This window comes from Rutidosis leptorrhynchoides, chromosome 4 (genome assembly GCF_046630445.1).
Source record: "Rutidosis leptorrhynchoides isolate AG116_Rl617_1_P2 chromosome 4, CSIRO_AGI_Rlap_v1, whole genome shotgun sequence".
Taxonomy (NCBI): domain Eukaryota; kingdom Viridiplantae; phylum Streptophyta; class Magnoliopsida; order Asterales; family Asteraceae; genus Rutidosis; species Rutidosis leptorrhynchoides.
Window position 1 is genome coordinate 420,689,360 of NC_092336.1, and position 72,089 is coordinate 420,761,448.

Genomic DNA, 72,089 nt, shown 5'->3' on the forward strand with positions numbered 1-72,089 from the left:
GACGGTGATGTTCGAGGTACATATTGTGATGTTGAGGTGTGGGATGCGGATGTTGTTGTTGGTGGTGGTGATGGTACTATTGGTGTTGATGATGGTGGTACTGTTGCTGTCGGTGCTGCTGCTGGTGCTTGTAACCTTTGCACCACATTCTCCAAAGCCACTACCCGAGCGCGAAGCTCGTTGACTTCTTCTATTACACTGGGGTGATTGTCGGTTCGGATGAGTGGACGAATAAGATCTAGAATTTGAGATAATATATAATCGTGACGAGACACTCTGGAAATGAGAGAGAAAATGGTGTCTCGAATAGGTTCGCCGGTAAGTGCTTCAGGTTCTTCGCCAAGAGGGCAATGTGGTGGGTGAAAGGGATCGCCTTCTTCTTGTCTCCAATAATTAAGTAGGCTACGAACCTATCCCCAATTCATCCAGAATAGATGATGGCTAATTGGTTGATCCATTCCGGTTACACTGTCTTCGGAATTCAGGTGAATATCCATATCGGAATAGCTGTCAGAGTTTGAACTAGATACGGGATCCATCTTGTATAAATAGGGAGTTGATTTTTGATATGAATTAGATTATAGAATTTAGTTTGGTATTCTTCAATACATAATTTACATATGTATATATAATACCAAATTCCATAAATCACGGAGAAATTTTCGGAAGATGTCAGGAAAAGTTTACAGTAACAGATACGCTAAGATATGAATTTTTGTCTATACACTATTTATGCAATAAATGCAGAAAAACGTGTCTAGACTTAAGAATGATAAGCATGTAATTTCCGACAAGAAATGATAAGCAAAACTTTTAACATGCAGACACGGTCGAAGTCCAGACTTACTAATGCATCGTAACAACTATCAGTTAGACACACTCATACAAGACCTGGTTCGCTAGGACCAACGCTCTGATACCAACTGTGACGATCGCTCCAAATCCATATGGACGAACACGTCATTCATCGATTTCATTGCGAGGTATTTGACCTCTATATGATACGTTTGTTAAACATTGCATTCTTTTGAAAAGGCACACCATAAATGAATATTTAAATCAAAGGTTTTCGACATCTGATGATTTCTACATATAGACAATCACCGTAAATAATAGTTTATAATAGTACTTCCATTGACAATGCAGTCAAAATAAGATACATGGTGATGATTTGGTTAATGCAACGTTTTCTTGATAAATATGCCATGTAAGACTCCATGCACATAGCTTGTCTAACATATAAGCAAACAGCGGAAGACTTCTAGGAACCTGAAAATAAACATGCTAACAAGTGTCAACACAAAGGTTGGTGAGTTCATAGTTTTAGTGTTTCGCATAATCTGTATATAAAGGTGGACCACAAGATTTCAGTTGTTTCATCCAGAAACGTTTATCAAAATATTCTACAAAATTGAGCACCCTGGTAACTAAACTTAACGTATATATAATTTGTACCCTTTGTATAATCATCTTAATAATACACGCAAACCAACGTGTACGCTTCTCAAATAGCATACGTCCGTTAAAAGGCTAGTGCTCTAGCTCGGACGGGGATATCAAGCCCTATGGATCCATATACAACTACTCGCGCCCACCAGTTCTTATAACTGGCAGTTACTAGTTACCAAAGCTAAGGGATTTTCGGTTCAAACTCGGTGTAGAATTTAGTATGTACTTGTATCCATTGCATTTAAAATAAAGTGCATGTATTCTCAGCCCAAAAATATAGATTGCAAAAGCAATTAAAAAGGGAGCATATGAAACTCACACATATAAATATTGTATATCGATTAATAAAGCATTTGCATGTATTCTCAGCCCAAAAATATATATTGCAAAAGCAATTAAAAAGGGAGCAATGAAACTCACCTTAGCAGCACATACAGTTGTTCATCGTAATGTAACCAAAACTCGGTATATCAAAGAATCGTAGATCTCAACCTAGAGAACATATGTTGGTTAATAAATGTCTATCAATCTAGGTCAGGTCATAGTGAATCACAATCCTAATGCTCGAGATCGACATATAAAAGTTATCCAAAGTCGTTTCAAAAAGTCAATTTTGACAATAGTTCAACAAAACGAGACGTACCTTATATAAGGATTCATTTACTCGGTTGATAATATTCAAAAAATTCAATTTATCAATCTTACAAACAAGTTGTTTAAATATTAATTGCAGATTCAAAAGCAATTCCAATTAACGTCAATTATAATTCAGTTGATCATATCTTTTAATCCGTTCATCGAAACTATTCGATATCTAAATGAAAAGTTATTGATTTTTCGCCAGCTTTCCAAAAATATGTATATCATATACCTTTTACCAGTAATATATGTATTTAATTCGTGATCTATTATAAACTGTTTAACGACGAAATTTAGCATACACGTATGTATAAATATATATACTCGAGCACTAGACATGGATACACAATTAATATATAAAAGATAAAATATGAGTGCTTACGTATCAATATTGAGATTCAATGTTGTAGGATAGTACGTAGAAGTAACGGAGATGATAAACACTAGGTTTGACTTACGAGCAAAACCCTCGAACAATACCCATAACCTCCTTAGTAATAACCCATAGTTTCCTTAGCTCTATCCCGCTTGAAAACCCATTTTGAAAGTGACACGCTCATGACCTCGTCGTAGTATTTTAAGTGATATAATTAGTAATAATAATAATACTACTAATAATAATAAAATAAATAATAATAATAATCTTAATAATAATAATAATAATAATAATAATAATATTAATAATATTAATATAAATAATAAATAATAATAATATTACAAAGGGATTAGTGTATGTGTAAATAAAACTCGAGCAGAAACTGGACTTTTATAGGCAACTTTTTAGAATCTGATGCCCATGCGATCGCATGGGTTTTTAGTGTATTTGCCATGCGATCGCATGGCCGCCTGATCCAGCTCAAAATGTTTTTGTTTTCTTATTTGTCGACATAATATTATATAATATATATAATATATATAATTTAAATAATTAATTATATATTATATTAAATTCATGTGCATAGTTGACTTGTAATTTTCGTTCCGATGACTCGTACGTTGTCACTCGACTTATGTCCCGGTTCCGGTTTCTCGAACGCATTTTCGTACGCTTAGAAAACTCGCAATTTACGTTTTGTGACTCGTACCTTTGTCAAAATATAGTCTTAAATTATCAATAAACTATATCATTCAAAGTGTATCTTAAACTTTCGAGTGTTTTGGTCATTTACTTCTATAAATCATTGTCTCGCTATTTGTTATATATATATATATATATATATATATATATATATATATATATATATATATATATATATATATATATATATATATATATATATATATATATATATATATATATATATATATATATAAATAATAACAAATCGTTTTATGACCAAGTTAATATATATTTTCAACATTCATAAACACGTTTTAAATATACATCGCAAGTTATTCATATAATTAATATTCCAACTTATCATATATATTCAAATAAATATTTAAACCAATAAGTTTAATGTACGGTATCAAACAATTAATACATTGTTACGTTTTTAAGTTATAGTGTATATATATATATATATATATATATATATATATATATATATATATATATATATATATATATATATATCTATATACATATAATTGTTCGCGAATCGTCAAGAACAACCGAAAGGTATTTGAATATATGAAAGTAGTTCAAAAATTTTGAGATTCAGTTTTACAGACTTTGCTTATCGTGTCGGAAATGTTAATCATACAAAGATTAAGTTTAAATTTGGTCAGAAATTTCCGGGTCATCACATTAACTCTCTCCTTCCTACTCAAAGCATCTGCCACTACATTAGCTTTACCGGGATGATAGCTAATGTCGTAATCGTAATCGTTTAACAATTCGATCCAACGTCTCTGTCTCATATTAAGCTGTTTCTGATCGAAAATATGCTGCAGACTCTTGTGATCAGTGAATACAGTGAACTTCGTACCATACAGATAATGTCTCCACATCTTCAGTGCGAAAATTACAGCACCAAGTTCTAGATCGTGAGTCGTATAGTTTAACTCGTGTATCTTCAATTGTCGGGATGCATAAGCAATCACTTTCGTACGTTGCATCAACACGCAACTATAACCTTGTCATGAAGCATCACAGTAAACTACAAAATCCTCGGTTCCTTCGGGTAAAGACAAAATAGGCGCAGTCATTAACTTCTCCTTTAACAACTGGAATGCAGCTTCATGCAACTTTGTCCATTCATACTTCTTACCCTTGTGAGTCAATGCTATTAACGGTCGGGCAATAGTAGAAAATCCCTCAATGAATCTCCTATAATAACCCGCAAGACCTAAAAATTGTCGTATCTGTGTTGGCAACTTAGGAGTCTCCCATTGCTTCACTGTCTCTATCTTCGCAGGATCAATTTGGATACCATTGACTCCTACGATATGACCCAAAAATTGAACTTCTCACAACCAAAAGTCACATTTCGAAAATTTCGCGTACAACTGCTCCTTCCTTAGCATCTCTAGTAACAAACGGAGATATTGTTCATGTTCTACCTCACTCTTGGAATACACCAGAATATCATCGATGAACACAATAACAAACTTGTCTAGATATGGCTTACACACACGGTTCATGAGATCCATGAACACAGCCGGTGCGTTCGTCAATCCAAACGGCATTACGGTAAATTCATGATGACCATAGCATATCCTAAACACTGTCTTTGGTATGTCCGCTTCCTTCACTCTCATCTGGTGATAACCTGACCTTAGATCGATCTTTGAATAACATGATGATCCTTGCAATTGATCAAACGAGTCATCAATCCTCGGCAACGGATATCTATTCTTGATAGTCAACTTATTCAACTCTCTATAATCGATACAGAGTCTCATAGATCCATCCTTCTTCTTCACAAACAGTACTGGAGCTCCCCATGGTGACGAGCTCAGTCGAATGAATCCTTTATCTAAAAGCTCTTGCAGTTGACTAGATAACTCTTGCAGTTCGGGTGGTGCAAGTCTATACGGTGCACGCACTACATGTGCCGCTCCGGGAACTAAATCAATCTGGAATTCTACATCTCTAGGCGGAGGTAATCCGGGTAACTCATCTGGAAAAACATCGGGAAATTCTCTAACAATGGGCACATCTTCAAGTCTCTTACCTTCCGATTCAGTTTTGCTTACGTGAACCAGCATAGCAAGACAACCTTTTCTCATGTGTTTCTGCACCTCCAAACAATTAATGAAATGTAACGGCATATTGTTTCGCTCTCCATACACCATTAAAGGTTCACCTTCAGCAACAGGAATGCGAATCGCTTTCTGATGACAAACAATGTCGGCTTTATTCTTGGCTAACCAGTCCATTCCAACCACAAGATCGAAACTTCCTAGCTTAATCGGTATAACATCTATCTTAAATGACATTCCAGCCAAAGTCAAAATACAATCACGGTAAACCTTATCAGCACTCATTAGATTACCATTTCCTAGCTCTATAGAATATAAGTTCTCTAAGGATGAAACAGTATTCTTAAGATTATGGCAAAAATCTCTAGACACAAAACTTCTATCAGCTCCGGAATCGAAAAGTACATAAACATGTTGATTATCGAGAAGAAATATACCTGTGACTAGCTTAGGATCATCACGAGCTTCACTGGAGTTAATGTTGAAAGCTCTTCCTCTCGCAGGTTCATTAACCTTACTAGCAGTTGGGCAATCCTTCCGGAAATGACCTTCTTTTCCGCACCCATAACACATATTCGTACCAATTTTACACTCGGCAGCCAAGTGTCCATTCCTCTTGCACTTATCACACTTTTTCAAACAATCCCCTGGATGATTCCTATTACACTTAACACACAACGGGAACTTTCCCTTATAACCAGAATTAGCACTTGAGGTTGCAGCATTATTCTTAGCAGTATCTTGTTTCTTAAAGGGTTGTTGATTGTAATTCTTCCCTGAATTATTGTTATTGTTCCATTTCCTCTTATTATCATGAGTTTTAGTCTCATTTGAGGCAGGAGTCTTCCCTCGCTGTTCAACTGGATCAATTAACTCACTAGCCATCTCGACAGCTTCTTGTATAGTTCTCGGCTTCGAAGTAGTCACACCACTTTGAATTTTCTCGGTCAAACCGTTCGCATAAAGAGTGATCTTGCGACGTTCGGGAGTAACCATATGTGGACACATGAGAGCAAGCTCAAAGAATCTCTTATTGTAACTAGTCAAATCTTTACCCACTAACTTCAGGTTCTAGAGTTCTCGCTCCATCTTAACAGTTTTAGTGTAGGGACAATACTCTGTGATCATTCGTCGTTTCAAATCCTCCCATGGAGTCTCAAAATCCTGATCCATGCCTACTAAGTTTGCATAGGTATTCCACCACGTCAAGGCGCCATCTGATAACTTAGAAGTTGCGAACTTCGTTCTATCCGCATCTCTACAACCACTGATACGGAAGACTGACTCGAGCTTCTCAAACCAACTGGACCTTCGGTACCATTAAAGGAGCTTGGTTCACAACTCGAGAAGGTCTTGTACGTACACCCTGCTTGTCCATTGTTCTGAGTATTTGTCATATCCTGGTTTTGCTGATTCGTAGTGTTCACATTGTTGCTGTTGGTTCCATTACGGAGTTCTACCACGGCCTCGGTCAGTCCTTCAGTAATCCACCGACGAACATCTGCTTGGGAAATTTGCTTGGGCGGCATTATCTTTCTGGTCAAGATAATACATTCGGTTAGTTTCAATGAAATCGATATATAAAATATACTAGCAACGGAATGATGCATAGTAACTAATATTAAATCATAGCGATTTTAGTAACACTTAGTGGTATGTAGTAGTGATACATAGTGTTTAGTAGTAGCAGTAGTATGAACAATGTACACTAGTAACCTTATCACTAATTAGCAATAGTATTAGCAACACTAAACATAAATTTCCATTAGTAAACCAACACTTAAAGAAATAAACTTTTTGTTCGAAATTCATGCATAACCAATAAAAGTAATATAATCCTCATGTCATAAGTAAAACCACATAAGTAAAACCACAACTAATAATGTATGTGCGAGCATCATAAAATAAACAATAATAATCAAATAATGTTCAATAGCGTGGAACAAATCTAGTCGAGCGGTCTCTATTTGCGTTTCTGGAGTTCCTTCAACAAATACTCGACCATTCTCTCCAAATTCTCGACTCGCAACGTGAGGTCACTAGGGTTGTTGTCATTAGCAGCAGCAGTAGAGGTACTAGGTTTAGAAGTAGATGTAGAAGCGTCATAGGGATGGTAACGTTGACACATCTTAAGTGACTGGTTATCGTAACGAATACTCTTACAAAAGGGGTTGTTGCCTCGAGCAGGTCCTTTCAGTATCCTACGGTGGCCTCTCGGTCCGTAGGGGTTAACATGGTCGGGTTTAACAAAAGGTGGCTGGGGTGAATCGGGTATATCAGGTTCGGATTCGGATTCAGGCTCTGTTTCTTCCTCGGAATCCTCTACCGGTTCTTTTCCTTTAGGCTCATTCTCATGCTCGAGTTTCGTCTTGGGTTCTGGTTCGGTATCATCCACAAATTCTAGTATCGTATTTCCTTGCGCTTGCATGGTTTCCTCGGATTCCGTGTCGGAGTCGATAAGAATGATAGGATTGGAAGTAGTCATCTAGCACACAAAGAAAGCACAAAGTTAGTAACTTAGTAATCATATCATATTAGATACCAAGTAATCATAGCAATTTCATCTATTAGGGTTCATGCAACCTAACGAGTCTACGGTTACAGTCTAGACGCACTAGTTGTCCTAACGTTCGACTCTCTAATGCAGCCTAGTCCTAGGTAACCAACCTGCTCTGATACCAAATGTAATACCCGTCAGAATCCACTAACGGAATATTAACTCCTGGTCCCACAGTTTAGCGGTCACGCCCTCTATATGAGACGTTTCCAAAATGTATTCGCATTAACCATGAAAACAAAGTCATTTATTAAAGAAAATGTAACTGGAAACATTTGACATCAATGACCATAGTATATGAACCCAAAACATCAGAGAAAATTGTTCAAATGCGAATATTTGTTCTTTAAATAAAAATAAAAATCATGCTGGACGCCGTCCAGTTCTAGCAGCAAATAGCACATAACTTCAAATAAAGCGGAAGCACTAGCTCTATGTACCTGAGATGAAACATGCAAAACATCAACGAAAACGTTGAGTGAAACTACAGGTTTAGTAAATTATTTCATAAGTAAGGCCACAAGATTTTCTTAGAAAACATCACTGGAAAAGTATACATTATCATGAGCACTTGATTATAAAGCTTTAACATTTGCGTGAGCCGAGCACACGTCTTTAGTTTACCCTATACTGGCGATACACCGATCAAGTGTACGTGTTACAACTACATAAGCACCTGTTTAACGTTGCGGTGAGGTTTGTCAAACCTAACGGTACCGTCCCTATAAGTCGAGCTTACAAAGTAATTAATATAATCAAGCTAAGGGATTTTTGATCTGAACTCATATGTATATTCTTAGTAAGTTACTTGTGCCAAACACGTAAAACATTTGTAAAAAGCATGCATCTCATCCCTGTAAAAATGTAGTAGGGACTGTAGACTCACCTTAGCAAAAGCACTCGTAAAGATCTTAGCAAATCGTACTGTTGTCGAAACTTTCGACTTGAATAACGCAACCTAATAAAGTAAATCATCTTAAGTATACACTAATAGGTCAAAATTAGTCAACCCATAGTGTACGTAAAGTTCTAGTGCTCAGACTGACTCAACAACCAAGTAAAAGTCAACTAATCCAAGCAAGCCAACAAAAGTCAACCAAAGTCAAACCAAAAGTCAACTCGGTCAAATAGGTCAACTAAAGTCAAACGTCTCAGTAAGTCATGCAAACATAGTCAACGAATCATACTTAAGTCATATAACATGTTATCGCTCGTAATTTAGTAAATCGCATTTCCCGCATCTTAAAGTAAACCTTCGAAAATCATACGTCGTAAAGAGATACACTCATAGCACATAACACATAATTCATAAAATTATGATCAACTCCAGATAATAACTAGACTTAAAATTGATTCCAAAAAGTCTAGAAAAAGCCTCATACGATAATTAAAAGTCCAATATCAGAAAGGCTCAAGTTCAGGTTCATTACAGAAAATTCTGCTCGCGCGTCAGTTTTAAAAAAAATTTCATAAAATATAGAAAATAGATATTGACGAACGGCCAATTGGAGTCACCTCAAGACATCTCAAAATTTAAGTGATAAAATAACCAGAAACATTAATTTAGCCAATTCGTACAGATTTGCAAAACATAACAGACTCATCAGTTTCTGAACATCAATCGGACATATCATTTAGACGAACATATATCTCATGGAAAATCACGTTCTCGCAAGTTCTCATACAAATGAAACATGTCAATTAACATATAAACTAACATATTCCAGAAGTTCAAACTCTAAATCAATACCTAGTTCATTCTAGAAATTTTTATGTAAACTTAAAAACAGATTCAGCATTATTTACGAACCAAAACTTCGTTTGATCATATCGGAAGCTTCATATAACCTTTTAACGCAAATCTTTAGTCTAAATTGCATAAATTTTTACAAGGAATACAGTAACATAACTTTCATAAGCTAAAACACAAAGCATGCAACTCAGAAAATTCGGATTTCATGCAAAACCTAACGAAAACTTCGATTAAGCACATCTTGATCATACGATAACGAAATCACGCAAAATCGGAGTCTAAAATTAATAACTTTTTGATATATTTCTAATTAAACATATTACAAAGTCAGATTTCATGTCAAATTAATCAGATCATCAATAAATAAATTCTTTTTTCAATCAAACAACGTTAATTACGCAATCAATCAACAATTAACAACTCTAGACACCATTAATTGAGCACTAGACTCTAATACACTATGTAATTGATCAAAAGACTGATTTATAGAGATTAGGGTTTACAATTATACCTTTCTAACACAATCAATCAACAATACTAGATGTAGAACGATGTAACGAGCAACTTTGATCTTCAAAACTTGTCCTAATTTTGAGTGATGATGGTGGTTATGGTGGGGGTGATGTCGACGGCCAACAAGGGGGAGAGGGGAGCAAAATCTCGGCCAAGAAAACAAATGGGGAGGGTTTACAAGTTTCCTTTTCCTTTTATACTTCTAGTTTAGGGCCTTAATCTAATCCACCACTAATCACATAGCCCAAATAAGAAATTAAGAGTCCAAAAGGGGTCCACTAGGGGGGGTCGGCCGAATGGCCTTCTCATGGGGTCTCGGGCTCGGTTTTCATTAACTCTTGGTACGCGCGTGGTTCGTTTCGAGTGCCGTTAACCGTACCGGGTCTCCAGAACGTTAACTAGTCGTTGAAACGCAATCACCGAGTTTAATTCATTAAACTAATAATAAATTAAAAATAATAATTTCCTTAAAGTCAATAATTATCAAAAATAATTATTGTGTCGTTTTCCTGAGTTCCGTAAACTGAAAAGTCTTCTAGGCGATTAACCTTATCGTAACGTTTTCTAATTCTTTCGCTAACCGAAATAACTCGTAAATTAATATAACATATTAATTCAAACATTCTTATATTAGGTATGTATTTAATTTAATTAAATACACAAAGTTTAAATAATCACCGTTAAATACTTAACGGACAAGTAACGATAGTAAACAGAAAAAGTCGGGTTGTTACAGTAATTGTGTTGTATAAAAAAAAAATTATCGTAAGGATTACGGGTTGGGTTGTTACAAAACATCAAGAGTTGTACACTTGAGGCTTATACGCATCAAGGATGAGAACCGTGATGAGCATCAAACACCGAGAAACCCACCGGACCACTTGCTTTCTGTTTTTCAGGGTCTGATCAGGCTCCTGGGCTTCTGGAAAAGTTGATTTCCAGATATTTTGGTTCAAGTAGATGAGTTTTCGTTTAGGCCTCGCCTAAATCCAATATACGGTTTAGGATTTATAACCCTCCGAAAGTCACTACGCCCTTGTAACGTTGTGCTGAAATTTCTGACCTACTCGCACTTAAACTGTCGCCACGGTCAAACGAAGACAAGTTAGGTTCTGAAAATTGGTCAGCAGTTATAGGACCCATACACGGAGCCTTGGCCACTGGTTTCACATCATTTCAGTTTGTATAGAGGTCGTAGCAGCTGAACGAAGTCAGCCTTTGTTTCGGTCTCTATTCTTGATTGAAAACTTACTTTACTTTGTACTTATGATGTTGATGATGATGATACTTAAGACTTAACTTACGTACTTTTAAACCCTTTTGGGACGATTTACTGACTTAGTAACCTTTGACTTAGGTTGATGACCTTTCGGACCTACTTACTCGCTTACTTATTCGTACCGATTTTACTGCACTATCACTGTGAGTTATAGCTCCCTTTTTACTACAACTATTTTTGGGACTGAGAATACATGCGCTTTTTATGTTTTACTTACTAGGCACGAGTACTTAAACTTTTTATATGTGTGGGTTATATAACGGCATAAACTTTCCCCTTAGCTCGGTAACGTTTAGTCATTGGTTTTTGAACCGGTGAACGCGAATCTTAGATATGGATCCATAGGGTTTGACATCCCCACTCAGGCTAGTCGCGCTAGCATTTAACGGGTGTTTAATACTCCGTAAACATACGCACTCGCCAAGTGTACTTTTAGGGGGGTGATATATACGTTAAGTTAGTTACCAAGTGCCCACGGTTAAGCATATACTTTTCATACTGTTTTGAATACGAAATCTCGTGGCCTACATTACATTACTGTTACAATCAAACTATAGCTCACCAACATTCGTGTTAACTTTTTAAGTATGTTATTTCTTAGGTGCTTAGACGTATGTTGCTTCTGCTATACTAGACTCTCGGTGTTAGATTTCCGCTGCTTATTTAGAGATGTCTCAAACATGGAACTTTTTACTTTGCATTCAAAACTTATGTTACATTTGAACCATGACTTTGTAATGACCTTCGTGCCACGTACTTGTGTTAACGCTTTCTATTCGTAGAAGCATGCTATCTTTTGTAAAACGTTATCTTTCCATGAATGCAAACTTGTTTTAAAACAGCATATAGTGTTGTAACCTTGTAATGGACCTGTTGTTGATGATCCGTACACGTTAATTTTGTACGGGGCATCACATTATTAATATTCAAATATAGATTCTTTTTACGAAATTAATTACGTTACATATGTATGCGAAAATACACGTCTCTATATATTTGTAAAAACAACGTTAAGTTTCTTAGTTAAACGGGTCATTAAAATAAATGACTTTAGCATTTACATTCACTTAATACCTAAAACATGTCATTAAATTATTTCGTTTAAACAAACCCGTGATTTCACGAGTCATTTCACTAGTTATAAAATACATTTTAACATATGATAATAACATACCGGAGATAATCTCTACACAAGTACTCTAATTTTTTAACCGTACCCAGTCAATTACTCCGTATATTTTAAACTGGTACAACTACATAAATATCATTCTAACTAAGGGTGCGTTTGATAAAACTGAATGATTTAGCGCTGAATGGTTTAGAATCTGAATGATTCAAAGCCTCTGAATAAAGTTTGTTCTGAATGAAAATAAGCTGTTTGATAATCATTTTGAATGAACGATATAAACTGAGTAAAATTATCTTATTAACGTGTAACATGAATAAAAAATTTAATATACTTGTTGGTTAAGTGTTCAGGATATGTTTTGAGAAGAATATTAAATAAAATTCAGGCACTTAATGGTTAAGAGAAGGTTTCATCTCTGAATGGTTCAGCACTGAATTCTGAATCATTCAGCAGCATATGTCATTCAGAGGTAAAAAACAAACGCGTTGAATGCTGAATGATTCAACATTCAGCGCTGAACCATTCCATTAAGAGGTAAACAAACGCACCCTATCATATTTAACTACTTTTTATAAATAATTTTAAGGGCAAAATACATAAAAAAAGGTAATCTATTTTCCATGTTTTCCTATTTTAGGTATTCTATTTTATTCGGATATAAAAAAGTCATTTTTCAAAAGTTAATCAAAAAGAGGGGTGACGTCAACTTTTGTTAAGTTTCTCAGTTAAGTGTCAACTTCACATAACATGTCAAGTCCTTTATCGACCAACATTTTCAACTCGCGATTTCGACGCGCGATTCCGACATGCGTTTTCGACGCGTATTTTTTTAGGCGCGTTTTTACCAAAGTTTTCGACCAGCGTTTTGGAGGCGCATTTTCAACTCGCGATTTTGAGGCGCGTTTTTCGGCGCGCGTTTTCGAAAACGCACCTCGAAAAACAAGCCTCGTAAACGTGGGCCGAAAACGCGCCTCGAAAAAGTGCCAAAAAACACGCCACGAAAAAAGGGCCTCGAAAACACACCTCAAAAAATGCGCTTGGAAAACGCAAATCGAAAACGTGCATCGAAATCGCAAGCTGAAAATGTTGGTCGATAGAGGACTTGACATGTTATGCGAAGTTAACACTTAACTGAGAAAGTTAACAAAAGTTAACGACACTCTTTTTTTGATTAACTTTTGAAAAAAAACACCTTTTTTTATATTCGAATGAAATAAATTACCTAGAATAAGAAAACAGGAAAATATGTTACTTTTTTTTTTATGTAATTTGCCATAATTTTAACTAGCTGTTTATAAATGAAGCTCTTTATTGAAAACGATAACAAAATACGGAGTACGAGTATTTGATTAAAAATATCAATTTATGGAGGATATAAAGTCTAAATTAGAGGACTCTTTTTTCTGGATTACACATGTCGGCCTTATTGATGGGAATCAGAATATATAGTTGATCAATCGCAATCAAAGATTTATTCAGTCAAATAAAGTTTGGATAAAGTTTGTCTACACGTAGGTTGAGTATCTTGATTAATTTTATTTTATTTTATTTTATTATTTTTTTAAACAGCGAAGTAAGGTATGTACGAGCTCTCTTAGGTATGCGAATTTTATTTTTGTGTCCCTAAAAACCAAAAATTTTGTTTTAAATTACCGTTATACCAACATAAATCGTCATTTTCAGATCTCATTTCATATTAATACGTTGAAACCATCGTCTCACAAGCACACAATAAAGAGTAATTATGATTGAGTGTAACCTGATAGAAATTTCTTATTCAGACTACACAGGAAGATCGAGTATTATTCACTTAGATGCACTCGGCATAACCTAGTTCTCCCCGTAACCGAGTCTTGCCCGTGACCACCGCTACAATGATAGTGAGGCTTGAACTCAAAAGCTTTTGTAGGATTATTAAACGCCAACTACTAAGCTATAGTAATTGTTAAAAAAGGTTTAAAAAAAAAGTACTAAGATTTTCTCTGTTCTTGCTACCCAAAAAAAGACCGTCTTTACCCTAATGTACGATGTCTAACCGGATTATCTCTTAGATTATCTGAGATCATTTCCGAATCTCAATCTTGTTCATAAGTTAACTTCTTGATCTAATCAAGTGTATCAACCATTAGCCATCTCTCCACTAAAAAGCTCACAAAACACTTTGATAAACACGGAACACCTGTAGTAATAACTTCCAACGGAATCACATGCTTTTCACTGGTTCCTACACAATATTCCTAGGTTTTGTCCAAAAGCACCGTCCAACAAGTTTTTAAATCAAAACAAATGCATGCATCTTCCTCATTTCCTATACACCATCTACTCATTAAACAATACTAATCCCTTGATACGCGTTTCGAGTGAGAAAATAAAGGGCATCGGGTACACGAGTTCAGTGTTCCAAAATTCAGCCTATCAACCAACACCCACATCATTTGTTTTAATAATAAAGGCATCCACAAATAAGATGCAGGAGACCAGGTGTTATGGTTACATGCACCCTATTCGCATCCAATATGACTACATTCATTGAATACAACTCAAATTGTATTATTGCATCTCAGAAGTCAATAGTTGGTATGTACATAAACAGTTATCTGAATTAATTAAGCAATCTTGTTTTAAAACACACACAAATTAAGAAATATTAATAATGCATAGAACCAATGAGTGTGACGACGAGAATGTAATAAAGTAGAGAACGGATAGAATAGCAACATTCTTCATCAGTCTTGAATCAGTTCATTGTCATCTAATTGCTCCAAGCAGATTAGCACCGTCTAGTTTAGCACCTTCCAAGTGCTGGAACATAAAAAAAAGTTAATAATAATTGGATTTCAAGGGGTTGTATGAAAGTTAACAACTTTCGAGTTAACTTTGTGAGTATTTAAGGGTATTTTAGGCATATGACCAACCAAGATTTCACAGTACTTACTGTATCGCGAAGATTCACATGACGAAGATAAGCACGTTGAAGATTTGCACCCTTTAAATTGGCATTGGTCAACTTTGCACCCTGAAATAGGAAAACAGATTTACATAGGCAAGATTTGATCAGAACTAACCAATTTAAGCCTATTCTCGAGCTTAAAGAGTTACAATTACATAGCTCATGTTCATTTAGTTCTACTCATTAATCAATCTCAGTTACCATTTATTAGCTTCTTTTCACGAAAATGACATTATAATTTATAAGTCGGTTTTAACGAGTATTGACGATAAAGAAATATGATAGCAGCATTATTGATTTACACTCAATGGAAATCGAATAGCTATACCTTTAGATTGGCTCCTTCCAGATTGGCTCCCTCCAGATTTGCATTTGTAAGATCAGCGGTCTGAAAATATAGAATGAAAGATATCAGCCAGTCGCCAACGTACTAACGAAGCAAGAAAAAAGTAGCGAAAATATTTACAATTGCAGCACATATATGGACATGGTTTTTGTAATATCACTAAGAAGCGGGGATTTTATGCTTTCATTCACTATATGGAAGAAAGAATTACATAAATAGACGCTATACTAAAAATCTTCCATATAAGTAGCTTGATCTGGTTGGTTTGGTAACGGGTCAAAACGAGTAAGATTGTACAGGTCGGTTTTGGCCGACTTAAATTAATTTTTTTTGTCCAAATGATAATGAATTAGATAATATACTTTTTTGAATTAAATCGTTAATAAGACTCCATGCATTAAAAGCAACTTTGGGAGACTTCCCATTTAAGGGTCTGTTCAGCCTGTTTTGAAAGTTAGTTTTATTTTTTTACCCGTTTGACCCATTACATATAGAACAAAACCGTATCGACCCACTTTGAAGACCACATCTAATGTATTCTCTATTCTGCTATCAATCATTACTTACACATACCTGTAAATGAGCAGAGCGCAGGTCTGCACCACAGAAGCTACAATCTATCAGACAAGCATCTGCAAAAATTATCAATTATTTATTTGAGAACTAATAGAAGATCATATTCAAATACTTGGTCCGATGCCTTACAAGATCGCCCGGTTTCATTCAGTGGATGCATAAATCAATTTATGACAAGTTACTATTGGGTTAATTTCTTATTCAAATAAATTTAGCACCAACATTCTAATGACAAATTGCTTCTAACTTTTTATCAAACAGATTTCATCACCCATCAGCGTACAAAGCAAGCATTTGAATGATTACTAAAATATCATAAATAAGAGATTTATGCCTTGTAAGTTTGCACTCTGAAGATTAGCTCCAGCTAGCAAAGCTCCACGAAGATTTGCCCCCGTAAACTCACATCTTCCCTAGGCAAGACAAAATCAATTGAGTTGGCTAGTAATGCAAGAGATTATTGCTAAAAGGATCACATAATATATAATATATCCCTGTAACAAGTGCAAGTAAATCCACACATAAATATATGTTGCCGACTTGCAGCATTAAAATGAATGCAAAACTTTGTGCATCAAAAAAGAAAGGCTAAAGAGTTCGCAGAATCTTACTCACGCAATGTCGCATTGTGGAAGATGGTGCATTCAGCATCCACATCCTGGAATAACAAATAGATAGCATTGTATTATGAATAACAAAGAGCAACTAATGGATAGTGAGAAAGAAAACTATATCATGGGTATATGTACAAGGTGCAAGCAATGAGTATATATATATAGTGCTAAGTACATGTATTACCCGAAACTTAGCACAATGAAGATTAGCACGTGAAAAGAAAACGTTTTTCAGGCATGCATAGCTGAAGTCCACGTAGGACAAGTCCTGCACATGTTATAATGGAAGAAACTGTATTAGCATAGCAATATATGTGTGCAACACTGACTGAATTGGTCTTCAGTTCGCCTCAAGAAACTCACAACATTCCACCATCATCTACATATTTTTAAGTTATAATCAACCAACCATCTAAAATTAACAATAGTATAGATATGGCTATAACGTGCTTCTAGGCAAGCTATAAAAAGGTGCTGAACCAACGTACGAATCTAAGGCTGACTATGGGTCGTGGTTCTCAATTTTTCTTGTAGCATAGATGATATAAGGAGGCCAGCCTGAAATTTGAAATCCCTAAGTGGTGCTTACCTTCGAAAGCAACTTTATGGCAAAAAGACTAACATCATCAGAGTAACTTGAAGTAAACTATATGATACATTTAAAAAATCCTTAATCATACCAGCTTTGAAAGATCAAGGCCAGAGAGATTAACTCCTCTCAACCTGACTTTGTCAGACTGTACACATTTAATAATATCAGTGCGCGTTAATTCAGTATCCATTTCTTCAGCCTCCCTCTTCTTATTCAAGACCTCAGTTATCCCATCCACCAATCCCTGAAATGGTAAAGTATAATCAACCCCTCACTTGAGAGCAACAACAAACAACAACGAAACCCAATACCACATAAGTGGTGTATGGGGGAGGTGAGATGTAGACATTCCTTCCCCTATCCAAGAATAAAGACAAGTCATTTCTCCACCCAGAGTGAAAACACACTCAAAAAAGTAGAGAAAGTCATCCCTCTCTCTATTCGACGGATAGAAAGATTGCTTCCTCACTTGAGAGCATATTTAGTATATACTACTAGAGAAAACTTTGTTTAATGCAGACTTTACCAAGGTTGAAAAAGGGGAGAGACGGAGACGGGTGGTTTAAGACCTTGAAAGGTCGACTCGGTCGAGACAGGGTTGAAACGGGGTCAAGACGGACGTTGACCAACGTTGACTTTAAATATAAAAAATAAAATAAATATATTAGATAACAATATTTCAAGCATATATTATTTACACATAAATATTTTAAGAACAACTTATTTATAAATAAGATGATGTGGTGTTAGTTTACATAACATATAGATTTTTTAATATTATAGTGTATTTATTAATTTATCTTTAAGGAATACCATTTGAGTCGGGTTTTCCAAGCTAATTTTTAAACGGGCTTGGGATTTTCGTTTACACACAAGGCCAGACAAAAAGCCGCCTTTTGACGGACTTTGACCCGGCTTTTCCCGACCTTGACCTAACTTTTTAGTTTTTAGCGCTGACCGACTAATTAGACGGTTTTAGGCGAAACGGACCGGGCTAGTCACCAAATCGCCGTTTCCAACCATGGACTTCACTTTTTGGAGCATAACAATAAAGCTCATCAACCAATTTTATATATGCTAATATAATATAATGAGCAAAATGATGATTAGAAAGTGATACAGTGATAAGAAATTGAAATGCATTCATGATATTAACAGTCCGTGGAGTTATCTTGTTATATACAAATATCAAAGTGTCATCATTATACAACCATAAAGTCATACAAAAGTCGAGGGAACTACTTACAAGAAGCTGATAGTATTCCGCCTCCCGCAATAGCTCCGAACAGGCTAAATCGGTCATATCGGGAACTACACCATCTCTTAACCAATTTAAAATGTGCCGAAAGTGTTTTCCATCCCTATCGACAAATACATACCCCTACAAAAACAGAAACAAAAATGTCAAACTGCATATAACAATCTTACAAGTTATTACCCTCTAGCTCCATGTATCTATTCATTAAGACCTCAAACACTTATACTAAAAGTAACCTTTTAACAATCATCGAAAAAACAGTCATTAGTTCACTTCACTATTCCATGTAAAAATTCATCATACAGTAAAACATTCATAAGTTGATTTAGGGGCTGTTTACTTTTTTCTCTGTATTAAGTCCTGTTTCTATTTGCCTCTTAATGGGAAGGGGTGTCTAATTCAATGTCTCCTAGAAACATACCAATTTCCAGATTAAGTGAACAACAATTTTACTTACTTAATTAAGAGCTATACGGAAACAGACCATTAAGGGGAAAGTAAACGGCCCGTTAATGTTCAATATTGTTTATGATTCTAACTCGACTCCAAAAGTTAGCATGATAATCTAGGTACTACCCTAATTATCGTAACAAATCAGTGCAATAGTCGATGTGTAATCGGCCTAATTGTCAAATGTTTCGAATATTTCTCATCGACCTTCGACCAATAACTTAACACAAACCACAATAAACGAATAAGAACGCATAAAAACATAGGAATGAAAACAGCTAATCCATTTATACAAACACATTCTCACCTTCTCAGAATCCTTACAAACAGTATGACGACCACTAAACATCGCAGCAAGCATCGAATGCGGTTCCCGATGAGTTAACGTATCAACAGTTGTACAAAATTTCTTTCCACCTAAATCCACAACCACAAGTTAATATCAATCACATCACCTATCACCATATACACCATATAACTAACAAAACTATGAAATTATCATATTCAACGAATCAAATACACGTATCTGGTTAAGAAATGAAGATGAATATAAACAAATTGATGAATCAAAACATGTGATCGGTAAAATTAGGATAAGTAAAAAAAAAAACCTAATTAGTTAATCGATTAATTATTAGCAAAATTACTAGTGAAATGATAACCTATATTGAGACGAACAATTGAAGAAGATGAATCGGAGTACATCGTCATCAGGCGAAGTGATAATTGAAGTAGAATTGAACAAAGGGGTTAATTTTGACTTGTTATAAACAGTATTGTTTTTGTGTAGATTTCAAGCTAAAACCACTGATCAAGTTTGCTGTTTACAACAGTTTTCTTTATATTTAAAATCTATCCCTCAACTTATATTTTTTTGCATATTACCGCCAATTGACTCACGAGAGTAATAAAACAAACACCACTATTAAAAAATGTTAAATAGAGGTGTGCAATTGAATACATCTAAATGAAGAAGAGATAAATAGACACATCTCATTTGACCTTGAGAAAAAGCATGAAAAAAAGGCTCGAATGGTATGATCTCCTCCTCACCCCAGAATGAAAGTGGTGATTTCTGGATAGGATAAGCAAAGATCGTCAAGTCAATGAATTCTTGGATAGTTAGTGAAACGATGAATTTTACATTAGCTTGCGAACTGCAGGTCGATGCTTCATTAGTAGTCATTATAAAATAAAGAAAGTTGCGAACAAGAAAAATAGTTAACCTTACCAATAAAATCAAAGAAGTCCTTGAAGATTCGTAAAACTGAGAAGAAATAAAATACCAATGGAAGGCGAAAGTAACTAAGGAGATGGTAGAAGGGGTTATTTATATGAAAGAATAACGAATGCAAAATGTCTTATGGACATGTGTAGGGTGATGATTAAAAAGATGGGAAAGAGTATGGTGATGAGGAATGGGAAAAAATAAATATACGAAAATCATAGGCAATCAAGTGCGTTAAGGAAGTCAAATTAACATGTCAGAGGCATTTAATGAATATAGGCTATCGGAAGTAGAAGAAATAATTTTTTAAGTTTGACAATGATACCTTTACAAGCTATCATTCTCAAACTGGGGGACTTAATGATACGCTATCTGACTAGCATACAGAAACTTAATATAAAAATACAATCGAATGAAGAATCGATCACCATAAACGTGAATAAAAGCGTAAAAACCATAAAAGAGTGCAACTCGGCGAACAACGGATTAAAATCATGAGAGCGAGAAGCGATGAGGGATGAAAGTCATGTTCCAATATTTGAGGAGTTGACTGGCCAGAGTTTCGAAATAAGGGTTGACTCACCGATTACGCGTGTCCTTTACCAAGAGAACCTTTAACTTTCTTGCATATAAATAGGCCACCTGGATTCCATTAATTGGCAGTGGTCATCATTATATCAGAGCAGAAATTTCTCTCTCTATAGAAGAACTTTCTCTTTCTAAGTGATTGACCAAATTTGACCTTGTCTGGATTCGAAACTAGTATTTAAATTCGGTAATCAATGGTACACGGAAGAGTTCCAGAAGACCAAACCGCTCACCGTTAACGTGATTGTGATTTGCACTCGTATCCAATTCACATACCGGATTTGGTACAATCACTGTTCGCGGGGTTAAGCCAGTTTTCCTTTTTAACGACAGTTAGGAATCACTGATGGGGTCGAACACGACGTCAACACCCACCCACCCGACCATTTCCTTGGTACAGATCATTATAATCCTATTTCCCCTTAGGAGGAAACCCACACGCCGAATTCATACCGGTACTGTACCGTTAAGTACGGAATACCAAATTCACATATAATTAAAACTGAATATCACACCGGATATATTCGGTCGGTACCGGTTCTGTACGGTATTTGGTTCTGGTTCGATTTTGGAATTCCGATGCCAATGCTCATTCTTACTAGTTGGTAGCTTGTAGGTTTGTAACTAACAATTTGAAGCTGTTAACTGTTAGCTTTTTATACTGTATATATTTAAGTGTTTGACATACTGATGAAATTGTTAGAATAACAGTAAAATGATTAAAAAAACCAAGGGTTTTTCTCAAAAGTTAGTAGTGACTTTTATCTTTTAACTTTTTTCTCCCTTTAAAATTTTAGGTTCTTTTAATTAAAGGAAACGTTTATTAAATAAAAGTTTTTATATAAAAGTTAAAAGTTAAATGCTAGTAAAATATAAAATAAGTATATTAAAATAAAATACATCATACAATATCCGAGTTCCGTATATCATGTCATCAACTCATCATGCATAACTATGTGGTAGTGAAATGGCAGGAAACACCGTTAAAGTCGATGCATGTACGCCACGTTCCACCTCCTTTGACGACTCACACTCATCCGCATCAAAACTGCTGCTTATACTATATACAAAATCTCACAAAACTTCAATTCAACTCCCATATATACAAAAAAAACCTATCTATATCTATTTAGTACACATTATATAATCGGTAATAAAAGCAAAAAAAAATTACATATCACAATGGAGCAGCAAAACAAGAAGCACCTTTCCAGTATTGCAAACACCCTTCTACAACGATGCGCTATGTACGTTCTCTAATTATCATATTATCATCTAATATTACTCCGTATAGCCGTATAGCCATATAGGTATTATTTTTAAGTGCTTGTCCTAATTTGAAGTGTTTTATCTGCTTTAAAAAAGAAGTATTATTTATATAGCAAATAGTCAAATATAGAAATAGTTTTGATTGATTTTGAATAAAAAATGAAATGTAAATGTAAGTTTTAGACCTGAAATCGACTTACATATTTTTGTGATTAACGTGATATAATTATAGGTAGCAATTAAGAGAAAAACACGTATATTACTTGATTATATATAGTGTGAAGTTTGAATTTAATTTGTTTTTAAAATTTATGTTTGATATGTAGGAGATTGGATTTAAGTGTGAACGAGTTAATTGAGGAATTCGAGATTGGATGGAAGCCAGAATTGGGAGGATATTCGAGAAAGTTAGTTGAATATTGTTCGTCGAAAGTATTAAACGAAATGTGTAGAAATAATGTTGAAGATTTGATAAAAGAAGGTGTTTTTAGTCGCTTTACTTTCGATATGATGCTTGCTTGGGAGATGCCTAGTTATGTAGATGAGGAATCTCACACGGTAATTGTTTAAGTTTTAACTAATCGAATTGTTTAATTTTACGATTTCAAATGTCTAACTAATTCGAACTAATCATGAAGTGTTTTACCTAAATCGAATAAAGGAAGTGTTTTATTCGATGCATCTTTTCTTTTAATTGGCTCAAAAATAGAGGTGTCAATGTTGTTGTTTGTTGGCTATTGAAGTCGCTGTAATTTCTCATAGCTTCTCGCTGAGGAGTTCTTATTTAATTATATATATATTGTTGTTGAAAAGAATAGGTTGTATATAATTGTGTGATACTCCGTATATATTTTGATAAAGAAAATGATAATTCCACTCATAAATTTGATAGATTCACTCATTTTGTTAAATGAGTATTGAAGACTTGTACTGTACAAATATTCAATGCATAAAAGTTGTCGATTTATTAAAAATGTGAGTGGATATATCATTGCCCGATTGATAAGGGATAAACACTTGGAAATCTATCTAAATATGTTTTAAAGAATATTGTGTGTATTTTACCTACTTCGTTTTAGTCTATAATTTCTATGTATATGTATATACAATTGAAAGTTTAATACATACATATAATAATATACATACAACACACAATAGACTCTGAATGATATAGTTGGATACATTTTCAGATACGAATCTCTTTACCTACAATGTGAAATAAAGTTAGACACAGAATACACTTTGAGTCATGGTTAGATGCATTTTCAGACATTAATCTTTTGTTTAAGTACAAGTTAGCTGCATAACTTTATGATTATTTAACATTAACATTAATTGGAACAAAATTATGATTGTAAAATTTTATGTAAGCTATTTTAGCAATGATATTTAACATTAACCCTTATGTCTAGGGTACAAGGAAATAAGGAAAAAATGTGTACATTTCACCTCCCGATACCTCATTGGGTAGTGTTGTATTGTTGTGTTGTCGTATTAAATGGTATTACTACTACATGGTTAGAAGCAGCGTTGTAAAAAACCTCGATTACTCCCGATTAAACCCCTATTACTCTTTTTTAATAAGTGTTGTAAAAAACCCCGGTTACTCCCGATTACTCTTTTTAATAACAATCCGTTTCGATTTTTCAAATCCGTTTAATTAGTCGTTCAACGTCGGTGGTTAATGGGTCAAAATTTGATTTGTTGATCAAATTCGGTTAAGAGGAGGTGATAATATTGTTAGTGTACAGAAATTTGTTAGACGTATAGTATTATTAACAAAATTATCAAGTAAAACATAGTAATTATAAGTAGGAGCACTAGAGAGATCATGATATTTGATATGTAGTATAATAACAGTTCTCAATTCAACATTTCCAGTATCAATTATAGTTAATGATTGTGATCTGTAGTCAGTGAAAGATATAACCAATAGATATTTTCATCCCTCCGTTTTGATGGATCTAAAATGAATAAATCTTGAAGTTGTACATGATGGTATGGTTAACATTTTAGATTTTAGATACGCACTACATGATAATCTGTATTTGTACGTTTAAAGAAGAGTGGATACCATCAGACGTACTTCCAAAATTCTTGAAACATAGAACATGGTTAGTCAAGAAAGTTAAATTTGACGTCTGTTTATAACGTGTGCCTTACGGGTTTCAGGAGTATGTGGCCAAGGAGAAAGAAGATAAAGAGATACCAACAACTGCCAAATCGACTAAAGAGCAAGATGATGACGTTTCACTGTTCTATTCAGACATCATGCCATTGCTTGTACGTCAATAAAAATGTTGTGCTTCTAATCATAATTTTTTGATAATTCGAAGAAAAAATAATTGGTTTGGATGATTATTTTAATTTCCCGTCTTGGTAGAAACACGTACCCAAAAAAATCTCGTCATTTATTATGATATATGTTACTGCAGTGTGTGAGTTAAGTCTTACGATATGTTGTGTTGGTAGGTAGATAACGAGGCAAGTGTCGGAGATGATGCATTTGTGTGGTTGGGATCGTTAGTTCCTTTAGTGGCCGATTTCGCGAACGGTAGATTCACTTTTGACTCACTGACTATATCTACAGGGAACCGTCTACATTTTCCTGCCTACGACAGATACCTTAAAGAAATCGATGCGTTAGTCTCATCTTTCTTATTTTGGTATCCTAAATGGAAAAATTGGAAACAAAAAAAATAAAATAAAAAAAAATTTGGTTCAACATTTTTGTAGATGCATAAAGCATCTGAACAACCAAGCGACACCAACGAATATCGTCATGGCAGATGATGAGTTCATTTTGCACGTTGAGGGAACTGCAAGCTCACAGAGAGTTGTACGCCATATCGAAGGACAAAGTTGGCCTGGTTCATTTTTTTATTATTATTATTTTTTATTTATTCTATGTATGGGCCATTTAGGTGAATTTATTTGAACATCATATAATGGATGCTTTTTAGGTAGGCTCACGTTGACCAACTACGCTGTTTATTTTGAGGCCTCGGGTATTGTTTCTTATGAAGATGCAATTAAACTCGACTTATCGAAGGATATTGAGCAGTCAGTAGAACCGGCAGCCACGGGCCCGTTGGGTGCTCCTCTTTTTGACAAGGCTATAATCTACAAATCATCTGAATTGTAAGAATACTACATCATATTTTTATGTATCCCGCGTTTTAGCTATTTGATCCGTTTTTATGTTGTTGTTTAGGGAAGAGGATGTGCAAATCGAGTTCCCGGAGATGTCTAGTTCGACTAGACGAGACCATTGGCTTGCGCTCGTGAAAGAAATTATGTTACTACACAAGTTTCTAACAAAATACAAAGTTGAATCGCCTCTACAAGTATGGGAGATGCATTCGAGGACCATTTTAGGGAGCATAAGGCTCCATGCGGCACGGGAAATGCTTAGAATTTCGCCACCTAATCCCAAAAGCTTCCTTATATTTGCTTTGTTTGATGAGTTGCCTACGGGGAGCAATGTGCTACAAGAGCTTGCTGTGAGTCTGAAAACAATCGATACGACACACCCGTGCAGTGCGAGTTCTATTCTACGTAACATGAATGTCTCCCAAGTTTGTAGTGGGCGTGTAGAATCGGGAGTGGGTGACGTGCGTAACGAAATTGCAAAAAATAGACCTGAAAATTTACCGTCTTTAGAAACGGCGGTTGAACAGGTTAGAGAGGAAGCGAAAGAGATTAACATGGCGAAAGCTAAGGCGGGAGAGATAAAAGACGAAGGGATTGGAAATAGTGTTCTTGTGTTGATGGTATGATTCTTTTTCATAAACTTGTTCTCCGAAAATGCTTAGTGCTGAGGTGGCATGATGGGACCAAGTCAAAAATGGTCATATTTTTTTAATGTACCAAAATGAGTCAGCCATGTTTCTCCCATCATATTTAAATAACATGATTTAGGAGGTTACTATGTAAAATGAATCATGAAATCACGAGTTTGTTTAAATGAAACAATTTAATGACATGTTTTAGGTATTAAGTAAATGTAAATGCTAAAGTCATTTATTTTAATAACTCGTTTGACTAAGAAGCTCGTCGTTGTTTTTACAAATATATAGAGACATGTATTTTCACATACATATGTAACTTAATTAATTTCGTAAAAAGAATCCGTATTTGAATAATAATAATATAATAATATAATAATATAATAATTATAATTATTATATTAAAATTAAATAATAATAATAATAATAAAGTTTGCTCAAAGTTGAGTATTTATATTTTTAATAATAATAATAATAATTATTAGTAATAATAAATGCTTTTTAAATTTTATTAGAAAATTAAAATACAATTATTATATAAAAGTTGTACAATATGCTTTAAAATTTAGGAGTTGTGTATAAGATTTTACAATTTAGAAGAGATTAGTATTTCCTTTTATAAAAGATTTCGTATTATTTTTTTTAATTAAATTATTATATAATTATGACATCATCATTATAAAAATTAAAGGGTAATTAGCTTAATAATGACATCATCATTTTCGAGCTTTATATGACTATATAGATGTGCATTAAAATACACTTCTGGTGACATTTAATATGTTTGGACTTGCAATACTTATGAATCGTTTTATTTCGAGCTAAACTCTTTGGTTTGACCCATTTGACTTGTTCTCTTAGTGTCAAACCCTACCTGTCTCACCTATCAATCAAATATCAATATACACACTGTTCAGGTGATACTTAAGCGAACACACATCCCGTTTAGCTAAGTGCTCTAAAATGACCCATGAAAGTTACTACATGGGTCACAATTGCCACCTCTAGCTTGGTGGATTCAGGCATCACTTGTTCAACATTTTTCAGGAGTTGGTGAAGCCATTAAAAAGTGCATGGCCATGGTTTCAAGAGATGATCCAGTGGGAAAGACCAGCATCCACCCTAACCGTGCTCAGCTTAACCCTACTCGTTGTTTATAAGTAAGTGTGTTACGAAATCCAATTTCAACAAAAAAACCCAAGTCTAAAAACGTTGAATTAACGTGCGTGCTTGCAGAGAATGGATCGGCAAGGCCTTAGCAGTATTTTTAATGTGGATAGTCTCAAAGATGATTTGGGCAAGACGACATGAAGTAGGGAAAAAGACCAAATTTGTTGTGTGTACCGCTTCTGATCAGTCGACAAGGGAGAGCATAGTGTCCGCACAACATGGACTCAATACAGTTTACAGCATCATGCAGTTGACCAACATTTCAATACTGAAAATATGGTCCATATTGTTGTCCAATGCCCCCAAGGTAAGTCAGTATCATCAGACCAGTTGTTTTTTACTTCAAAGGTGGCAATTTCGACCCATTTACGTATACACGGGTTGATTTTGTTCTCTTTTATCTAAAAAAAAACTACAATATGTAGTCGGAAATTTCCTGATATGATTTCTTATAACATAAAACTTCCCAAATCATTGTACTTAAAAACCATATTGTTATCGAATAGAAATGACTTTAGTAAGAACTAAACATGGCCCCGCGCTGTTTGACACAAAATGTATCATCGTTTCATGTTTCCTTTGTAATGGTTGCAGCACACAGACATGACAATTACGGCAATGACTGGATGCGCAATTGTACTAGCAGTTGTGCCAATGAAATTTATGATCATGGCACTAGTAGTAATATTGGGCTTTACAACGTCAAAGTTGGGGAAGATGATTAAGAAAAAACAGAGCGATATGGGAAATCGAAAGCTAAAAGGATGGTGGGATTCAATTCCAGTTATTCCCGTTGAAATCGTAGACAAAGTTGAAGATATTCCCAAGGAAAAGAAAACAGTGTAACAGACATAACTGTATTAGATGATGAGTGAACCGAACGTGTTGGGAATGTTATGGATATATGTGTAACGATTAGTATAACAGCTAATACAGAATTATGCTTCATATCATATCATATATCATATATTGTATTATAAGAATAGTGTATCAATAAGAATTTTTGTATCATATATTGTATTATATTATAAGCATATGATAAAAACAATGTAATGTGCATCAATAAGAATTTTTGGTAGTTGGGAACTTTTGATGCTGTAATCGTGATATGAAAAAGGTGAATCTGATTAGTTTTCATCAACTGATACTATTAAGTCAAGACCAAGTATCGAGTATTATGACCGTAGTCGGTCGTTACAAAGATCAGACCAAGTACAAGCCCAGGCCACAAAAGTGAGCTGCGAGTCTACCTTCTAGTTACATGACAAATGTAGTGATACGATAAGCACTGAGCCTTGTTATGTGGTCTTCATTTCCTTCTTCTCTATTTTCCTCTCACCTTTTCCAGGTCAGGAAGATCTGCAATAAACACATGGTTAGTTGAAGGGTTAAGATGAGGTACATACTCAAGTCTTTACGATTTTATATTTGAAGAGTTTGATCATTACTGGTAGTAGTCTAGTAGTAGTTTGTGTTCTAAAAGCCCTCCAACTAGGTCGACTAGTCGGGATTATCAAATAGTCCAGCTAGTTCCCGACTAGTGTTCGATTGGTTGATTTATTCGGTCACAATTGTCAAAAGTCCAATTTAATCAGTCTAATTTTTCAGTCAAAGTAGGTCAGAGTTGGTCAAATACAGTCAAAGTTGATCAATTCAACACTGTAACCCCCTATACGCAAGTGACTTTGCTGTAACACTAAATCTCAGAAAATTATTGTTCATCAAACCATATATGTTTGTGGATAAAGATAATATTTCAAACTAGTTTTTTTTTTTTTTTTTTTATAGAGGTTATATATAGTACTTGTATGGTCAACTTTTTGGTTTAAAAAAGTTCCTAAAATTAAGTCTAAACCGTTATGTTAGAGTAAGCCAATCAAAAAACCAAAAGAACTTACATAGCATTCCATCGTCACTGCTCCCGTCATCATCACTAGGGTACTGCAATGTCACAAAACAATCAAAAGCTTATATTGGAAACAAGTCTTAGTCTCAAATAAGCTGTTCATTCTTAAGAAAAAGTTCATGTTATCTTTTCAATAAAAAAAACAATTGTTATTAAGAAAAAAAAATATATATATGGTCAACGAGGAAAATTGTCGAGATTCTATTGTTTGAAGTGGGGAATAAACGTCAGCAAGAGATGGTCTTACCTTTAAGTCATCATCATCACTACCTGCAAAACCAAATCAACATAACTTTTTATAGGACACTCAATTTTCTAAAAGTGAAAAGAAAAAAAGAAACAAACCAATCTCATGGGTTTCAATACATACCGTTAGCTGATTCATCATCTTCATCACACCACCTGTTCCAGTCGACCTTTATATACGGAGCAGGCTTTTCTTCGGATTTCAGGAGACGTTTCCACCAACCTTTCTCATCTTTCTGAACAGTGCACAGTATATTCCTCAAACCCAATTGAGTTTTGCAGCTCTGTATCAAAAAAAGATCGACAATAAAAGACATTACACCTCAAGATCAAGCGCCATAATATGTTAAAAGAATGAAGTAAACAAATAGCTTATAGATAATATTACTTTCAAATCTAAATGAATTACTATTACTTTTGAGTTTTGACATGATGCAGAAATGTATCTATTCTATATTAAAAATATCAGGTGATATAAACTTACAAACAGCCCTTAAATTATTGAGCATACTACTCACCTCAGGTACAATTTTTCCATAAAGTTCCAAATTGACTTCATAGGTTTCATCTTTCGCCCCCACAGCAGAAAAGTTAAATGATCCATGGGGTTCACATTTAACTACAATATCTTTTGCATTTGTTAAGGCTAAGGTAAGGTAAACTTTATCCGCACGTTGCGCCCAAAGAACCTCTGGATGGCTTCTGCACCGATACACATATATTGATATTCTTAATCAATAAATAAATAAATATAATTACTTATCAAAAGCATTTGATATATAAGCTTATCAAGGTAAGGACTTAACAAGTACAGTGGTTAATGACATGATCCAAATCTGAATATTAGGAAAATTAGGCTCGGTTAAAGGCTCAATTTCTACAATTGTTTCTAGCTTGAGCCTGCATTATTGTTCAAATTTAAATTGAAGACTCGTTAACTTCATTGAATTCATTTGATCAACTGACTTTCAAGCTTAAGTTGCTCATTTATGCTATAGCTAGCCTCAGACTAGCATAAACTCGGTTTCACTTTTGAGGTCCTACAGAGCCAAATTTTCAATTAAAAAAAAAAAAAAAAAAAAAACATTTTACCTTTTTTATAAAGTTGTTCAGAAGCAGTGTAAACATAATATACATAACCTACTCTTGTGCGTTAGAGAATAACTTAACATTAGCGATAAACTTAAAACCCTAATTTCAAATATATCTGCATCTAAAATAAAGTGATATGCATAAGTTCGATTAAGATTACTTTAATTATGCATATGAACAGATCATAAACGTGAACTACAATGATTGAAGTATACAGTAATAATCTTCACGTCATTACAATAATTGTAAGCAATCATAATTCATTTCATAATAATACATTATTTCTAAAAGGAAATTTGACTGATATTGTGTAAATTAATTAACGATCGAATAAACATAAAAATTGTTAAATTAAATCGATTTAATGAAACAAGTATTATTATTATTACCTCATTTTGAAGAAATTAACAGTATTCGGTGAATTAGGTGGAGGGTCGCTAAATCCTAGGATTCCGAAAGCACTAGTAGAGCCTTATATCGATGTGGATGTTTATAAAATTACGATTCTAGTCCCTAAATTTTGACCCAGATTCCTCATTTGGTCCTTATCGACTATTCTCCAAATTTACATTTAAGAGTTTTATTTTAAGCTGATAGAATTAGAATAGAAATAGAAATATAATAGAATAGAATAAAATAGCAAATGAAAAAAGAAAAAAAGATTATTCTTGAATTTTTTATTTGAGTAAAAGAAAAAGAAAATAATTAAAGATTATTCATCTATATATTAACATGTTAACATGTTAATAAAAGAAAAAGGAAATAACATCTAGATATAGTATCATATAAAGATGATGTTATAATTAAAGATTATTCAAACTTAAAAAAAATTAAAAAATAAATAGAATAAATTTAAGTTTCAAGATGATGTCATTAAAATAATTAATTGTATTTAATAAAAATATTAACATGTTAATTGTATACTATATGAAGCATTATTTACAACCTTATAATAAAACACCTCATGACTATATGTACAATATTTGAGGCATTATGTACAACCTTATAGTAAAACATCTCATAACCATATGTACAATATTTGATGCATTATGTACAACCTTATAATAAAACACCCCATGATCATATCTATCTATAGTATCATATAAATATCTAAAATGATTATGTCATAATTAAGGATTATTCAAGCTTAAAAAAATCAAAAATATATAAAAAAAATCTAAGGGTGCGTTTGATAAAACTGAATGATTTACCGCTGAATGGTTCAGAATCCGAATGATTCAAAGCCTCTAAATATAGTTTGTTCTGAATGAAAATAAGCAGTTTGATAATCATTTAGAATGAACGATATGAAATGAGTAAAATTACCATATTAACGTGTAACATGAATAAAAAAATTCTATATAATTGGTGATTAAGTGTTCAGAATATGATTTGAGGAGAATATTTGTGATGACCCGGAAATTTCTGACCAAATTTAAACTTTATCTTTAAATGATTTAATGTTTTTCGACACGATAAGCAAAGTCTGTAATGTTGAGTCTCAAAGTTTTGGAACTATATTCATGTAATCAATTATTCTTTGACTGTTCTCGAAGATTCACGAACAATATATATATAACTTAATGTGCATATATATATATATATATATATATATATATATATATATATATATATATATATATATATATATATATATATATATATATATATATATATATGATTTCAAGTTATTTAGTAAACGATAGTAACATTCGATTATTGATTCGATTAATATTTAGATAAGTTAACTAAAACGTTTAAGATGAACCAGTAAAACACTAATTTGCTACAATATTTTCGAATTGTTAAAGTACCCGAAAAGCTACAGTGTTTTCGAAAATCACTATTTGATACAGTAAAAAAACTTTGCTACAGTAACTTTGCTACATTAAAACACTATTTCAAAATGAAAATGTATATTATATATATATATATATATATATATATATATATATATATATATATATATATATTAACAAATAGCGAGACGATGATTTATAGAAGTAAATGACCAAAACACTCAAATGTATAAGTTATACCTCGAGTGGTATAGTTTATGGATGATTTAAGACTATATTTTGACAAATGTACGATTCACGAAACGTAAATTACAAGTATTCTCAGTATACGAAAGGACGTTCGAAAAACCGGAACCGGGACATAAGTCGAGTGACGACATACGACTTATCGGAATGAAAATTACAAGTCAACTATGCACGTAAATTTAATATAATATATAATTAATTATATATATTATATATAAATATAATATTATGTCGACAAAGATAAAAACAAACGAACCAGGCTGGTGACAGTTGGCCATGCGATCGCATGGCCGTATTGAAATGTCCCGTTCTTATTGATTAAAAACGTTCCATATTAATTGATTTCGTTGCGAGGTTTTGACCTCTATATGAGACGTTTTTCAAAGACTGCATTCATTTTAAAACAAACCATAACCTTTATTTCATCAATAAAGGTTTAAAAAGTTTACGTAGATTATCAAATAATGATAATCTAAAATATCCTGTTTACACACGACCATTACATAATGGTTTACAATACAAATATGTTACAACAAAATAAGTTTCTTGAATGCAGTTTTTACACAATATCATACAAGCATGGACTCCAAATCTCGTCCTTATTTAAGTATGCGACAGCGGAAGCTCTTAATAATCACCTGAGAATAAACATGCTTAAAACGTCAACAAAAATGTTGGTGAGTTATAGGTTTAACCTATATATATCAAATCGTAACAATAGGCCACAAGATTTCATATTTCAATACACATTCCATACATAGAGATAAAAATCATTCATATGGTGAACACCTGGTAACCGACATTAACAAGATGCATATATAAGAATATCCTCATCATTCCGGGACACCCTTCGGATATGATATAAATTTCGAAGTACTAAAGCATCCGGTACTTTGGATGGGGCTTGTTGGGCCCGATAGATCTATCTTTAGGATTCGCGTCAATTAGGGTGTCTGTTCCCTAATTCTTAGATTACAAGACTTAATAAAAAGGGGCATATTCGATTTCGATAATTCAACCATAGAATGTAGTTTCATGTACTTGTGTCTATTTTGTAAATCATTTATAAAACCTGCATGTATTCTCATCCCAAAAATATTAGATTTTAAAAGTGAGACTATAACTCACTTTCACAGATTTTTACTTCGTCGGGAAGTAAGACTTGGCCACTGGTTGATTCACGAACCTATAACAATATATACATATATATCAAAGTATGTTCAAAATATATTTACAACACTTTTAATATATTTTGATGTTTTAAGTTTATTAAGTCAGCTGTCCTCGTTAGTAACCTACAACTAGTTGTCCACAGTTAGATGTACAGAAATAAATCGATAAATATTATCTTGAATCAATCCACGACCCAGTGTATACGTATCTCAGTATTGATCACAACTCAAACTATATATATTTTGGAATCAACCTCAACCCTGTATAGCTAACTCCAACATTCACATATAGAGTGTCTATGGTTGTTCCGAAATATATATAGATGTGTCGACATGATAGGTCGAAATATTGTATACGTGTCTATGGTATCTCAAGATTACATAATATACAATACAAGTTGATTAAGTTATGGTTGGAATAGATTTGGTACCAATTTTCACGTAGCTAAAATGAGAAAAATTATCCAATCTTGTTTTACCCATAACTTCTTCATTTTAAATCCGTTTTGAGTGAATCAAATTGCTATGGTTTCATATTGAACTCTATTTTATGAATCTAAACAGAAAAAGTATAGGTTTATAGTCGGAAAAATAAGTTACAAGTCATTTTTGTAAAGGTAGTCATTTCAGTCGAAAGAACGACGTCTAGATGACCATTTTAGAAAACATACTTCCACTTTGAGTTTAACCATAATTTTTGGATATAGTTTCATGTTCATAATAAAAATCATTTTCTCAGAATAACAACTTTTAAATCAAAGTTTATCATAATTTTTAATTAACTAACCCAAAACAGCCCGCGGTGTTACTACGACGGCGTAAATCCGGTTTTACGGTGTTTTTCGTGTTTCCAGGTTTTAAATCATTAAGTTAGCATATCATACAGATATAGAACATGTGTTTAGTTGATTTTAAAAGTCAAGTTAGAAGGATTAACTTTTGTTTGCGAACAAGTTTAGAATTAACTAAACTATGTTTTAGTGATTACAAGTTTAAACCTTCGAATAAGATAGCTTTATATGTATGAATCGAATGATGTTATGAACATCATTACTACCTTAAGTTCCTTGGATAAACCTACTGGAAAAGAGAAAAATGGATCTAGCTTCAATGGATCCTTGGATGGCTCGAAGTTCTTGAAGCAGAATCATGACACGAAAACAAGTTCAAGTAAGATCATCACTTGAAATAAGATTGTTATAGTTATAGAAATTGAACCAAAGTTGGAATATGATTATTACCTTGTATTAGAATGATAACCTACTATAAGAAACAAAGATTTTTTGAGGTTGGATGATCACCTTACAAGATTGGAAGTGAGCTAGCAAACTTGAAAGTATTCTTGATTTTATGAAACTAGAACTTTTGGAATTTATGAAGAACACTTAGAACTTGAAGATAGAACTTGAGAGAGATCAATTAGATGAAGAAAATTGAAGAATGAAAGTGTTTGTAGGTGTTTTTGGTCGTTGGTGTATGGATTAGATATAAAGGATATGTAATTTTGTTTTCATGTAAATAAGTCATGAATGATTACTCATATTTTTGTAATTTTATGAGATATTTCATGCTAGTTGCCAAATGATGGTTCCCACATGTGTTAGGTGACTCACATGGTCTGCTAAGAGCTGATCATTGGAGTGTATATACCAATAGTACATACATCTAAAAGCTGTGTATTGTACGAGTACGAATACGGGTGCATACGAGTAGAATTGTTGATGAAACTGAACGAGGATGTAATTGTAAGTAATTTTGTTAAGTAGAAGTATTTTGATAAGTGTATTGAAGTCTTTCAAAAGTGTATAAATACATATTAAAACACTACATGTATATACATTTTAACTGAGTCGTTAAGTCATCGTTAGTCGTTACATGTAAGTGTTGTTTTGAAACCTTTAGGTTAACGATCTTGTTAAATGTTGTTAACCCAATGTTTATAATATCAAATGAGATTTTAAATTATTATATTATCATGATATTATCATGTATGAATATCTCTTAATATGATATATATACATTAAATGTCTTTACAACGATAATCGTTACATATATGTCTCGTTTAAAAATCATTAAGTTAGTAGTCTTGTTTTTACATATGTAGTTCATTGTTAATATACTTAATGATATGTTTACTTATCATAGTATCATGTTAACTATATATATATATATCCATATATATGTCATCATATAGTTTTTAGAAGTTTTAACGTTCGTGAATCACCGGTCAACTTGGGTGGTCAATTGTCTATATGAAACCTATTTCAATTAATCAAGTCTTAACAAGTTTGATTGCTTAACATGTTGGAAACATTTAATCATGTAAATATCAATCTCAATTAATATATATAAACATGGAAAAGTTCGGGTCACTACAGTACCTACCCGTTAAATAAATTTCGTCCCGAAATTTTAAGCTGTTGAAGGTGTTGACGAATCTTCTGGAAATAGATGCGGGTATTTCTTCTTCATCTGATCTTCACGCTCCCAGGTGAACTCGGGTCCTCTACGAGCATTCCATCGAACCTTAACAATTGGTATCTTGATTTGCTTAAGTCTTTTAACCTCACGATCCATTATTTCGACGGGTTCTTCGATGAATTGAAGTTTTTCGTTGATTTGGATTTCATCTAACGGAATAGTGAGATCTTCTTTAGCAAAACATTTCTTCAAATTCGAGACGTGGAAAGTGTTATGTACAGCCGCGAGTTGTTGAGGTAACTCAAGTCGGTAAGCTACTGGTCCGACACGATCAATAATCTTGAATGGTCCAATATACCTTGGATTTAATTTCCCTCGTTTACCAAATCGAACAACGCCTTTCCAAGGTGCAACTTTAAGCATGACCATCTCTCCAATTTCAAATTCTATATCTTTTCTTTTAATGTCAGCGTAGCTCTTTTGTCGACTTTGGGCGGTTTTCAACCGTTGTTGAATTTGGATGATCTTCTCGGTAGTTTCTTGTATAATCTCTGGACCCGTAATCTGTCTATCCCCCACTTCACTCCAACAAATCGGAGACCTGCACTTTCTACCATAAAGTGCTTCAAACGGCGCCATCTCAATGCTTGAATGGAAGCTGTTGTTGTAGGAAAATTCTGCTAACGGTAGATGTCGATCCCAGCTGTTTCCGAAATCAATAACACATGCTCGTAGCATGTCTTCAAGCGTTTGTATCGTCCTTTCGCTCTGCCCATCAGTTTGTGGATGATAGGCAGTACTCATGTCTAGACGAGTTCCTAATGCTTGCTGTAATGTCTGCCAGAATCTTGAAATAAATCTGCCATCCCTATCAGAGATAATAGAGATTGGTATTCCATGTCTGGAGACGACTTCCTTCAAATACGGTCGTGCTAACTTCTCCATCTTGTCATCTTCTCTTATTGGCAGGAAGTGTGCTGATTTGGTGAGGCGATCAACTATTACCCAAATAGTATCAAAACCACTTGCAGTCCTTGGCAATTTAGTGATGAAATCCATGGTAATGTTTTCCCATTTCCATTCCGGGATTTCGGGTTGTTGAAGTAGACCTGATGGTTTCTGATGCTCAGCTTTGACCTTAGAACACGTCAAACATTCTCCTACGTATTTAGCAACATCGGCTTTCATACCCGGCCACCAAAAATGTTTCTTGAGATCCTTGTACATCTTCCCCGTTTCAGGATGTATTGAGTATCTGGTTTTATGAGCTTCTCTAAGTACCATTTCTCTCATATCTCCAAATTTTGGTACCCAAATTCTTTCAGCCCTATACCGGGTTCCGTCTTCCCGAATATTAAGATGCTTCTCCGATCCTTTGGGTATTTCATCCTTTAAATTTCCCTCTTTTAAAACTCCTTGTTGCGCCTCCTTTATTTGAGTAGTAAGGTTATTGTGAATCATTATATTCATAGATTTTACTCGAATGGGTTCTCTGTCCTTCCTGCTCAAGGCGTCGGCTACCACATTTGCCTTCCCCGGGTGGTAACGAATCTCAAAGTCGTAATCATTTAACAATTCAATCCACCTACGCTGCCTCATATTCAGTTGTTTCTGATTAAATATGTGTTGAAGACTTTTGTGGTCGGTATATATAATACTTTTGACCCCATATAAGTAGTGCCTCCAAGTCTTTAATGCAAAAACAACCGCGCCTAATTCCAAATCATGCGTCATATAATTTTGTTCGTGAATCTTCAATTGTCTAGACGCATAAGCAATCACCTTCGTTCGTTGCATTAATACACAACCGAGACCTTGCTTTGATGCGTCACAATAAATCACAAAATCATCATTCCCTTCAGGCAACGACAATATAGGTGCCGTAGTTAGCTTTTTCTTCAATAACTGAAACGCTTTCTCTTGTTCATCATTCCATTCAAATTTCTTCCCTTTATGCGTTAATGCAGTCAAGGGTTTTGCTATTCTGGAAAAGTCTTGGATGAACCTTCTGTAGTAACCAGCTAGTCCTAAAAACTGGCGTATGTGTTTCGGAGTTTTCGGGGTTTCCCACTTTTCAACAGTTTCTATCTTTGCCGGATCCACCTTAATACCTTCTTTGTTCACTATGTGACCGAGGAATTGAACTTCTTCCAACCAAAATGCACACTTTGAAAACTTAGCGTACAATTCTTCCTTCCTCAATACTTCTAACACCTTTCTCAAATGTTCACCGTGTTCTTGGTCATTCTTTGAGTAAATAAGTATGTCATCAATGAAAACAATGACAAACTTGTCAAGGTATGGTCCACACACTCGGTTCATAAGGTCCATGAACACAGCTGGTGCATTAGTTAAACCAAATGGCATGACCATAAACTCATAATGATCGTAACGTGTTCTGAAAGCAGTCTTTGGAATATCATCTTCTTTCACCCGCATTTGATGATACCCGGAACGTAAGTCAATCTTTGAATAAACAGACGAGCCTTGTAGTTGATCAAATAAGTCGTCGATTCTCGGTAGTGGGTAGCGGTTCTTGATGGTAAGTTTGTTCAACTCTCGGTAGTCGATACACAACCTGAATGTACCATCTTTCTTCTTGACAAACAAAACAGGAGCTCCCCACGGTGATGTGCTTGGTCGAATGAAACCACGCTCTAAAAGTTCTTGTAATTGGCTTTGCAGTTCTTTCATCTCGCTGGGTGCGAGTCTGTAAGGAGCACGAGCTATTGGTGCAGCTCCTGGTACAAGATCTATTTGAAATTCAACGGATCGATGTGGGGGTAATCCCGGTAATTCTTTCGGAAATACATCGGGAAATTCTTTTGCGACGGGAACATCATTGATGCTCTTTTCTTCAGTTTGTACTTTCTCGACGTGTGCTAGAACAGCATAGCAACCTTTTCTTATTAGTTTTTGTGCCTTCAAATTACTAATAAGATGTAGCTTCGTGTTGCCCTTTTCTCCGTACACCATTAAGGGTTTTCCTTTTTCTCGTATAATGCGAATTGCATTTTTGTAACAAACGATCTCTGCTTTCACTTCTTTCAACCAGTCCATACCGATTATCACATCAAAACTCCCTAACTCTACTGGTATCAAATCAATCTTAAATGTTTCGTTAACCAGTTTAATTTCTCGATTCCGACATATATTATCTGCTGAAATTAATTTACCATTTGCTAATTCGAGTAAAAATTTACTATCCAAAGGCGTCGATGGACAACTTAATTTAGCACAAAAATCTCTACTCATATAGCTTCTATCCGCACCCGAATCAAATAAAACGTAAGCAGATTTATTGTCAATAAGAAACGTACCTGTAACAAGCTCCGGGTCTTCCTGTGCCTCTGCCGCATTAATATTGAAAACTCTTCCGCGGCCTTGTCCATTCGTGTTCTCCTGGTTCGGGCAATTTCTAATAATGTGGCCCGGTTTTCCACATTTATAACAAACTACATTGGCGTAACTTGCTCCGACACTACTTGCTCCGCCATTACTCGTTCCGACACCATTTGTTCCTTTCGTTCTATTAACCCCTGGTCCGTAAACCTCACACTTCGCCGCACTATGACCATTTCTTTTACACTTGTTGCAAAATTTGGTGCAGAACCCCGAGTGATTCTTTTCACACCTTTGGCATAGCTGCTTCTGATTGTTGTTGTTGTTGCGGTTATTATTGTTGTTGGGATGATTGTTGTAGTTGCTGTTGTTGTTGTTGTTGTTGTTGTTGTTGTTGTTGTTGGGCCGTTTGTTGTAGTTGCGATTGATGTTGCGATTGTTGGGATAATTGTTGCGATTATTGTTGTAATTGCTGTTGTTGTTGTATTGGTGATTCTTATCACCGTTTTCCTCCCACTTTCTTTTGACTTGCTTCACATTGGCCTCTTCAGCAGTCTGTTCTTTAATTCTTTCTTCAATCTGGTTCACGAGTTTGTGAGCCATTCTACATGCCTGTTGTATGGAGGCGGGCTCGTGTGAACTTATATCTTCTTGGATTCTTTCCGGTAATCCTTTCACAAACGCGTCGATCTTCTCTTCCTCATCTTCAAACGCTCCCAGACACAATAGGCATAATTCCGTGAATCGTCTTTCGTACGTGGTAATATCAAATCCTTGGGTTCGTAACCCTCTAAGTTCTGTCTTGAGCTTATTGACCTCAGTTCTGGGACGGTACTTCTCGTTCATTAAGTGCTTGAATGCTGACCACGGTAGTGCGTAAGCATCATCTTGTCCCACTTGCTCTAGATAGGTATTCCACCATGTTAACGCAGAACCTGTGAAGGTATGCGTAGCGTACTTCACTTTGTCCTCTTCAGTACACTTACTTATGGCAAACACCGATTCGACCTTCTCGGTCCACCGTTTCAATCCGATCGGTCCTTCGGTTCCATCAAATTCCAAAGGTTTGCAGGCAGTGAATTCTTTGTAGGTGCATCCTACACGATTTCCTGTACTGCTAGATCCAAGGTTATTGTTGGTATGTAGCGCAGCCTGTACTGCGGCTATGTTTGAAGCTAGAAAAGTACGGAATTCCTCTTCATTCATATTCACGGTGTGTCGAGTAGTCGGTGCCATTTCCTTCAAAATAGTCAAATGGAACAAGTTAATCATACAGAATATTAAGAGTAGTTAATAGTATTTCGTAGCATAATATGAACTCATTTATAAAAGCTTTTTCTTCATATTAGCGTTTTATAAGTTTAAATTCGGGTAGTACCTACCCGTTAAGTTCATACTTAGTAGCTAATAATACAATTCAACTACTACAATTCTATATGAAAAACTGATTATAATAATATTTCGCGTTCAAATTTTTACACAATATTTTACAAACTTACAATACCGCTTATTTTACATATAGCATGAAATATAGCACACAATAAATTTGATACAAGATGGTTGTGAAGATAATTCTAGCTAGTACACAAGTCGTTCAGCAAAGGCAATAAAGACACGTAATTCATACGTCCAGAAACAAGTCATGCATTCCGGTTTTACTAGGATTACTTCCCATCCTTGGTCTTGTGGAACATAACCGTTATGGCCGTTGATAAGACAGCGTGTTGTAACGTCGTCAAAGGGACGAGGGTTACGTAATGTCCAACAGTCCCGTAACAATCTAAAAACCTCATTTCTTACCCCAATTACCGACTTCGTCACTTGTGGGAATGTTTTGTTTAATAGTTGTAGCCCGATGTTCTTGTTCTCACTTTGGTAAGAAGCGAACATTACTAATCCGTAAGTATAACATGCTTCTTTATGTTGCATGTTAGCCACTTTTTCTAAATCACGAAGTCCAATATTCAGATATATTGAGTCAAAATAATTTCTTAACCCATTGCGTAAAATAGCATTTGGGTTCCCCGCAATATATGCGTCAAAGTAAACACATTGTAATTTATGGATTTCCCAATGTGATATCCCCCATCTTTCGAACGAAAGCCTTTTATAAACCAAGGCATTCTTGGAACGTTCTTCGAATGTCTTACAAACTGATCTCGCCTTAAATAGTTGTGTCGAAGAATTCTGACCGACTCTAGACAAGATTTCATCAATCATGTCTCCGGGTAGGTCTCTTAAAATATTGGATTGTCTATCCATTTTGTGTTTTTATACTGTAAAATAGACAAGAGTTAGATTCATAAAAAAAAATACTTATTAATACAAGCAATTTTTACATATATCATAAAGCATAAGCACACTATATTACATATATTACACCACACGAATACAACTATCTTATTCCGACTCGCTTGTTTCTTCTTCTTCGGTTTTGGTTCATTTTGCCAAGTTTCTAGGGATATATGATGTTTCCCTAATACTAGATGTTATTTTCCACATTGGTTTAGAAAAACCTGGTGGTTTAGAGGTTCCCGGGTCATTGTTACAACTTAAGGACTTCGGGGGTTGACGATACATATAAAGTTCATCGGGGTTGGAATTAGATTTCTCTATTTTTATGCCCTTTCCCTTATTATTTTCTTTTGCCTTTTTAAATTCAGTTGGGGTAATTTCTATAACATCATCGGAATTCTCGTCGGAATCCGATTCATCGGAGAATTGGTAATCCTCCCAATATTTTGCTTCCTTGGCGGAAACACCATTGACCATAATTAGCCTTGGTCGGTTGGTTGAGGATTTTCTTTTACTTAACCGTTTTATTATTTCCCCCACCGGTTCTATTTCTTCATCCGGTTCCGATTCTTCTTCCGGTTCCGATTCTTCTTCCGGTTCCGACTCTTCTTCCGGTTCCTCTTCGGGAACTTGTGAATCAGTCCACGAATCATTCCAATTTACATTTGACTCTTCATTATTATTAGGTGAGTCAATGGGACTTGTTCTAGAGGTAGACATCTATCACATAATATCAAACGCGTTAAGAGATTAATATATCACATAATATTCACATGTTAAAAATATATAGTTTCCAACAAAATTTGTTAAGCAATCATTTTTCAAGTAAACACGGTCGAAGTCCAGAGTCACTAATGCATCCTAACAAACTCGATAAGACACACTAATGCAAAATTCTGGTTCTCTAAGACCAACGCTCTGATACCAACTGAAATGTCCCGTTCTTATTGATTAAAAACGTTCCATATTAATTGATTTCGTTGCGAGGTTTTGACCTCTATATGAGACGTTTTTCAAAGACTGCATTCATTTTAAAACAAACCATAACCTTTATTTCATCAATAAAGGTTTAAAAAGTTTACGTAGATTATCAAATAATGATAATCTAAAATATCCTGTTTACACACGACCATTACATAATGGTTTACAATACAAATATGTTACAACAAAATAAGTTTCTTGAATGCAGTTTTTACACAATATCATACAAGCATGGACTCCAAATCTCGTCCTTATTTAAGTATGCGACAGCGGAAGCTCTTAATAATCACCTGAGAATAAACATGCTTAAAACGTCAACAAAAATGTTGGTGAGTTATAGGTTTAACCTATATATATCAAATCGTAACAATAGGCTACAAGATTTCATATTTCAATACACATCCCATACATAGAGATAAAAATCATTCATATGGTGAACACCTGGTAACCGACATTAACAAGATGCATATATAAGAATATCCCCATCATTCCGGGACACCCTTCGGATATGATATAAATATCGAAGTACTAAAGCATCCGGTACTTTGGATGGGGCTTGTTGGGCCCGATAGATCTATCTTTAGGATTCGCGTCAATTAGGGTGTCTGTTCCCTAATTCTTAGATTACCAGACTTAATAAAAAGGGGCATATTCGATTTCGATAATTCAACCATAGAATGTAGTTTCATGTACTTGTGTCTATTTTGTAAATCATTTATAAAACCTGCATGTATTCTCATCCCAAAAATATTAGATTTTAAAAGTGGGACTATAACTCACTTTCACAGATTTTTACTTCGTCGGGAAGTAAGACTTGGCCACTGGTTGATTCACGAACCTATAACAATATATACATATATATCAAAGTATGTTCAAAATATATTTACAACACTTTTAATATATTTTGATGTTTTAAGTTTATTAAGTCAGCTGTCCTCGTTAGTAACCTACAACTAGTTGTCCACAGTTAGATGTACATAAATAAATCGATAAATATTATCTTGAATCAATCCACGACCCAGTGTATACGTATCTCAGTATTGATCACAACTCAAACTATACATATTTTGGAATCAACCTCAACCCTGTATAGCTAACTCCAACATTCACATATAGAGTGTCTATGGTTGTTCCGAAATATATATAGATGTGTCGACATGATAGGTCAAAACATTGTATACATGTCTATGGTATCTCAAGATTACATAATATACAATACAAGTTGATTAAGTTATGGTTGGAATAGATTTGGTACCAATTTTCACGTAGCTAAAATGAGAAAAATTATCCAATCTTGTTTTACCCATAACTTCTTCATTTTAAATCCGTTTTGAGTGAATAAAATTGCTATGGTTTCATATTGAACTCTATTTTATGAATCTAAACAGAAAAAGTATAGGTTTATAGTCGGAAAAATAAGTTACAAGTCGTTTTTGTAAAGGTAGTCATTTCATTCGAAAGAACGACGTCTAGATGACCATTTTAGAAAACATACTTCCACTTTGAGTTTAACCATAATTTTTGGATATAGTTTCATGTTCATAATAAAAATCATTTTCTCAGAATAACAACTTTTAAATCAAAGTTTATCATAATTTTTAATTAACTAACCCAAAACAGCCCGCGGTGTTACTACGACGGCGTAAATCCGGTTTTACGGTGTTTTTCGTGTTTCCAGGTTTTAAATCATTAAGTTAGCATATCATACAGATATAGAACATGTATTTAGTTGATTTTAAAAGTCAAGTTAGAAGGATTAACTTTTGTTTGCGAACAAGTTTAGAATTAACTAAACTATGTTTTAGTGATTACAAGTTTAAACCTTCGAATAAGATAGCTTTATATGTATGAATCGAATGATGTTATGAACATCATTACTACCTTAAGTTCCTTGGATAAACCTACTGGAAAAGAGAAAAATGGATCTAGCTTCAATGGATCCTTGGATGGCTCGAAGTTCTTGAAGCAGAATCATGACACGAAAACAAGTTCAAGTAAGATCATCACTTGAAATAAGATTGTTATAGTTATAGAAATTGAACCAAAGTTGGAATATGATTATTACCTTGTATTAGAATGATAACCTACTGTAAGAAACAAAGATTTCTTGAGGTTGGATGATCACCTTACAAGATTGGAAGTGAGCTAGCAAACTTGAAAGTATTCTTGATTTTATGAAACTAGAACTTTTGGAATTTATGAAGAACACTTAGAACTTGAAGATAGAACTTGAGAGAGATCAATTAGATGAATAAAATTGAAGAATGAAAGTGTTTGTAGGTGTTTTTGGTCGTTGGTGTATGGATTAGATATAAAGGATATGTAATTTTGTTTTCATGTAAATAAGTCATGAATGATTACTCATATTTTTGTAATTTTATGAGATATTTCATGCTAGTTGCCAAATGATGGTTCCCACATGTGTTAGGTGACTCACATGGGCTGCTAAGAGCTGATCATTGGAGTGTATATACCAATAGTACATACATCTAAAAGCTGTGTATTGTACGAGTACGAATACGGGTGCATACGAGTAGAATTGTTGATGAAACTGAACGAGGATGTAATTGTAAGCAATTTTGTTAAGTAGAAGTATTTTGATAAGTGTATTGAAGTCTTTCAAAAGTGTATAAATACATATTAAAACACTACATGTATATACATTTTAACTGAGTCGTTAAGTCATCGTTAGTCGTTACATGTAAGTGTTGTTTTGAAACCTTTAGGTTAACGATCTTGTTAAATGTTGTTAACCCAATGTTTATAATATCAAATGAGATTTTAAATTATTATATTATCATGATATTATCATGTATGAATATCTCTTAATATGATATATATACATTAAATGTCTTTACAACGATAATCGTTACATATATGTCTCGTTTAAAAATCATTAAGTTAGTAGTCTTGTTTTTACATATGTAGTTCATTGTTAATATACTTAATGATATGTTTACTTATCATAGTATCATGTTAACTATATATATATATCCATATATATGTCATCATATAGTTTTTAGAAGTTTTAACGTTCGTGAATCACCGGTCAACTTGGGTGGTCAATTGTCTATATGAAACCTATTTCAATTAATCAAGTCTTAACAAGTTTGATTGCTTAACATGTTGGAAACATTTAATCATGTAAATATCAATCTCAATTAATATATATAAACATGGAAAAGTTCGGGTCACTACACGTATGCCCATGAAACCATGCGATCGCATGGTGGGTGATGGTGGCTCAAATCTATAAATTCGCCCGATTTCGTTTCAGTTCTTCATTTTCTTTTATATTTATATCTGTATTATTATTATTATTATTATTATTTATATTATTATTATTATTAATATCATTAATATTAATAATATTATTCTTATTATTATTAGTATTAGTATTATCAGATATTGTTACCGTTATTATTAGTATTTTACATAAAATATTACGACGAGGTTATGGCCAAACAATTTCAAAATGGGTTTTCGAGCGGGATAGAGCTAAGGAAACTATGAGTTATAGTTATGGAGGTTATGGGTAATATTCGTGGGTATTGTTCGTAAGTCAAACCTAGTGTTTATCATCTCTGTTGCGTCTACATACTTTCCTACAATATTGAATCTCAATACTGATACGTAAGCACTCATATTTTATATTTTATATATTAATTGTGTATCCATGTCTAGTGCTCGAGTATATATATTTATACATGCTTGTATGCTAAATTTCGTCGCTAAACAGTTTATAATGAATCACGAATTAAATACATATATTACTGGTAAAAGGTATATGATATACATGTTTTTGGAAAGCTGGCGAAAAATCAATGACTTTTCATTTAGACATCGAATAGTTTCGATGAATGGATTAAAATATATGATCAACTGAATTATAATTGACGTTAATTGGAATTGCTTATGAATTTGCAATTAAGATTTAAACAACTTGTTTACAAGATTGATAAAATGGATTTTTAAATATTACCAGCCGAGTAAATGAATCCTTATATAAGGTACGTCTCGTTTGTTGAACTATTGTCAAAATTGACTTTTTGAAACAACATTGGATAACTTTTGTATGTCGATATCGAGCATTAGGATTGTGATACACTATGACCTGACCTAGCTTGATAGACATTTATTGACCAACATATGTTCTCTAGGTTGAGATCTACGATTATTTGATATTCCGAGTTTCGGTCACATTACGATGAACAACTTTATGTGCTGCTAAGGTGAGTTTCATATGATCCCTTTTACTCAATATATTTTTTGGCTGAGAATACATGCGACTGTTAATAAATACTGAAAATACTAGATTTATATGCGTGAGTTTCATTTGCTCCCTTTTTAATTGCTTTTGCAATCTATATTTTTGGGCTGAGAATACATGCACTTTATTTTAAACGCAATGGATACAAGTACATACTAAATTCTACACTGAGTTTGAACCGAAAATCCCTTAGCTTTGGTAACTAGTAACTGCCAGTTATAAGAACTGGTGGGCGTGAATAGTTTTATATGGATCCATAGGGCTTGACATCCCCGTCTGTTCCAGGTATAGAAACCCTATCCTGAACTATAAAACAGACGTATGCTATTTGAGTGTATAGTACATGTTGGTTGGATGTTAAACACAGGGGTACTTATTATATAGACGTTAAAGTTTAGTTACCAGGGTGCTCAATCTTGTAGAATATTTTGATAAACGTTTCTGGATGAAACAACTGAAATCTTGTGATCCACCTTTATATACAGATTATATGAAACTATAAAACTATGAACTCACCAACCTTTGTGTTGACACTTGTTAGCATGTTTATTCTCAGGTTTCCTAGAAGTCTTCCGCTGTTTGCTTATGTGTTAGACAAGCTATGTGCATGGAGTCTTACATGACATATTTTTCAAGGAAACGTTGCATTCACCAAATCATCACCATGTATCTTATTTTGACTGCATTGTCAACGGAAGTATTATTGTAAACTATTATTTACGGTGATTGTCTATATGTATAAATCATCAGATGTCGAAAACCTTTGATTTAAATATTCATTTATGGTGTGCCTTTTTAAAAGAATGCAATGTTTACAAAACGTATCATATAGAGGTCAAATACCTCGCAATGAAATCGATGAATGACGTGTTCGTCCATATGGATTTGGAGCGATCGTCACAATATTACAGAAAAATTAGGCTCTTAATGGTTAAGAAAGCATTTCAGCTCTGAATGGTTCAGCACTGAATTCTGAACCATTCAGCACCATATGTCATTCAGAGGTCAGAAACAAACACGCTGAATGCTGAATGGTGCGCTGAACCATTCCATTAAGAGGCAAACAAACACACCCTAAGCCCCCATGATGATGTCATTATAATAATTAATTGATTTGATAAAAATATCAACATGTTAATTGTATAATATATGAAGCATTATGTACAACCTTATAATAAAACACATCATGACTATATGTACAATATTTGAAGCATTATGTACAATCTTATGGTAAAACACCCCCATAATTATATGTACAATATTTGATGCATTATGACAACCTTATAATAAAATACCCTCATGACCATATGTATGTAACATCCCGCATTTTTCCGTTAAATTATTTTAACGCCGATCTTTTTATTTTGTTGATATCTTTTGTATCTAGATTCGTATCCTCCGTTGGTTAACGTTCTTAATATTTTCATTATTGGATTATAACATCTCCCGTTTACTCTCGTGTATTTCAAAATAATTCGTTTGGTTAATTCACGCACCCGCATCCGAACTCGAGGGACTAATTTCGTCATTTGATCAAAAATGTGACTAGTTGGACTAGTCAACATCCACCACCACCATTCATTTCATTCATCACCTCCCATCTTTCTCTACTACTTCCATTTTTTTTACTCTCAAACACCCATTTCACTAAATCATCATCCATTTTGAATCTAGCAAGCATCAACTAAAACAAACTACATATTTGGAATCCTTGCATCTTCCTCTTCAATTCCATACCAACTTCATCTATTTTGGGTAACTTTCTAAAAACACAAGATTCTTTGTTCTTGATGTTTTTAACTTGTAAAATTGTTAATTAGTGTCTATGGCTCAAGTCTAACATGAATATATGATTTATATGCTCGATCTTGTTATTTTAAGTAACTAGCATGAACTTGAAATTTGGTGTGTTTGATCTTGTGATTTGTTTGCCTAAATGTTATTAGATGTTAAAAGTGCATGTATTAAATGTGTTACTAGCATCACTAGCTTCAATTTGATGTGTATGTTGACTTAGAAAGACTCCATAAACATAATTGCTAAATTGTGATTTTGAGTTAGGGTTTGATAGAAGTAAAATGGGTTTTTGATGCATTCAATGCTTTGCAATGTTAATTGTAAGTGTTTAGTAGTATTGTATGCGTAATTACCTACGAAATGGCATATTATATGTGTGTATTAAGTTCCCGAATCATCTTATGCATTTTGTCAACTTGAAACCTTGATAATGAACCTTTAATGATCAATCGACGAGAATTCGATTATTGTAAATGATGTTTTTTGTGACAACCCGGAAATTTGCAACCAAATTTAAACTTTATCTTTATATTATTTCGACACGATAAGCAAAGTTTGTTAAGTTAAATCTCAAGAATTTTAAATTGTGTTCATACATTCATTATAACCTCGACCAAATTTCGACGATTCACGAACCGTTATATATAAATAAATATGTATATATATGTGTGTGTATATATATATATATATATATATATATATATATATATATATATATATATTATAACTTGAGAATATTAGTAAAGTATTAAACGTATAATACTGTACATGAACGTATTTGTTTCAATATGTTTATCGATGGAAATTAGAAGATAATATCAAATGATTGATTTATCAGATACATTGCGATATGATTACGGGTCTATGTTATGAGGTTCACTGTGATTTAAGAAATCTATTCTTTTTTACAACATTCGAAAAATGGTAAAGTGACTTATAAGTAAGAACGTGGAGTGTAAATAACTTAGATGTTGGATATCGACAAGATTAAGTAACTCGACATTTTTCATTAAGATGATTTCATACGTTTATTTAACCTTTGAACTTTATCCCATGCTTCACCAACAGAGTGTAATTTAAAAAAACCTGAAACCTATTATGAATATATATGATTCTACTTTTCTAAAACGTTTTATGATATAACAATTTTCATTATTTTAACCTTTAAACAAAATGATTCTTAAATATATTTAGTTTTGGAAAACAAAATTATCATATTTATTTGATTTAGTTTCAAACGTACAAAAACATTTTCAGTTTAAAAAGAACTTTATTATTAAAACGTATATAACTTTTATAAATATCTAGAATCACTTTTGACAACTCATTACTTAACCAGTATGATAAAGATAACGATATTTATATTTTATTTTATTAAATATATATAACGATTTAAATTAATATTATATATATTTATACGCGTATTATACGTACATAGTTTTATACTTTTACTATACTTAAACTTTACCTTTACTTTATTTTTACTTTACTTTAACTTTAATAATTCACTTTAATAATTCATACTTTAATAATTCACTTTAATAATTCATATTTTAATAATTCACTTTAATAATTCAAAAATCTATTATAATAGAATTCAATAGGTTTCATTATTTCATAGAAACTTGAAAATATTTTTCTCTAAACTCTCTCAATCAATTTACATATATATATTTACTCCGTATTATTTCAAGATATTATTAGTATACATAAAATATTACGACGGAATGCTGTCCGAGTGATTTCGAAATTGTTTTTCGAGCGGGATAGAGCTAAGGAAATTATGGGTTATAGCTATGGAGGTTATGAGTATGGTTCGGGAGTATTGCTCGTGAGTCAAACTAGTGTTTATCATCTCCGTTACGTCTACGTACTTTTCCTGCAATATTGATACGTGAGCACTCATAACTTAACTTTTATATATTATTAGTGTATCCCTGACTAGTGCTCGAGTATATAGGATTATGCATGCTTATACGTTCGTTATTGTCGTTAGATAGGTTATGTCGAATCTTGAATTAAATACATATGTTATTAAGATAAGGTATATGATATGCATGTCGTTGGAAAGCTAGCGAAAAATTGAGAACTTTTCATTTAGATGTCGAATGGTTTCGATGAACGGTTTAGAAGTTATAGTCAATTGAATTTTTATATTATTATTAAAAATGATTATTATTATCGTCGTTATTGTAGTGACCCGGGAATTTTCGACCAAATTTAAACTTAATCTTTATATGATTTTGACACGATAAGCAAAGTCTGTAATGTTGAGTCACAAATATTTTGAACTGTTTCATATATTCGATTGACTTTCGACCATTCCCGACGATTCACGAACAATTAACTGTAAATAGATATGTGTGTATATATACATATATATTTATATATAATAATAATTGGAGATATAATTTGAAATATTATATGTTGTTGTTATCAAAATTAATTATGTAAAATTAAATAAAAATATAATATTATAATAATTATTATTTACAACATAACTATATATAAATAAAGTATAGTAAAAATAAAATAAGTAGGTAAAATTCTTTGTACTAAATCCAATTCATATATTTAATAAAGTTCTCTATAAAATATATATATGTATAATATCATTGTTAAATAAAAACTGTCGGTGGGAAGATAACAAAAGGAGTGATGGCTTAATTGTTTTGACACGTTTAAATGTAGGATCCCATTTGTCAAAGTAAATGAGCTGGATCCTTGTCATTTACATATTGCAAATCGTATTACCAAATTTTGTTGTGTGGTCATGAGGCCAAAATGTTTTCTCATATATCTATATCATGCACACAGAGGAATTGAATATTTCAACCTCTCTCTTCCTCTCTCTTTCTTCTTCTATGATAATCCCTTCAACCTCCACTACTATTACACGTTTCTTTTACTACTGATCATCCCATTTGCTACAGCCTAAGACCACCACAAAACTACCAACTTGTTTCTATTTACTAATGTCCGGTTTACACTCCAAACTTCCTATCATCGACAACCAAGTCACCACCTTCATCACTCTCCATTGATCACCTTTGGCTATTATTTGGTTTCTGTCTTCACCCAACCATACCACATACCACTGCTCGATCCTCTCCTGTTTTAATCACCATCAAACATCAATCACCACCTTTTTCACTCAACCACACCTGCTACGTTACTGTTTCTGATTCTTTATCACCATCACCCTCACAAATTTCTGCTGCAACCTTACTGTTTTCGTTTTCAGGATCAACTTACGCAAACAAGACCATAACCATCATCTAATTGTTTCTACTATTAATATTATTTGAATCTATTTCTTTATATTTTACACTTGATTTCTGTTAACTATCATCACCTTACAACACCTTTAAAACGTCACCACACACACCCCCTTGAAGACCATTGCTGCGTTCGTTTTTCTTTTCTATCTAAACCGTAACCACAATACAAGCACCACAACCATGATTTTATTATTTGTTTCTTTCTAACCTGTTTTGAGCTAGATCAAACTAACACCAACACCATGATATTATTATTTACTGCTACATACTTTCGGTCCCATTCAATCAAGATTGATGTTTCTCTTTCGTGAACCCTCAAACCAACAAGAACATCAACAAACCTGTTTCTGTTTCTTTTGGACTGCTACAGACACGCTACTGCATTTTTTTTATTATTTTGATTCTATTAAACTATGAATGAGGGATAAGATGATAAAGTTGATAATTTTAAAAGGGGATCCAAAGTCCACTTGTTTACAACCTGTCGACTTGCAAGTGACAAGGAAGGAATCAAATAGATGTCAATTTGTAGGGTAGTATGGGTATTATTATAGGTCGACTTTATCTTATCTGTTTCCTTTTGAAACCGCCACCCAACATCCACGTACATATATAACCACCACCACAACCTGTTACAACTTTCGTTCTGTTTATTTCTTTCCACGAATACCCATTGATTCTAGCTACTATTATTTCTGTTTCTATAAGTGAACAAACAACGAACACCTGCTCGATATTACTGCTACTGCCCAATCCTTCTGTCTGTTAACGTTATTCGAATGATACCATCTAGTAACTGCTGTAGATCCGGTTAATGCAGCCTTTGTTGCTCCTTTGGGTTACAAATGAAGTGAGAACTTAGAGAAGAATGATGATATGGGTAGTCTAGGTCTACAATTTAAAGTTGCCAGCTTAGGTATATATCCTCAATTAATATATACGCATTATAAAAAGGATTGACAAGTGGTACATGATGGAAATTATATGGCCGACCAATGGACCTAAAGGTGATGATTAACTTTTCTTTTGGATCTTGATATTTAGCCGATGAACTCATACTTGGTGGGTCATGAACATTCCACTAGTCTCCTAATAAGATTCATACGCATGATATTTTTTCTTGTCTAATCCCTATTCTGTCGAAATAAATCGAGTACTCTTTTCTCTTTTGGGCTCCTGCTACTTAATGGGTTAGGACATATGAATTGGGCTAGGATAAATGGGTTTGTAACAAATTATATTAAGATGAAAACCAGTGTTGGTTTGATTATGATATACGGGGTATACGCTAACAATTGATGGCCTAAAAACCTTCTGCTGCTACGTAATACGATCCCCTTTCTTGTCGCTCAGTAATAATTATTCTTGATGGTGTCGATGCTAAAACATGAAAGGAGATTTGAATGAAGATGCTTACGGTTATGATTAGGTAAAAATTTTGATGATGAATGCAATTAGGAGAGCATACGGTTATGATGATAAGGAGATTCCATAATCATAATGATTATGCTAATCGTATAACAATGATGATACTAGTGAGATGAAAGTTGATGGTAAGTCGTTAATGGAGGAAGGCAATGAAATGTTAAAATGGGTTTTGTGAGGAAGAAGATGAAGCAAGAAATAGGTTAAATAAAATTAATACGTATTATATAACAGAAAAATGAAAATGGAGGAATGGTTTAGATTGTTGGTAGGTTAGCGAGGGGTCGTGGGTTCGAGCCTCGTCGAGGGCATTTTTGTTTTAGAAAAGCTTCTTAGAAGGTATACATTCTTATTTTACTTCTATCATTATTATTATTATTAGAAAAACTATTATTTTTATAATTATTATTATTAGTATTCATTATTATTATTAAAATTATCATTTAAAAAAAAGGATCATTTTTTTTATTATTACTATTATTATCATTATTCTTATCATTATTATTATTATAAGTATTGTTATTTTTATTATCATAATTATTGTTATTAGCATTATTAAGTATCATTATTAGTAACAACATTATATCAAATGAATATTAGTTATATAAAAATATATTTAATACATATAACATAACGAAAATTAATATTTTATATACCATTATAAAAATATGAAACATATATATTATTAATATAAAAAGTATACAACTAATAAATTTATATATAAGTTTATTCGATTACAAGTATGTATATTAATAAAGATACCAATGATATAGGTTCGTGAATTCGAGGCCAACCCTGCATTGTACAATATCGTTATATGTATTTTTACTACAAAATACAGTATGGTGAGTTTCATTTGATTCCTTTTTACTCTTTACATTTTTGGGACTGAGAATACATGCGCTGTTTTCATAACTGCTTTATTAAATGCTTTTGAAATATATTTTGAACTGCGAATACATGCAAATGCTTTATTAACTGTTTTACAATATTTATATGCGTGAGTTTCATTTGCCCTTTTTACTCTTTACGTTTTTGGGCTGAGAATACATGCAAATGCTTTATTAACTGTTTTACAATACTTATATGCGTGAGTTTCATTTCCCTTTTACTCATTACATTTTTGGGCTGAGAATACATGCACTGTTTTAATAACTGTTTTACAATATTTATATGCGTGTGTTTCAATTGCTCCCTTTTTAAATGCTTTTGCAATATATATTTTTGGGACTGAGAATACATGCACTGCTTTTATAAATGTTTTATGAAATAGACACAAGTACGTGAAACTACGTTCTATGGTTGGATTATCTAATCGAATATGCCCTTTTTATTAAGTCTGGTAATCTAAGAATTAGGGAACAGACACCCTAATTGACGCGAACTCTAAAGATAGATCTATCGGGCCCAACAAGCCCCATCCAAAGTACCGGATGCTTTAGTACTTCGAAATTTATATCATGTCCGAAGGAGGATCCCGAAATGATGGGGATATTCTTATATGCATTTTGTGAATGTCGGTTACCAGGTGTTCAATCCATATGAATGATATTTTTGTCTCTATGCATGGGACGTATGTTTATGAGAAATGGAAATATGAAACCTTGTGGTCTATTAAAACTATGAAATGATTATTTATGTTAAACTAATGAACTCACCAACCTTTTGGTTGACACTTTAAAGCATGTTTATTCTCAGGTACGAAAGAAATCTTCCGCTGTGCATTTGCTCATTTTAGGGATATTACTTGGAGTCATTCATGACATATTTCAAAAGACGTTGCATTCGAGTCGTTGAGTTCATCAAGATTATTATTAAGTCAATTATATTTGGATATATTATGAAATGCTATACATGTCTGTCAACTGTCAATGTAACAAAATTTTGTCTTTTAAAAACGAATGCAATGTTTGTAAAATGTATCATATAGAGGTCAAGTACCTCGTGATGTAATCAACTGTTGTGAATCATTTATAATCGATATGGACTTCGTCCGGATGGATTAGGACGGGTCTTCACAGTTATTATCGTCGTTATAATCTAATTATTATTATTATTATTATTATTATTATTATTATTATTATTATTATTATTATTATTATTATTATTATTATTATTATTATTATTATCATTGTCGTTATTAATAAAAGATATTATTGTTATATTTATTATTATTACTATCGTTATTATCGTTAATATTATAATTAGTATTATTATATTATTATTATTATCATTCAAATAGTTATTAGTATTATCATTAATATTATTATTATTAGTATTATTATAATTAAAACTAATATTAGTAACATCTAATTATTATGATTACTATTATTATTATTAATATGAACGCGATATAAAATACGACTAAAAGCTATTAAACGAAGCGATTAGGAAATAATGAGTATGAGTATCATGATGAAATTAAGATATTGTAAGATATTGATTTAAAGGAAAAATATCGTTTTCATTATTTTACTATTATTATTATTAAAAGTATTATTAATATTAAAACTATCATTTTTACTAAAATTATTATTTTTAATAAAAATATCATTGTTAATATGAAACATCATTATTATTATTCTAGCGACCATACAAAATCGTCATTTGATGGCGCCTTCTACTTAGGTCCCGTTACGTAGTCATAAGTCTTTAAAACAACGTTTGACCAAAACACATGTCGCATTCATTTCAAAAGTGAGGATGTTTCAAGGTTTACAAAAGTAGTTCATTGACGAATTTCATTACAAAGTTTAAAGTACAATTGAAATCTATGCGACACAATTTGATTATCAAAAGACGCTCCACGTATGCATGTATACTCGACATCCAAGCAAGTATCAAAAAGTAAGCGGAAGCATGTATCCATAAGCATTCAAGGACCTGAGAAGACATAGAAGAATCTGTCAACGAAAACGTTGGTGAAATCATAGTTGTATGTATAAAGTATGTTTGAACCACAAGTTTTTGTATGAATCGTTTATCAAGCATATACATCTCAAAAGATGTGTTTGTATCGCGTGCACCCAATTATCAAGCTTAACTGAATCTTACCTCTGCATAATAGTGTTAGAACCTACACTATATTTCGAAAATACGTTTCATTCATCCGAATGAGGGTTCGTCAAACCCGTATGGCCACACAACATAAGTTCACGCTTACACCCTACAAGTGTAACTGATGATAATTGGACTTGAGGATTTTTGTTCTAACTCGTATGTATCTTTGCTTTCGTATTTGTGTTCAAAGTATAAAAGTATAAACCGTATAAAATGTATACAAAGTATATGTTTCTCAGCCCACGATTTAAAAGTATAAAAGTTATTGAAAATGTGGGACTATGATCTCACCTTGAGTGCACGTATGTAAAAGTACTTCAACAAGTAAACGTGTGCAAGAACGAATGCTAGTCTTGACCTAAATAAATAGGTTTGTATCAATATCGGTAAACACGGTCGGTCAAAGTGTTCAATTAGTCCTATGGCTCGTTACGACTCGATTACAATAGCATGTGAGTCAAATTGTTACGTTTCATGCAAGATACAAGTATAAAAGCATGTTAGAACGATTGCACAAATATTTGGTTAAGTTTGATCAAAAGTCAACTTTGGTCGGGTCAAAGTCAACGAAAAAGTCAACACGTTCGGGTCGGGTCCCGAACTATTTTTCTGAGGTTTTTATTCATATATAAGCATGTTAGAACAAGTTACATGTGAATCGGAGGTGCGTAGCATAGCAAACATTTTTCAAATTTTGACCATGTAGGTCAGAACCCAAACACAGCAAATGCCGCGCCGCGACCAAGGATGGCCGCGCCGCAACACTTAACGTGGTCTGGTGCCTGGTCAGTTTTAGTTGTCCAAATCCAAACTTCATTTAAACACAAAACACAACTCTTACAACATGTATCTTATATCGTTGGAAAGGTAAATTGACAAGGAACACAACTAAACACGTTTCATCAATCAAAAACATCATTTGCAAATATCGAGTTTCCAACTTTAATGAGCAATTAATGCTCCTTATAAATGTTTCAATTTCATAAATGCACAATTATGATTCGGGAATTAAATGCACACATGTGATACGCCGTTTCGTAGATAATTATGCATACAATGCAACTAAACACTTACCAACAACAATTCATGGCATTCAATGCATCAAATATTCACATTTAGTTCTATCAAACCCTAACAAACATCACCAAAATCAATAATCAAGTATATGAAGTTTTCTAAAACAACCTACACATCAAATTGAAGCTAGTGATACTAGTAACACAATTAAAACATGCACTTATAACATTTAACAACATTCAAGCAACCAAATTACCAAATCAACATACCAAAATTCAAATTCATGCTAGTTACACTAAAACAACGAGATCGAGCATATAAATCATATATTCATGTTAGACTTGAGCCATAGACACTAATTAACAACTTTATAAGTTAAAAACATCAAGAACACAAAATCTAGTGATTTTAGAAAGTTACCCAAATGTAATGAAATCGGTATGGAATCGAAGAGGAAGTTGCAAGGATTCCGAATATGTAATTTGTTTGGATTGTTGCTTGGTCGATTTGAAATAGATGATGAATGTTTGGATTGGTGTTTGAGAGAATTTAGTGAAAGTATTTAGAAAAAGGAAAAAGAAAAGAATAATGAAAGGAGGTGGGTGTGACTAGTCCATCTAGTCATATCTTTGTTCAATTGGCGAAACTAGTCCCTCGAGTTCGGTTGCGGGTGCGTGAATTACCTAAACGAGATAATTTAAACGCGTATCAAAGGAAGATGTTATAAATATATAACGGACTTTAAAATAGTTAAACGGAAAGTAAATGGAAAAAGGCGGGATGTTACATTACCTACACTTTAAAAGAAATTTCGTCCCGAAATTTAAGTAGGCGTAGTAGTCGTTATTTCTTCCTCGGGATTTTGATTTCCGAATTCGCGAATAGATGAGGATACTTCCTTTGCATTTGATCTTGTCTTTCCCAAGTAAACTCGGGTCCCCTTTTGGCGTTTCAACGGACCTTGACAATTGGAATTCGGCTTTGTTTTAACGTTTTGACGGAGGTGTCCACAATTTCAACCGGTTCCTCCACGAAATGAAATTTGTCATCAATGGTAAACTCCTCGAGAGGGATGACGATATCGGGTTCGGCAAGGCACTTTTTCAAGTAGGATACATGGAAAGTAGGATGAACGGAGCTTAATTGAGGCGGAAGATCTAAACGATAAGCAACGGTTCCAACACACTCCAAGATTTCGAAAGGACCAATGTACCGCGTATTTAGCTTTCCGCGTTTCCCGAAACGAATTACACCTTTCCAAGGCACGACTTTTAACATTACGCGATCACCGACTTGAAATTCAAGGTCGTTGCGTCGTTTGTCGGTATAGCTCTTTTGACGACTTCGGGCCGTCCTAAGCCTATCTCGGATTTGAACGATCTTCTTGGTTGTTTCATGAATGAGTTCGGGTCCGGTGATTTGTGTGTCACCTACTTCGGCCCAACAAAGAGGTGAACGACATTTTCGGCCATATAAAGCTTCGAATGGTGCGGCGTTAATACTCGCGTGATAACTATTGTTGTAGGAGAATTCGGCGAGAGGCAAGTGCTTATCGCAAGCCTTACCAAAGTCGATAACACAAGCTCGTAGCATGTCTTCCAAAGTTTGAATTGTGTGTTCGCTTTGTCCGTCGGTTTGTGGATGATATGCGGTGCTTATGTCTAAACGCGTCCCCAACGCTTCTTGTAAGGTACGCCAAAATCTAGAAACAAAACTGCCATCTCGATCGGAGATAATCGATAAAGGTACACCGTGTCGGGCTATGATTTCTTTAATGTAAAGTTGTGCAAGTTTCTCCATTTTGTCGGTTTCCTTCATGGCGAGGAAGTGTGCGGATTTGGTGAGACGGTCAACAATAACCCAAATAGTATCATAACCGCCCACCGTATTTGGTAGCTTGGTGATAAAATCCATCGTTATCCTTTCCCACTTCCATTGCAGGATTTCGGGTTGTTGAAGTAGTCCGGACGGTCTTTGGTGTTCAGCTTTGACTTTTGAGCAAGTTAGGCACTTTCCAACGTAAGTAGCAACGTCCCTTTTAATGTTCGGCCACCAATATTGTTCTTGGAGGTCGTGGTACATCTTATTGGCACCGGGGTGAATCGAATATCTTGACTTATGGGCTTCGTCTAAAATAATGCTTCGCAAGTCCCCATAACTAGGCACCCAAATTCTTCCGGCAAAATATCGGAGTCCGGTTTCTTTAACTTTGAATCGAGAGGTGAGGACGTTCAAGTGTTCGAGAGAGATTTTTTCATCCTTGAGAGCCTCGTCTTGGGCTACACGAATTTGGTTATTGAGGTTGGTGTGGATAGTGATGTTTAAGGCTCGGACACGAAGAGGCACCGCTCTTTCTTTTCGACTTAAGGCATTGGTTACTACATTTGCCTTTCCGGGATGGTAACGAAGCTCCCAATCGTAATCGTTTAAAGTTTCGATCCACCTTCGTTGTCTAGTGTTTAGTTGATTTTGGTCGAAGATGTGTTGGAGGCTTTTGTGATCGGTGAAGATAGTACTTTTGGTTCCATAAAGGTAGTGTCTCCACATTTTAAGTGCAAAGACAAGGGCTCCGAGTTCGAGGTCATGGGTCGTATAATTCCGTTCGTGAACTTTTAGTTGTCGCGAGGCATAAGCAATGACTTTCTTTCGTTGCATTAATACACACCCAAAACCATGTTTCGAGGCATCGCAATACACAACAAAATCATCATTGCCTTCGGGGAGTGACAAGATAGGAGCGGTGGTTAGCTTTGTTTTCAAGATTTGGAATGCGGATTCTTGTTCGGTTGCCCAAACGAATTTTCTTCCCTTATAAGTTAACGCGGTTAGAGGACAAGCAACCAAAGAGAAATCTTTGATGAATCTACGATAGTATTCGGCGAGACCCAAGAATTGATGAATGTGAGTAGGAGTGGTAGGAGTCTCCCATTTACTAATGGCTTTGATTTTTGATGGATCGACTTTAATACCTTGATCACTTACAACATGACCAAGAAATTGAACTTCCTTCAACCAAAATTCACACTTGGAGAATTTGGCATAGAGTCGTTCTTGTCTCAAGAGTTCAAGCACAAGTCGGAGATGTTGTTCGTGCTCTTCTTCGCTTTTAGAATAGACCAAGATGTCATCGATGAACACAATAACGAATTTATCGAGATACGGTTTGCACACGCGGTTCATAAGGTCCATGAACACCGCCGGTGCGTTAGTCAGACCAAATGGCATTACAAGAAATTCATAACTACCATAACGAGTTCGGAAAGTGGTTTTGGAGACATCTTCCCCCTTAACCCTTAATTGATGATAACCCGAGCGGAGATCGATTTTTGAATATACACAAGATCCTTGTAGTTGATCAAAGAGGTCATCGATGCGAGGAAGAGAATATCGGTTCTTAACCGTCAATTTGTTTAGTTCACAATAATCAATGCACATTCGTAGGGATCCATCTTTCTTTTTAACAAACAAAATTGGAGCCCCCCATGGTGAATGGCTAGGTTGGATAAAACCACGGTCAAGTAGTTCTTGGATTTGACTTTGCAATTCTTACATTTCGGATGGAGTAAGTCTATATGGTGCACGTGCTACGGGTGCGGCTCTCGGAATAAGATCGATTTCAAATTCTACCGGTCGATGAGGTGGAAGACCCGGTAATTCGTCGGGAAATACATCGGAAAAGTCACTAACAATTGGCACATCATCGATATGCTTCTCATCGAACTCGACTTTCTTAACATGGGCAAGGATCGCAAAACAACCCTTACGGAGTAGTTTTCTAACTTTAAGGATCGAAACGAGGTTGAGTCCGATGCAACTCTTATCGCCATAAACAATCAAGGGTTCACCATTCTTGATAGGAATTCGGATTGCGTTAAGATCACAAAGGATGTGAGATTTCGTTTTGACCATCCAATTGATACCGATTATTACATCAAAACTTCCTAGTTCCATGGGTGTCAAGTCAATTTCAAATTCGTTACCCAAAATGTTTAACGTACACCCCCGGTAATATATGTCGGTACTCAATAGGTTTCCGTTGGCCACTTCAATGGCATAAGTAGTATCTAGGGGAAGTGGTGAGGTGCAAAGAGTATGAGCTAAAGTCTTGGATACAAAACATTTATCGGCACCCGAATCGAATAAGCAAGTGACATAAGAGTTGTTGAGAAGAAACGTACCCGTGACTAGTTCATTGTCATCCCGGGCCTCTTGGGCGTTGATGTTGAAAGCTCGGCCGCGTGTGTTGGGGTTGGCTTTATTGTTTGGGCATTCATTCTTAAAATGACACGGTAGACCACATTCGAAACAAACTTTCGGTTTTGGTGCATTAGGTCCCTTTTGAGCAACGGGAGCGGTGTTTCTACATTCGTGGGCTAAATGGCCACTCTTTTGACACTTGATACAAAACGGCCTCCCACATTCACCCAAATGAAGTTTGTGGCACTTATTGCAATATGGCAAAGCTCCGGCATAACCTTTCTTGCCGTCAGAAGTGAAAGGCTTTTTGGTGGAAGTGTTGTTGTTGTAGTTGCTTGATGGAGTGGCTTCCCATTTTCTTTTGTTGCCACTTGATTTGTCCTCGGCCTTAGGTGCTGGTACTATGAGTTCATCTATCGTCTCTATCAATTGACGGGCCATCTTCAAAGCTGCTTGATGATTAGCGGGTTTGGATGACATTACTCCATGTTTGATGCTCTTTGGGAGGCCATCCATGTAAAGTTTGACTCGGAGGGATTCGGGAGTCACGAGAGCCGGGCACATTAAGGCTAGCTCGAAGAATCATTGATTATAAGCCTTGAGATCGTTTCCGACCGCCTTTAAAGTTCTTAGCTCTTGTTCGAGCTTTCGGGTTTCTTCATGATGAAAGTATTCGGTGATCATCTTTTCCCTCAAATCAGCCCAAGAGAGGGCGTGAGCTTCATCGATACCCACCAATTGTACATAGGTGTTCCACCATGTGAGAGTGACACCGGCGAAAGTGTGGGTGGAGTATTTGACCTTGTCTTGGTCCCGACAACCGCTTATGCTAAAGACGGCTTCTGTTTGCTCAAACCATCGGGTGAGCACTACCGGTCCCCCGGTTCCATCAAAGGTGTGAGGTTTACACCCCATGAAGGACTTGTAGGAGCACCCTTCGCTTGAGTTACCGGCTCCTTGATTGTTATTGTTATTGTTGTGGTTGTTGTTATTGTTGTTGGAGGAGTGACCGGCCATGGCCGCATCCACGGCAGTGGCTATCATTCGTTGAAGGGCTTGTTCGGGAGTCTCATGGCGTGGCACACGGCGAGGAGGCATTGTTCCTTCAAAACACAAGAATATTGTTGATTAGTATTTTCAATAATACTAATCATGATATGGAATAAGGATAGAGAGAAAATTTTCCTTGACTCACCTTAAATTCTTTATGTCATAATGTCGGAACGTTCATATGAATCACCGTAATTTAATCCCAGAAATTATATTACCCTAATTCATATGTGCATTCGACATTATTTCATATAGTCAAGGTGGGGTGTCAATTAAATTAAGCTACGTACGATTAAGATGAATTAAGAGTTAGATATGAATAGAGAGTTCGAGTATAAATGCACAAGTAGTCAAGTAATTCCTACTTCAAGTCTATATGCCGGTTGTAGTCTAGACTCACTAATGTACCCTATGACTCGGGGCTGACACCAATGAACTCTAAATCCCTACAACCAACGCTTTGATACCATCTGTAGTGACCCGAAAAAATCATCATTTGACGGTGCCATCTACTTAGGTCCCGTTACGTGGTCATAAGTCTTTAAAACAACGTTTGACCAAAACACATGTCGCATTCATTTCAAAAGTGAGGATGTTTCAAGGTTTACAAAAGTAGTTCATTGACGAATTTCATTACAAAGTTTAAAGTACAATTGAAATCTATGCGACACAATTTGATTATCAAAAGACGCTCCACGTATGCATGTATACTCGACATCCAAGTAAGTATCAAAAAGTAAGCGGAAGCATGTATCCATAAGCATTCAAGGACCTGAGAAGACATAGAAGAATCTGTCAACGAAAACGTTGGTGAAATCATAATTGTATGTATAAAGTATGTTTGAACCACAAGTTTTAGTATGAATCGTTTATCAAGCGTATACATCTCAAAAGATGTGTTTGTATCACGAGCACCCAATTATCAAGCTTAACTGAATCTTACCTCTGCATAATAGTGTTAGAACCTACACTATATTTCGAAAATACGTTTCATTCATCCGAATGAGGGTTCTTCAAACCCGTATAGCCACACAACATAAGTTCACGCTTACACCCTACAAGTGTAACTGATGATAATTGGACTTGAGGATTTTTGTTCTAACTCGTATGTATCTTTGCTTTTGTATTTGTGTTCAAAGTATAAAAGTATAAACCGTATAAAATGTATACAAAGTATATGTTTCTCAGCCCACGATTTAAAAGTATAAAAGTTATTGAAAAGGTGGGACTATGATCTCACCTTGAGTGCACGTATGTAAAAGTACTTCAACAAGTAAACGTGTGCAAGAACGAATGCTAGTCTTGACCTAAACAAATAGGTTTGTATCAATATCGGTAAACACGGTCGGTCAAAGTGTTCAATTAGTCCTATGGCTTGTTACGACTCGATTACAATAGCATGTGAGTCAAATTGTTACGTTTCATGTAAGATACAAGTATAAAAGCATGTTAGAACGATTGCACAAATATTTGGTTAAGTTTGATCAAAAGTCAACTTTGGTCGGGTCAATGTCAACGAAAAAGTCAACACATTCGGGTCGGGTCCCGAACTATTTTTCTGAGGTTTTTATTCATATATAAGCATGTTAGAACAAGTTACATGTGAATCGGAGGTGCGTAGCATAGCAAACATTTTTCAAATTTTGACCATGTAGGTCAGAACCCAAACACGGCAAATGCCGCGCCGCGACCATGGATGGCCGCGCCGCAACACTTAACGTGGTCTGGTGCCTGGTCAGTTTCAATTGTCCAAATCCAAACTTCATTTAAACACAAAACACAACTCTTACGACATGTATCTTATATCGTTGGAAAGGTAAATTGACAAGGAACACAACTAAACACGTTTCATCAATCAAAAACATCATTTGCAAATATCGAGTTTCCAACTTAAATGAGCAATTAATGCTCCTTATAAAAAATTTCAATTTCATAAATGCACAATTATGATTCGGGAATTAAATGCACACATGTGATACGCCGTTTCGTAGATAATTATGCATACAATGCAACTAAACACTTACCAACAACAATTCATGGCATTCAATGCATCAAATATTCACATTTAGTTCTATCAAACCCTAACAAACATCACCAAAATCAATAATCAAGTTTATGAAGTTTTCTAAAACAACCTACACATCAAATTGAAGCTAGTGATACTAGTAACACAATTAAAACATGCACTTATAACATTTAACAACATTCAAGCAACTAAATTACCAAATCAACATACCAAAATTCAAGTTCATGCTAGTTACACTAAAACAACGAGATCGAGCATATAAATCATATATTCATGTTAGACTTGAGCCATAGACACTAATTAACAACTTTATAAGTTAAAAACATCAAGAACACAAAATCTAGTTATTTTAGAAAGTTACCTAAATGTAATGAAATCGGTATGGAATCGAAGAGGAAGTTGCAAGGATTCCGAATATGTAATTTGTTTGGATTTTTGCTTGCTCGATTTGAAATAGATGATGAATGTTTGGATTGGTGTTTGAGAGAATTTAGTGAAAGTATTTAGAAAAAGGAAAAAGAAAAGAATAATGAAAGGAGGTGGGTGTGACTAGACCATCTAGTCACATCTTTGTTCAATTGGCGAAACTAGTCCCTCGAGTTCGGTTGCGGGTGCGTGAATTACCTAAACGAGATAATTTAAACGCGTATCAAAGAAAGATGTTATAAATATATAACGGACTTTAAAATAGTTAAACGGAAAGTAAACGGAAAAAGGCGGGATGCTACATTACCTATTATATTATTTTTATGATATTAAATGAACTTTATAAATTTTATTACTTAAGATATATAAAAGTATATTTTTATTATATAAATTTTAATATAAAACTTTATTTATTAATAAAAGAACTATATTATTTACTTTAATAAAATCTATTAAAAATATTTAAATAAATAAAATGACTATATTTAAACTATATAATAATCATGTATAAATTTTGGAAGACATTTTGGTTAATATGACTTTTGTTGACTTTTGCATATTTAGTCTCGAGCATTTGGATTGTGATACACTACGACTTGACCTAAATTGTTAGACAGTTATTGATCAAACATATAAATATATATAATTAATATAGGTTCGTGAATCCAAGGCCAACATTGCACTTGTTCACTGACGTCATATGTATTTTTACTACAAAATACAGTATTGTGAGTTTCATTTACTCCTTTTTTAAATGCTTTTGCAATATATATTTTTGGAACTGAGAATACATGCGCTATTTTTATAAATGTTTGACGAAATAGACACAAGTACTCAAAACTACATTCTATAGTTGAATTATCTAAATCAAATATCACCCCTTTAGCTTGGTAACCTAAGAATTAGGGAACAGTACCCTTAATTGACGCGAATCCTAAAGATAGATCTATGGGCCTAACAAACCCCATTCGAGGTACGGATGCTTTAGTACTTCGATTTTTTTTATACAGACGAGAGGATTCTGTTATACAAACGAGAGGATTCTGTTATACAGACGAGAGGATTCTGTTTTGGGGATATTCTATATGCATCTTGTTAATGTCGGTTACCAGGTGTTCACCATATGAATGATTTTACCTTAATGCAGACGAGAGGATTCAGCTTGAGGATTATGTTTATGAAAAATGAAAATCTTGTGGTCTATTATATTATTGGAAATGATTTTATCTTTATGCAGACGAGAGGATTCTGCTATTGGAATTATGTTTAATAAAAATCTTGTGGTTTATTAAAATAATAGAAATGAATGATTATGATAAACTAATGAACTCACCAACCTTTTGGTTGACACTTGAAAGCATGTTTATTCTCAGGTTTGAAAGAAATCTTCCGCTGTGCATTAGCTCATTTTAAGGATATTACTTGGAGTCATTCATGACATATTTCGAAAGACGTTGCATTCGAGTCATTGAGTTCATCAAGATTATTATTAAGTCAATTATAGTTGGATGTATTATAAAATGGTATGCATGCCGTCAACTTTAGATGTGAATAAAGTTTGTCTTTTAAAAACGAATGCAATGTTTGTAAAATGTATCATATAGAGGTCAAATACCTCGCGATGTAATCAACTATTGTGAATCATTTATAATGTATATGAACGGGTCATTTCAGTTGGTATCAGAGCGGTGGTCTTAGCGAACCAGGTCTGCATTAGTGTGTCTAACTAATAGTCATTAGGATGCATTAGTGAGTCTGGACTTCGACCGTGTCTGCATTGTCAAAAGTTTTGCTTATCATTTTTGTCGGAAATTGCCTGCTTATCATTCTTAGTCTAGACACGTCTTACTGCATTGATTGAATGAATAGTGTATAGACAAAATTCATATCTTAGCGTATCTGTTACTGTAAACTTTGCCTGACATATCCCGTAAATTCCTCCGTAATCTACGAAATCTTTTGCGCTATATATATAGATATTCTATGTAATTAGAATACCACCCGATAGCCGAAAAATCATTTAATATCGAAAAATCCTTTATTCAATCGAACGAAATGGAATTCGTCATTAGTTCAAGTCCCTCGAATTTCGATATGGAATCCCACTCAAGCTCCGAAAGCAGTGTGACTGGAATGAATCAACCAATCAGCCATCATCTATTTTGGATAAATTGGGGATGCGTTCGTAGCCTCCTCAATCATTGAAGACAAGAAGAAGGCGATCCTTTCCATCCACCACATTGCCCTCTTGGCGAAGAACCTGAAGCGCTTACCGGCGAACCTGTCCGAAACACCATTTTCTCTCTCATTTCCAGAGTATCTCGTCACGATTATATACTACATCAAATTCTAGATTTTATTTATCCGCTCGTCCGAACCGACAATCACCCCGGTGTAATAGAAGAAGTTAATGAGCTTCGTGCTCGGGTAGTGGTTTTGGAGAATATGGTGCAAAGGTTACAAACACCAGCAGCAGCACCAACAGCATAACCAGTACTACCATCATCAACGCCAATAGTACCATTACCACCCCCAACCACAACCGCGCGTAAACCTCAACTTTACAATCTGTCCCACGAGCACCAATGTCATACGCCCTGTAGATACCAAGGAATACCAACAACAATAAACGATGAAGTGTTGAATCATAACTTCATTGAAGAAACACTCCGCGGCGATTATGTAATCTCTAAAGTCTAGGAGATTATCTATTCTAACCCTAACCATAAATCAGATGAGTGAATCGAAATGATAGAAGGAAGAGTAGAAACCCTGACAAGAATGATGCGTGATTTATAAGCTAGACTTGTTTTACCAACAGCATCAACAGTACCGTAGCATCACCATCACAGTCAGTGCCGTCAGTGTCATCAGAATCAGCAGCACCTATAACATCACAAACTCCGTCAGTTCAAGAATCACCGTGGACATCATTACGAATCAATAACGCGTATATTGTATCAACGAGTTATGAAGTATTAACTCATTCCCTCTGAAGAAATTATATGTATATTATATATATATATATATATATATATATATTTATATATTTAAATTTTGAGATCAAAATAAATCTTTCGTACTAAGCTATTATGTATGAATTAAATAAGGGTAGATACTACTCGATTAAATTCATATTACTAACATGCTAAGATGTACATCCTTCCTTAACAACTTAACCATCGTTAACTACAGTCTCTGTTATAATTCAATAAATTCCATCTCATAATAAATCAAGTGTATTATTCAAATATATGTTTGATTTTACACTTTCATCATCGATGTACTCGAAACTTTTCAAATAACATCATTCGTACTTTGCGAAATTCACAAGAATTCCACGAACCGAACATCATACATCAACAAATAACGAAGTATTGATTCATAATTTCAATGTCATTAAAGAAATACTCCGTAAAAGTTATGTAATTTTTAAAGCCTTTAGGGATTATTCAATTCTAGTTTCAACCGTAAATAAAATGAGTTTAATTTAACATTAACTCATTAAATCTATGTCACATCTAAAGAAAATATACATATATATATTTTCATAAAGACTGTAATAAAATTCTTTTGTACAAAATATTAATTATGAATTTTTTTAACGGGTAGGTAATACCCGAGAGATATATAAATTCACAATTAATATGTTACATTATTCGAATATGATTCAGCAAATCATCCATTATACTCCCTACTTTCACAACAATATACATTCTTTTATAGAAATCAAAACAACCATACTCATTCAAAATTTAATTACATATTTTTTGATTTTAAAATCTCAGAATTCAACTCGAGATATGACCAAAATCATCACTCTTAGATCCTTACATCTTTCATAAGCTATACTTTGACTTCAAAACTGTGTTAGAACATCATATGTATATTAACGATTACAATATGTGTTCAAAACCCTTCGAACTTCCTGAAGACACTTCAAATAATGAACAATCAAGATGATGATCCAACCACATATTAATCACAGTCTTGCATCTGAAAAGCTCTCGAAACCAGAGTCATAATTTAACACGTATCCGTGTCAGACCCTTTGGCATTTATTAGCAAAAATAACTTTGCGATTCCTTTTCAAATTAGTCAGTTTTGTCACAGCTCCAGCAAGTCAACTTCGACTTTTCAGTTGAAACAGTCTTATTATAACCTTGATATAGACGTTGCCCTTTCGTCATCGTTACCGGAGAACCTTTTATGTCTCACCACATTAACAATAAACTTACCAACAACTTCACTGATCTTTGACTTTCAGAAAAATCATTATATTTATCGAAACCCCATCATTTACTCATCCACATCTTGTAACAAGAATTGTCATGCCAATTACTGGGAATCAGCAATCAGTATTTTGAAATCTTACAGCATGTCTCCGCCAACGGTTATAGGTGTATATATAACGTCTATCTCCTAGACTTATATACTTCGAATGTGAAGTTTCTGAAAAACACCCTAAACTGCGAACTAGTTCTCCGAAGTTTAGAAAATGCTGATGAAGCAGCAAAAACTGTAAACGACCTTAACAATCAAAAGTTTGATAATAAAGAATAGTGTGTTGGAAAAGCTCAGAAAAAGAGAAGGTTTGGAACTGGAAAACGGATTAGCAAACCATGAAGGAAGCTGTGGACAAATCACAAAGACTAAACATGCCTTCAAAGAATCCAAATGATTCAGTGTCTGCTGAAATTATTATCAAATACCTTACTCCTGACTCTAAACCCTTGTGAATAATATTCTTCATCATCCTCTGATATTAGATATTCTAAGATATCATCATATCTTTCATTATAAATATCTTCAATGTTTCTGAAGATATCTTCATAACTATTGTTATTCGAAATCATTTATCTCTTTGCGCTATCTGTGTTACATCATAAAAGAAACTATTTTAGTTTCTAAATTCTGAAAAATTTGAATTTAAAATATGTATACTATTGAAGTAGTGTTGGGAACTGAAGCATGATTTAGTATAATATAATGACACTTGATCAACGTGATTATATTACAGTAAGTCATGCTGAGTTTTTAAATGGAAGGTGCTGATTCACAGATCATAACATCATTATGTGCCATGTTACACGACTCTTGTATTCTATTTAACCTCTAAAATATTAAGAAAATATTTCTTGATGATTCGGTCTTTTCCAGGGTATTCTGGTAATTTAACAAATTAAGACCGTGCCATTACCATTTCCTTCTTAGAACATTAACAATGTTCATTCCGAAATTTATATCTGCAAATTATGAACCATTACAAGCGATGCTTAATCGCAAGAAGAAGAAACGAAAGGACAAAGCTCCAATATAGAAATTGGAGTATAAGTCACAGCAAATAGGAGAGAGTATTAACTGTGGATGACAATGATTATAGAAGACAGAAGCAGGGACTTTGAAGTATAAGGGAAGATATAAAACCCAACAACAACTCAGAAATTACAAACCATATATATCGATGCATATAGCAATATAAAGACACGGGAGACCTAAAAACACTATAAAACCAAGAGTTTAGTAGAAGTAAATAGATTCTTTCGGCGGCAGATGAAAAAGAAGAATGACATATATGAAAGTTAAGAGTATATCAAGAATCAGAACTGGATGGAGCATATTAGCGAATGCTATAAAGTATGAATTGAGGGAGAAAGAATAAAAGGTGTGAATTGTGGAAATAAGGAAACGAAGGGGGTGGATATATAGTAAAATATCTGACAGAGCAATCAAAACAGATTATCACATTTAATCAAAGCGGATCCTAAATTCCTTAATTACCGAAGAACCAAATCTTATTACGAAGATTTTCTCTAAATTCCTTGAATTCCGGAAATCAACCGTGATAACGTGCATTACTCATTTCATTCTTTTGTGATAACTTCACTCGTACTCTTCACAAAAATCAAATTGCTTTATCTATATTACTTGATGATAATAAAACTCTAATTTCCAACTCGTATACGTCATGAAAACATACTTATTGTCAGCCATGACCATCCCATTCAAATTTCGGGATGAAATTTCTTTAACGGGTAGGTACTGTGACAACCCGGAAATTTCCAACTAAATTTAAACTTTATCTTTATATTATTCCGACACGATAAGCAAAGTTTGTTAAGTTAAATCTCAAGAATTTTAAATTGTGTTCATACATTCATTATAACCTCGACCAAATTCCAACGATTCACGAACCGTTATATATAAATAAATATGTATATATATGTATGTATATATATATATATATATGTATTATAACTTAAGAATATTAATAAAGTATTAAACGTATAATACTGTACATGAACGTATTTGTTTCAATATGTTTATCGATGGAATTAGAAGATAATATCAAATGATTGATTTATCAGATACATTGTGATATGATTACGGGTCTATGTTATGAGGTCCACTGTGATTTAAGAAATCTATTCTTTTTGACAACATTCGAAAAATGGTAAAGTGATTTATTAGTAAGAACGTGGAGTGTAAATAACTTAGATGTTGGATATCGACAAGATTAAGTAACTCGATATTTTTCATTAAGATGATTTCATACGTTTATTTAACCTTTGAACTTTATCCCATGCTTCACCAACAGAGTGTAATTTAAAAAAACTTGAAACCTATTATGAATATATATGATTCTACTTTTCTAAAACGTTTTATGATATAACGATTTCCATTATTTTAACCTTTAAACAAAATGATTCTTAAATATATTTAGTTTTGGAAAACAAAATTATCA

At 34.0% G+C, this 72,089-nt stretch overlaps 3 protein-coding genes across 3 annotated transcripts; 1 reads left to right on the forward strand and 2 right to left on the reverse strand.

Annotated features, from left to right (window-relative positions):
* Nucleotides 1-14,967: 14,967 nt before the first annotated feature.
* On the reverse strand, nucleotides 14,968-20,049 carry LOC139844218 (FH protein interacting protein FIP2). The gene is made up of 11 exons (XM_071834439.1): nucleotides 19,915-20,049; nucleotides 19,560-19,669; nucleotides 18,791-18,925; nucleotides 17,633-17,788; nucleotides 17,137-17,220; nucleotides 16,950-16,996; nucleotides 16,673-16,746; nucleotides 16,336-16,394; nucleotides 15,745-15,804; nucleotides 15,402-15,482; nucleotides 14,968-15,268 (listed from the first exon to the last, which is right to left on the reverse strand). Exons 1-11 carry the CDS (start codon nucleotides 19,961-19,963, stop codon nucleotides 15,215-15,217), a joined length of 909 nt encoding a protein of 302 aa, XP_071690540.1. The 5' UTR covers nucleotides 19,964-20,049; the 3' UTR covers nucleotides 14,968-15,214.
* A 2,201-nt stretch (nucleotides 20,050-22,250) lies between these two features.
* Nucleotides 22,251-28,141, forward strand: LOC139842054 (uncharacterized). Its single transcript, XM_071832230.1, has 10 exons — nucleotides 22,251-22,315; nucleotides 22,664-22,895; nucleotides 24,510-24,620; nucleotides 24,810-24,979; nucleotides 25,074-25,207; nucleotides 25,301-25,478; nucleotides 25,552-26,110; nucleotides 27,173-27,285; nucleotides 27,362-27,602; nucleotides 27,890-28,141. Exons 1-10 carry the CDS (start codon nucleotides 22,251-22,253, stop codon nucleotides 28,139-28,141), a joined length of 2,055 nt encoding a protein of 684 aa, XP_071688331.1.
* Nucleotides 28,142-28,375: 234 nt separating this feature from the next.
* On the reverse strand, nucleotides 28,376-30,971 carry LOC139844219 (co-chaperone protein p23-2). Its single transcript, XM_071834441.1, has 6 exons — nucleotides 30,929-30,971; nucleotides 29,966-30,149; nucleotides 29,572-29,731; nucleotides 29,449-29,471; nucleotides 29,194-29,236; nucleotides 28,376-28,654 (listed from the first exon to the last, which is right to left on the reverse strand). The coding sequence occupies exons 1-6, from the start codon at nucleotides 30,931-30,933 to the stop codon at nucleotides 28,620-28,622; spliced, it is 450 nt and encodes a 149-aa protein (XP_071690542.1). The 5' UTR covers nucleotides 30,934-30,971; the 3' UTR covers nucleotides 28,376-28,619.
* Nucleotides 30,972-72,089: the final 41,118 nt, after the last annotated feature.

Coding starts and splice junctions, on each gene's coding strand:
- LOC139844218 (XM_071834439.1), bottom strand. CDS start 19,963: ATGACGATGTACTCCGATTCATCTTCTTCAATTGTTCGTCTCAATATA. Junction 16,997..17,136: donor TTCATTGTGCTAAGTTTCGG/GTAATACATGTA, acceptor TTGTTATTCCAG/GATGTGGATGCTGAATGCAC. Junction 16,747..16,949: donor CACAATGCGACATTGCGTGA/GTAAGATTCTGC, acceptor TGCCTAGGGAAG/ATGTGAGTTTACGGGGGCAA.
- LOC139842054 (XM_071832230.1), top strand. CDS start 22,251: ATGGAGCAGCAAAACAAGAAGCACCTTTCCAGTATTGCAAACACCCTT. Junction 22,896..24,509: donor TAGATGAGGAATCTCACACG/GTAATTGTTTAA, acceptor TACGGGTTTCAG/GAGTATGTGGCCAAGGAGAA. Junction 24,621..24,809: donor CAGACATCATGCCATTGCTT/GTACGTCAATAA, acceptor TTGTGTTGGTAG/GTAGATAACGAGGCAAGTGT.
- LOC139844219 (XM_071834441.1), bottom strand. Junction 29,732..29,965: donor ATGGAAAAATTGTACCTGAG/GTGAGTAGTATG, acceptor TTTTTGATACAG/AGCTGCAAAACTCAATTGGG. Junction 29,237..29,448: donor GTGATGATGATGACTTAAAG/GTAAGACCATCT, acceptor GTGACATTGCAG/TACCCTAGTGATGATGACGG.